General features: G+C 42.4%; 5 protein-coding genes across 8 annotated transcripts; 1 reads left to right on the forward strand and 4 right to left on the reverse strand.

Moving 5' to 3' along the window:
- Nucleotides 1–2,365: 2,365 nt before the first annotated feature.
- Nucleotides 2,366–5,066, forward strand: LOC133916591 (branched-chain-amino-acid aminotransferase 2, chloroplastic-like). 3 transcript variants are annotated; one of them, XM_062360329.1, is made up of 10 exons: nt 2,366–2,642; nt 2,759–2,916; nt 3,046–3,229; nt 3,363–3,542; nt 3,634–3,765; nt 3,871–3,969; nt 4,084–4,296; nt 4,424–4,536; nt 4,638–4,786; nt 4,936–5,066. In XM_062360329.1, exons 1-9 carry the CDS (start codon nt 2,532–2,534, stop codon nt 4,750–4,752), a joined length of 1,305 nt encoding a protein of 434 aa, XP_062216313.1. In that variant the 5' UTR covers nt 2,366–2,531; the 3' UTR covers nt 4,753–4,786; nt 4,936–5,066. The 3 variants fall into 3 exon arrangements, with proteins under 3 accessions (XP_062216313.1, XP_062216312.1, XP_062216314.1); XM_062360328.1 differs by lacking the exon at nt 4,936–5,066 and having other exon boundaries at nt 4,638–4,891; XM_062360330.1 differs by lacking the exon at nt 4,936–5,066 and having other exon boundaries at nt 2,367–2,642; nt 2,846–2,916; nt 4,638–4,891.
- Nucleotides 5,067–7,635: 2,569 nt separating this feature from the next.
- LOC133916594 (squalene monooxygenase SE1-like) lies at nt 7,636–12,251 on the reverse strand. The gene is made up of 8 exons (XM_062360331.1): nt 11,761–12,251; nt 9,987–10,098; nt 9,741–9,915; nt 9,275–9,443; nt 8,988–9,206; nt 8,628–8,903; nt 8,269–8,547; nt 7,636–8,009 (listed from the first exon to the last, which is right to left on the reverse strand). Exons 1-8 carry the CDS (start codon nt 12,010–12,012, stop codon nt 7,902–7,904), a joined length of 1,590 nt encoding a protein of 529 aa, XP_062216315.1. The 5' UTR covers nt 12,013–12,251; the 3' UTR covers nt 7,636–7,901.
- A 9,460-nt stretch (nt 12,252–21,711) lies between these two features.
- On the reverse strand, nt 21,712–25,635 carry LOC133916595 (uncharacterized). 2 transcript variants are annotated; one of them, XR_009909519.1, is made up of 4 exons: nt 25,171–25,635; nt 24,982–25,047; nt 24,549–24,626; nt 22,275–22,413 (listed from the first exon to the last, which is right to left on the reverse strand). XR_009909519.1 is itself a non-coding variant. In XM_062360332.1 (3 exons), exons 1-3 carry the CDS (start codon nt 25,552–25,554, stop codon nt 22,258–22,260), a joined length of 606 nt encoding a protein of 201 aa, XP_062216316.1. In that variant the 5' UTR covers nt 25,555–25,632; the 3' UTR covers nt 21,712–22,257. The 2 variants fall into 2 exon arrangements, 1 of the variants encoding a protein (XP_062216316.1); XM_062360332.1 differs by lacking the exon at nt 24,549–24,626 and having other exon boundaries at nt 21,712–22,413; nt 25,171–25,632.
- Nucleotides 25,636–26,272: 637 nt separating this feature from the next.
- LOC133914813 (F-box protein SKIP22-like) lies at nt 26,273–35,252 on the reverse strand. The gene is made up of 13 exons (XM_062357818.1): nt 33,802–35,252; nt 30,780–30,931; nt 30,584–30,671; nt 28,471–28,557; nt 28,214–28,385; nt 28,025–28,119; nt 27,763–27,915; nt 27,616–27,681; nt 27,455–27,523; nt 27,169–27,231; nt 26,885–27,067; nt 26,720–26,810; nt 26,273–26,612 (listed from the first exon to the last, which is right to left on the reverse strand). Exons 1-13 carry the CDS (start codon nt 35,215–35,217, stop codon nt 26,593–26,595), a joined length of 2,655 nt encoding a protein of 884 aa, XP_062213802.1. The 5' UTR covers nt 35,218–35,252; the 3' UTR covers nt 26,273–26,592.
- A 6,937-nt stretch (nt 35,253–42,189) lies between these two features.
- LOC133914422 (AP2-like ethylene-responsive transcription factor CRL5) lies at nt 42,190–46,306 on the reverse strand. Its single transcript, XM_062357526.1, has 9 exons — nt 45,722–46,306; nt 45,088–45,628; nt 44,420–44,502; nt 44,275–44,283; nt 44,080–44,168; nt 43,919–43,992; nt 43,781–43,831; nt 43,614–43,690; nt 42,190–43,109 (listed from the first exon to the last, which is right to left on the reverse strand). The coding sequence occupies exons 1-9, from the start codon at nt 46,059–46,061 to the stop codon at nt 42,466–42,468; spliced, it is 1,908 nt and encodes a 635-aa protein (XP_062213510.1). The 5' UTR covers nt 46,062–46,306; the 3' UTR covers nt 42,190–42,465.
- Nucleotides 46,307–70,717: the final 24,411 nt, after the last annotated feature.

A 70,717-nucleotide genomic window follows, 5' to 3' on the forward strand; every position in this document is an offset into this window, starting at 1 on the left:
AACAAGGTTGTCTTTCGAAATCTTAAGAACAACATTTTCACCAACATATTTATATCCTAAAGATTATATGGTGTCCAAAGAAATAAGATTTCTTCCATTCTGGGAACATAGCGAACATTTGTAAGTGTACTAACAGTGCCATGACAAATTTTAATTTGAATAGAACCAATTCCAACAATTTCAAGTGAATGCGCATCACCAATTACAACTTTACCGCTACCAATAGGATCATAAGTAGAAAATCACTATTTATATTTACATATATGAAAAGTGCAAGCTGAACTAATAATCCAAACAGTTTGGTTCCTCAAATTAGCAGTGCTGATTAGAGCCTCACCATTAGATTCATTTGCAACAAACGTGGCTCAATAGATTTTTCTTATTGAGTTTTACTCCTTTCTTCCTTCTTCTTTTTTAACTTTGGATACAAAGAAATATCATGATTGTCTTTCTTATAGTAACTGCAAAAAAGATTGGATTTTTGATTTCTTGATTTAATCTGGACACCGATCTAAAGGAACTATCTTTATGTGATGAGCTACCTCTAATAATTAAACCCTCAACATTAACTTTAGAATGAGAATCAACATCAAAATTTCTCCTTAGACAACAAATTTGATTTAATATTATCAAAACTAACGGTATCATGATTGCTATAAAGTGTTTAAAGGTAGCAGGCAAAAAGACAACTAGAAAAATAGCCTTATCGTTATCATCAATTTTCACTTCTAACTTTTAAAGATCAATGATGAGTGAATTAAACTTATTAGTTTGAGATGTAATTTATTAGCGAGACTTTTTTTCATGTACTATAGCAGTCATTTCGTTAATGACTTCATGTATAACATCGGTAGATAAACCGAGTTGCATTACGGAGAGTGTTTTTTTATCCAATTCGTCTCATGTGTCGTATGCTATGCTCCCTGATTTAGTATCAAATGTCTTTCAAATGCCAACTTATTTGAGAAGAACTTTCTCCTAAACCTTTTATATGGAGAAACTAATCTTGCCATCAAACTTCTCAATGTTAAATTTAGTGAATGACAACCAGAAATCAGCAAGTCCTGGTCCACTATTCCGGGTGCGCGTAGCAATTTTCACTGTATCGTTGAAGACATCATCGATGACATCAGTACAGTGAACAATATTGCTATCCCCGATGATGTCAGCACCATCGGATTTGTTTGCGGCCACGCCTGATCTTCTGTAGCGGACGACTTTGTAGTCGATCGTGTGGCAGACTGGCGGTGCAGAGCCCGTCACGAACGCGCAACGGTGGAGAGCGCGTGGCGGCGGCGTGCGGCTGCGCGAGGGGTGAAGCAGCGAGACCATGCGCACGGAGACGACGGCGCGCGACTGCGGAGACGGCGACTAATGGATTGGACGACGACGGATAGGAAGAGGCTCTGATGCAACTTGTCGGGAATAGATGGACAAAATGACGCACGGATTTGATGTGAAAAAAAATCCTTCAATATGAATAGAAAAAAATTATAGCAGATAAAATCTTATTATGATGATGCAGATTATAATTGTAAGAGTTGGCTTATATTTATAAGTGCATATTCTGAAATTTTAACTGACTACGCTTCTTTCTTTTTTAAGCATATCGTAAGCTATACTGTAGGAAAGCAAATTTTATAAAATTTGTATAAAAAGATCCTCGTGATCCAACGGTTGAATAAAAAAGAGAGAAAAAAATAGACACGTATGAAATTTGCTTTCACATGACAGAGCTGTGCGATGCCTTCCTCCCCCGTCTAGCACGCGTGCAGCCAAACAGCTCGCCATCGGCGGTTGTGCCCTTCTCACTTCCGTGCCGACGCCACGCGTCGCCGGGACCCGCAGGTCACTTGCCACGCCGTCCACGCCCTTCTCTTGTTCTTTTCATCGCGGGACCCACCGAGAGGTCACTTCGGCACTTCGCTGCTACTGCTACCTTGGTGCAGCGCCATGACCCTGTCCAGTCCCTGCCAAATCAACGCCACCAGTGCACCTACCTTTCTGCGGTAGAATACAGAATCCGGAAATCGACCAATTGCCGAGTTCTCCACGGCTTGCATGCCTCTAAGTCACATCAGATTCGGGCGGACGTTTGCTGTTTAGCGGTCTACGTTATCATCCACATCTCCTACGTTATCATCCACTGTATTAAGGTTCTATTTGTTTAAGTTCTAGCTCGTAGAATTAGGTATTTTTAGTTTGAAAATTTGTTAAGTTAAATCTGTGAGTCTGGTAAGACGAGTCATTTCATTTTTATTTTAATCTGAAAATAAATTTTTATTTATTTTACCTTAGTCAATAAACGTAAATTTTAATATGAAATTAAAGCTTGACTCTATTAAATAAGATCCAAGTAGATCACAAAAGTTCAACATCTCCTACCTAAACCCTAACGAGCTAACCGATCAGCCATTGTGTCCATTGCTGGCCGAGAAGGTTAGTTGGAGCTGCTTGCAGGTCCTTGACGAGTACAAGGCCGTCGTAACTGTGCGATACTGATCAACTGAGATCTCGTGGGCCGCGCGTGCATGGCTGTGCTGTCGTCTGCGAAGGGCGCCGTTCTCCCGGGAGCTTGCGGCGGCCGAGCCCTGGCCCTGACGAGGGTCCTGGGGAGCGGCCTCCGCGGGGCGTTCGCAACGGTGCGTGCGCGCTTCTCGCTCGTGTTTACCGTTCAGATCCATCTATTCCTCCGCGTGCATGACTCGGGTGCTTTTATTCGTTCTCGTCTTGTTTCGGCTCTGTGGCCGTGCCCAAGATGGTTCTTCCTCCTGCCGCCATGGCAATGGGATCAATGTTCAGAGCTTGCAGTAACCGCCTTCTTTTCGCTGCTCTCAACACGCAGGCCGGAGGCAGCGGCTCGCTTCTCCCGCACCGGTGGGCGTCGTCGCTGCCACAGCCGGACCCCGTCGACAGGTGAGTGACATGCAGATCCTCATCTCCGACTCTCCGTCGTTCTCTTTTTCACGGCCGGTAGCTGGTTAGCTGCTGCTTGTTCCATGACCGATCGCGACATGTGTGTATTCGCGTGCTGCCTGCCTGCAGGTCCGACGAGGACGGCGGCGGCGACATCGACTGGGACAACCTCGGGTTCGGGCTCACCCCGACCGATTACATGTACGTCATGCGGTGCTCACTGGAAGACGGCGACGGCTTCTCCCGCGGCGAGCTCAGCCGCTATGGCAACATCGAGATCAGCCCCTCCTCCGGCGTCCTCAACTACGGCCAGGTCCGTCCTCAGCTCGGACAGCCCAAGACTCGTGGAGCACACAAGTGACAAGTCCTCGAGTAAATTATTGACGACGGCTATAGATACAGATGTTTCTTAAGTAGCAGTATCATGCAACCACCTGTGCGTGCAGGGGCTGTTCGAGGGGATGAAGGCGTACCGGCGGCCGGACCGGGCGGGGTACACGCTGTTCCGGCCGGAGGAGAACGCGCGGCGGATGCAGCACGGCGCGGAGCGCATGTGCATGCCGGCCCCCTCGGTCGAGCAGTTCGTCCACGCAGTCAAGCAGACCGTCCTCGCCAACAGGCGCTGGGTACGTACGTGCGTGCGCTCTCAATTCTCGGGATGATCTCACATCACGAGATTTGCATGCCAGGCTCATGTGTCCATCGCTTGCATTTCAGGTGCCACCGCAAGGAAAGGGAGCGCTGTACCTCCGGCCCCTGCTCATCGGGAGCGGCGCGATTCTTGGGTTGGCTCCGGCTCCCGAGTACAGGTTCCTGATCTACGCCGCACCAGTAGGAACGTACTTCAAGGTCAGTGCAGCATCAAACACAGTCCGGTTAACCTGCAGTTATCACGGTTCTTGAGCCTGAACGAAATCTGAGTACAAATCCGCGGGCTATTTTGTTCCTTTTCAGGAGGGCCTCGCGCCGATAAACCTGGTGATCGAGGACGGCATCCACCGCGCGATGCCTGGCGGGGCCGGCGGGGTCAAGACGATCACCAACTACGGACCGGTATGGAGATCACTTGTCGACGCCCCGGCGATCTGCTGCACTCGCAGCGCTGGTGCGCATTGTACGGTACTAAACTAGCAGCAAGTGACCGGCTGACCGGTGGTCTGCACGCAGGTGCTCAAGGCGCAGATGGACGCCAAGAGCAAGGGTTTCTCGGACGCGCTATACCTCGACTCGGTCCACAAGAGGTACCTGGAGGAGGTATCCTCGTGCAACGTGTTCGTCGTCAAGTGCGGCGTCGTGGCCACGCCGGCCACCAGGGGCACCATCCTGCCGGGGATCACGCGCAAGAGCGTCATCGAGCTCGCCAGGGACCGCGGCTACAAGGTCCGAACGATCTGATGTCCCTGCGTGCGTTGTTCTGTGTGTTATTGTGACCTGCCATTCTGTTCGTATATCACATAATTTTCAGTAACTTCCGAACCGTGAGATGCTGACCCGTCTGGCCAAGCAGGTTGAAGAACGCCTCGTTTCCGTCGATGATTTGATGGATGCGGACGAGGTCTTCTGCACGGGGACGGCGGTGGTGGTTGCTCCGGTGTCGACAGTTACTTACCAGGGACAGAGGTAAATTTTGCAGCTTGATCGGTGACGGTCAGTTCCACAAGAATGCCTACTGAGGTAGATGCGGAGTCGCAGATATATCGTCCATTTCTTGGTTGTTTCAGGTACGAATTCAGAACTGGCCCAGACACGGTGTCGCAGGAGCTGTACACGACTCTGACATCCATTCAGATGGGCCTGGCCGAGGACAAGAAAGGATGGACGGTAGCAATAGATTAAGGTGACAGCGCCGGGGGAAGAGCCTCGAACATTCGTGTGTTTCTTAGATTCGCCATTGTAAATAATCACGCTGTTATCTTCTGGTGGAAAATAGGCCATTGATCAACAAGTAGGAGTTGGGCAATGGAAGAAGCAAAGATAAATCTTTGCGCTTATAAGACAATAAATCATGTGTTCATGCAGATCATTGCAGACAAGACATTGGTCCCCTTCGAAAAGTTGTCAGTGCTGAGGCGTGAAGATTTGATGCGCATTGATCTTCCATGACAACCCTGCATCGACATTTACATTTCATTGTACATCACAGGCCCTGAGCGAAATCATTTTTTTTCTTCCACTCCACGTAGGCATATCAATTCGAACACGAAGCGTGTGGTTATCGCCGGTACATGCTTAGTGGATCCTTTCACGATCCACCGCAAAAGCTCGATTATACGGAGACGGCACGGGTCTTCGTCTTCCTGCCAGCAGCTCGATCCGAGGAGGAGACAGACAGGCATGATAAACGTGCTAACGTGACAAGATATTCCAGCTGGATATGTATTATCTGAAAGACCGGAGCACTGTTCTAGTGTAGAAGAAAGGGAAAATTAATTAAGTGTCCTATAGTTGAATTTTTATAATATATTCGAAGTTAATCAATCTTTGATATATGTCCCATAATAACTAATTTGTAACAAAATTTCGTATTGAGTAAGAGATGCGAAGGGTAATCTTCGTTACAAATTAGTTTCTATGAGACGTATGATTAAATGATGATCAATTTTGAACATATTATAAAGGTTGATCAACTTCAGAATATATAATCAAATTTTCCTAAAAAACAGAGAAAAAAGTAGGGTAGATAGAATGAAAATTCTTGTATTGATTGATGAGCGATGTACATATTTATACAATGTGAAGGGGTGACAAAGCACACATTGAGGAGGTCAGTTTTCACATAGGGTGTCCCCTCATTAGTTATTGTTAATTACAGAGATTAATTACTAATGACAATTAACAAACTATTTGATCATATGTATATCTTTTGAAGAAAGATGTCATTTCGTAACATTTTCCCTTGATCAATTATTTCAGCTGTAAACTTCTTGTTAAAAACTCCTATAAAATCCTATGAAAAAATATGAGGAGAAAATAATATATCGATATGTTGATATGACATTAAAACTCATTTAAAACCTAATAAGAAAATATAAGGAGAAAATCATATGACATATATTGATTATTGCTTTATTGAAGCTCATATGAGAAACCTAAATAGAAAAAACTCATTGGTAAGTTTATAGAACAATAACTATGATCTATGGATTATATTAAAACCTCTGGAAAAATCTATTGAAAAAATAGAAGAAATAACTACGTTAGGCAGTTGTATCCTGAAGAAGCATCCGTTGACACTCCAATGGTTGCAAACATATCCCTTTGGATTCTATATAGTGTATACTTCATGACATCAATGAATACAAGATTTTCACTCTCTATCTCTATTGTCTACTATTTATTGTAATCTACACCTTAATTATCACCTTTTGTTTGACCAAGTTGAGTGCTAAATACTCTACCTAGGACTTCTGGTCTGAATCTAATTTAAGGTGTACTGCCATTTTGATAAGAAATATATATCGACAATTTGTAGTCTTTAGTATTTATTGATTATATGAAATCAATATAGCTTGTGAAAATGTTATCATGCTTAACTCCTGTATCTTCCAAACCAATAAAGTTAGGTGTTCCCCTGACCCAGCGCCTGAATTTGTGAATTTGTGTACACACATGTGCTAAGCATTTGGATGTTGAACATCTATAGCGTTTGGATAGTGAATATATATATAAGGTGTTTATTAATTTGATGTTGATTTGTATTTACTATCTTGGATGATACATATTTACCGATGGAAGCCGGTCTTGTCTGCTGTCGGCGCTGCATTACTTGTCTGCATCGTCATCCTCTCTTCTGCACCACCATAGAGTGGATTCTCGTTGTGTTCTGGGCGCCGCCTTCGTGCGGTTTGCCGATCTACCGCCGTGCTCAGATTCGTCGTGTTGTCTTCTGTTCTTCACGAATGGCTTGTTCAAATTTGTCGTGTTGTAATCCTTCTCCTGTTGTATTCGCCGGTGAAGCAGGAATCACCCTGCGAGATCGAGGCCTTCGTGCCTCTATTATTGCCAATCAGTGGTGGAGGCTATGTGCTGATAACGTATCGCGGTGTATATTATAATAAACAGTAGATAATAGAGATAGAGAGTGAAAATCTTGTATTCATAGATGTCATGAAGTATACAATATATAGAATCCAAAGGGACGGGTTTGTAACCATTGGAGTATCAACGGTGCCTCTTCAGGATGCAACTGCCTAGTGCAGTTATTGTTAATTATAGACAGTTACATGATAATTGAGCACATGCTATTATTTACAACAAACACAACTCTCCAGAGGTCGTGTAGGATTCGATTTAGGAGGTTGGTGCTTGATTTTTCTAGCCAAGCGATTTGCTTGATTCGATTGAGGGGTAACCATAATTTGCTAACTCGTACAGATACTTATGGCATGTATGGGACACAAGAATTTCTGACGGAAAGCAATCCAATTTCCCGAGGTTTTGCACGTTCCAGTCTACTCATGCGCGCAGGTGACACGCGACAGGGCACGCAGGCTCAGCGCTTGCCGATGCCTGCGTAGGCAACAACGCATGCTACCACCACTGCTCACGGCATCAGGTCGGCACTCAGCCATCCACGTGCCCCGCGCCTCGCTGGCTTGACAATCTGCCGCTGGCATCCTCGCAAGCGAGAGACGATCGCTTGCAGGCCAAAAAGAGCCAACCGGCCTTGTAGTTCGACGATCACACACGAAAACTGGATCACGCCATACACGAGTCACAGGCTTAGAATTCAGTAGACAAGGGAAACCGCAGTTCGATCAGCGTGTGAGAAGAAATCCGCTAGTTCAAGAAGCATATACAACTTAGGACGAATCGACATACGCACCGGAACAAACTTGCACATTTTTAACTCGAATCAGCACCCACGGGAGATCACACTACACAGGTTCCTCTCATTCCATTGAGAGCACAAACGACCGGCTAGGACAGACTCGACACGGGAAAAAGGCCATCCGTGAAAGATCAGTTTGCAGTTTTATCTCTTGTTACTCCGCTGAACGAGGAGACCGGTAGTATGCAGGGACGGTAGCAGGGAAGAACATTTGCCTCACACCTTCAGCTTTGATGATAGGGAGGATGATGCCACATGCGCCCTGCAGTGCAAAACTTTCAATTAGAAAGGGTTTCAGGAATTATGCTAACAGTTAAAGTGTTCTGACCAAATGCAAAAGTGGAGAAGGATAGAATGATAATAAAACATGTAGTTTTTATTTCTATTAATTGTCTGAAGGCCAATATTAAAGCATTCATGCAACTGTGAAAACTGTGACTGCCACAAAGTTGTGTCACTGTCATAAATTCATTTAAACAGAGTGTGGGGATATTGAAGAAACAGAAGACCGAGGGACTTACAGAAATCAGTCTAGCTCCAATCCACATTCTTTTAGGTGAAGGAATAGGGAGCATCAGGCGACCAACACCGTAGATAGCAACAGCAAAGAAGTGCACAACTAAACTTAATGGACGAGGATTGAGACCAGAGAGTAGAGCAATAGGCCCATTTGAGAAGACGCCTCCAAGGCTCAAGTAGTCAAAGCAAGCTTGGCGCATCTCATTCCTAGCTTGATCAGGCGAGGCACTAAAGACCTTGTACAGAGCACCGGCCAATGTGTTTATTGTAGAAGCAACCGGCTGAAAAATACAACATTGTGTTAAAAGAAACAAAATCACACTAAGAAAGCTAGGCAATTTACGATTATATGAAGACTGACCTTCCGCAATGTATAGAACGATTCAAGGTAGTTGCACAAGGAAGAGGCATCATGAAGATTGCCAAGAGGCTTGAGAAGGTTACATAGGACAACAATGTCAGATAATGCAACAGTCATTCCTCCGCCAGTTAAAGGATGTCTCATATTGAACGCATCCCCCATCAAAAGCGCACCAGGGGTTGGATGTGGAGCAGCTGGCATGCTCCTATTTGGCATCGTTCTTATGCTTCCCTTATCAATGGCCGCTACAAAAGAATCATAGATTTCCGGAGGAATCTGACAAAAATAAAATTATCCATTACAACTATTAGCAATGAGTAGGCAGCAAAAATTAGAACGAGAACAAGATCAAAGAAGTACCTGGGGTGCAACAACAGTTTTGAGATAATTTGCCATTTCACCGCTTGCTATGGAAGGCACTTTTTGACCAGGGACATCAACCAAACAACGCACCTCAGTGCTGCTTATTGGGTAAAACAGGATGGGTGAAGGATTGGCCAAAATAACATGGCCATGGTTCGGGTGAGGAAGTTGGCAATTCTCCAAGACCAGCCCAACAAAACAAGACGGAACATCAACCTATGCACACAACTCCATTAATACCATCGAGCTGCTAAATTCAACAAGTATAATGTCGAGATTTATACCTTAGGAGAGCAAAGAGCGCGTCGTAAATTTGAAAAGCAACCATCACAGACAATGGTCAAGGGTGCATAAGCTTTTAGTTCTTCACCTGACTTGGTCTTGTATTGAACACCCTTGACTGTGCCATTTTCTTCAAGCAGTGATGTAACAGTTCCCTGCTCCAGTTGGACACTGAAATGACCAAGAGTATGTTAAACATTAATGCATGTCACACGCAGTTGCACAAATGCATAAATAATTAGATAGATCCAAAGAACAGATGAGAACTGGAACAGACGGAACAAAGAACTCCCAAAACAAGAGGTTTCACAAATTAAAGATGTCAATCTAGCGAGGACATATACAATAGTACCATTCTAGAGGTCAACTTTAAAACAAAATGGAACATAATCATGCAGAAGAATAAAAGAAAATGACTGGTGAATATACAACTCGTAGTAAATATCACATAGGGATGATCGCTATTACTTGGGTAAAGATGCAGCTTTCTGGCGCATCCTCTGTATAAACCGCCCATTGTGAAAGCTCCTACCAGCAACATCAGAATGGAACTTTTCCAAGGGATAAGAAAGCTTTGTGTTCTTCCCATCTTTGAATAATGCGTAACCAAGGACACGCTGAGCATCAATTTCTTGAACACAATCTGAACATAATACCAATAATGCTATTAGAAAAGAACTAACACATAATTAAGATATACAGCACAGACTTTACCCTCAAGACCCAACTCAATCAATTTCAAGTAGCCCCCAGGTTGCAGCAGTTCACCCACAATTCTGTCAGGCTCTGTCAGGTCTCTCTCAATAACATGGACCTGGCGACCATCCTACATCACCAACAAATAACGCTAATTAAGTAGAGAAAAGTAGTTGATACTAGAAACGCATTGCCTGATCATGAAACTCAAATATTGCATCTTACTATTCACATTATGTGAAAAGAAATAGTGAGGGAAGACGAATAATGCAATAAAAGGACTTCTATCCAGATCCAGATGAGAGTAGGTTATCAATAATGAGATTAAAAATAATCATTTTGGCACAGCTTCAAGCCAAATAGACTTGAGCTGCTTAAGTTTGAACAGTAGCAGTGTATTGCCCTACGGGCTCAGCTAGATACAAGAAAAAAGGTGAAGGTCTAACTCTAACTCTACCAGTCTTAGGCAGCTGTAACCAGTAGTTTCTTTCCTGCATTTTCTTGGAGATTATATACTACCATAGGCTGATTGCCTGAAAGATTTCAATAAAATGGAGAGAAGGAACATAATTCAATTAACTTAGTGCTGGCTACCTCTTTGCAGAAGTTGGATCTTTTTTAGGCACCAATGGTATGATTATCATAGAGGTGGGCTCTATTACTGCCATATACAGTTTGTGAGGGTATGATATCTGACAATTCAAAAAGGAGCATTATTGCTTGCTAGATAGATCCACTCTCCGAAAGTAAGGATTATAATTTTTTTTGAATTAATGATACATCATTCTCAGAGTAGGTAGAGGTTACGGTGAAGCAGCAGCAGCTTTGCTCTCTATATTTGAAAAGTTTTGATACAAAATACTCCCTCTGGTTGCAAATATAGGTCGTTTTAGCCTCCTCAACTATTCTCTAAATATAAGTCATTCTCGAACTTCTATGCAATTTTTTTCTTTTATTTCCATCTTGCCCTTATTTAATAAATGCTACCACTCTCACAAATAAATGAGTTATCTTTTCCAATACAGAATAAATAAAAAGAAACAAGGTCATTTGATCTACTTTCTTAATCATTATGCACAAGTCTAAAACGACCTACATTTGCAATCGGAGAGAGTAGATTATACGCTTAATCTCCTCTCAGCTCTCTCTCTTACTTTCTCCATACAAAAAAGCTGTGACCAGCAAAGTCCAAAAATTGAGTAATATACTGTAACAAGGTGACAAGTATTGCAACTCGCAAGAGTGGTTTAATTGGAGGAAAGATTTCCGTTCATAGTTGCAGGACAAGGAAACGAGGCAACACCAAACAGCTCATAGGCCACACAAATTCCAGGTCCATAAGAAAGAGTGACGCCGACAGAAACTTGCGCTTTCCATAAACACGGTAAATATGCAAAAAAAATCAGGAACGTTTCCTGTTTGAATCTATCTCTGATCAACAAACGTTAACGGATTTTTTGAACGGAAAGGTAAACAACATCTAATCCCGTCAGAACAAAAAAAGCGGCTGACTTTGTAGAACTAAATCGAAGCATGCAAAAGCAGGATGGAAGGTTCTTAGGTTCTCTACTCCATGCTAGAAAATTTTGATCCTTGCACCTAAGTCGTCGAACAAAAATTCAACATCGTATTCTCCTTCCAGTAAAATACCAGTCTTTGTTCTTCACGCCAAGCAACAAGTACGTAAATTACAAGGAAGAAAGCTACCGATTTTAATCTAAAATATTCCGGCTATTCACCGAACCAGTGGAAGTATGCCAACGAACGAATGGGAAGGAACAAAAGGAGCCACCTTTCCGAGTGTGTATGCCAGCGCAGATCCAGCTACCCCGGCGCCCACGATGATGACGTCCGTTCCGCCGTCGCCGGCGCTACCTTCGCCGTCAGCAACCGCGCAGCCAGCATCCGGCGCGGGCTTCCCTTCCACCACCGGTGCCCGGGGCCGGCGGCGCCGCCCCAACACGGCGGCTGCAAAGACCGCCGCGAGGAGCGTGGCCGCGGCGACGCCAATGAGCTGAAGCCCGACGGCGGCGGACAAAGCCATGCCGCAATGATGTTTCCTTCGCGTCGCTCTTCCTCTTTGGGATCTCCGGATGCGCGGCGCGTTTGCTGTGCTGCGTTTGCGCTTCTTTGTGGTTGCGGGGAGAGAGGAGAGCGGTTTGATGCGGCTGGGCCTCTGGGGCCGTGGGGCGGCGTGCGAAACACGGACAGGGAGCGGGGGAAGAACGAGAAACAGGAGAGGCAAGTCATGACGCTTCGAGATTCTTTTGCCTTTTATGGAAGAGCCGTGCCTGCGTAGCTGGCCGGCTTGGCTGTATTTATTTGAACTTTTATGCAACTTTGGTTTATTTTCTGCTATTTTTGTCGTGGTTGCTGTTGTAATGTTGTTATAGATTTGCAGTGGTGATGTGCCATAAGTCAGAAAAGATTTGTTCGAGCCCTGTCCAGCCTCGCCAGGCTAAGCCTGAGAAAACCTCGAGAGTGTTAATATTTTTATTATTCTTTACAAAATAACACAATAAAAATATAAGTTTCCAAATTAAATAATATATATCACAAGCTGGATGTGCAGATAGATATACTCAATTTATTTATCTATGACTTTTGGTGTCAAGCCCGAATATCCGAACCTAAGCATAGAAGAGTCAAACTAAGGTCGTCCATAAACAAGCCTAAGTGATTGATCAAAAGGTTCTGTGACGGACCCGGCTATTTTAATTAGGTTGAACTCTAGCAACAAACTAAACTAAAAATATAAGTATATTGTAAATGCATCATGCTCCACAACGACTGCAGCTGCAATGAGCGGAGCGTCTGCCGCGCAGTCAGTGCCCATAGCTCCTCTTTCTTTCCCTTTATCAGGCTCCTTACTTACGGGATTAGGACTTACCACCGCTGTGAGAAACGGTAACATCATAAGAAATGGTGAATTAGAATATTTAGAAACTAATAGTTTAAAATTTTCACAAGATAAAATTATCTTAATTTCTATCTAAATGTGCTCTAAATTTATCTAGTGTGTCTACTATACCGTTCAAGAGAATTACAACCTACTCTAGCAATATCAATTAAAAATAAATAAATACGTAAACGTAAATAAGGTAGAGAAACAAACTCGACACAATAAATTTTTATTTCGTGGTATCGATGACATGAATGTCATCTCTAATCCACATTGAAGCTCTACTAAGTATATGATTCCGATCGACACCTAGTCATATCTCTTGAGCCACCAAGCCATCAAGACAAAGCCTCAAACTAGATAAGTCACCAAGCCACCAAGACAAGGTCTTATCATTAGCCTCTCTACCGGTCACTTACAGCCGTGATCACTTCGGATCTTGAGCAACCAAGGAAAGGGTTTTCGCATCTCTGTACACATATCTTACCGTCGCTCCATACCAAGTCAGAGAGTCAACAAGTTTGAACAACTACAGCTCAAGTTACCGACGAGTCACCAAGACTCTAAAACACCAGCTTACCACTTGGTACAAACTAGGATCACTCCTTAATCCACTCTTTAGGCAACAATCACCTAGTAACAGTCTCTCTATGCCTATAAGTACTAATCACTCACTAATCTTGTGTTTAATTATCTTAGATGATCACTTTAAATATTTTGATGGCTTGAATGTCTTCTAAAGTGTATATAGGTTTCTCTGTACTCCAGCAGCATGCCACACCTTCAAATGACTGAGTGGAGAGGTATTTATAGCATCAAACCCGTCAACTAGTTATTTTCCTAATGGCTCAGAAAAACTGTTAACACCAGATAATCTGGTGAGAATAGTGGTACTAACACCGGATCATCCGGTGAGTACAACATCGGAAACTAGCCGTTGAAACTCCACTCAATACCTCTGTGAATACCGGACACTTCGGTGTACCTTCAAATCTATCACCGGACCTTTCGATGAGTCATCTAGAGTCATCCGAGCATTTTCAGCCTCTCTGTGTAAAATACTCTGGTGCATTCATCCTCAGAGCACCGAACCTTCCGGTGGGTTATTCTTCATTCTTCAACACCTGCAGTCGCCTCTGCAAGAAATGCTCCGGTGTTACAATCCGATGTGCACAAATCAAGCACTAGACCATCTGGTGGATTGATCTTCAATCTTCTGCACTTATATTCTTCTCTGCAAGAAATACTCCGGTGTTACCCAGTGCAGATCACCGGACTATCCGGTGAGGTCCTCAGTCTTCTCTCCCTTTGTCAGAAATACTCCGGTGAGTTCAACACACAGAGCACTGGACCATCCGGTGGATTGATCTTCAGTCTTCTACACGTGTATTCTTCTCTATAGTAAATACTCCGGTGTTACCCAGTACAGATCACCGGACTATCCGGTAAAGTCCTCAGCCTTTTCCCTTTTTGTCAGAAACACTCTGGTGGTCTTATGTTCTATTCACCAGACTATTCGGTGAGGCTATCAGCCTCTGGACACAATGCTTCGGTGAGTGCAAACTTCTCTGTACCGGACCATCCGATAGGGCAAATATTCCTGGAATTTTTCCAATTCAATCAGACTTTATCCCAGCTATGATAGCTTCTTGATGTATTGTATCTATGAGACCTACTGATATATATTTTTGACAAATATGTTAGTTTCAATGACTATATTATCATTAATAATCAAAATCACAATCATGACCTAATATGATCATTTTCGCTACAGCCGCAACAATTTGAGGCTTGCTGCGCGCCTCCAGCCGCTCGTCGTTTGGCAGTTGCCGCTACTTGCTAGCATTAGGTTTTGCTTTTCCCGCACCACACAATGTTCAGAGATAGGGAGGTCAGAGGGGATCAACGATTCGGTTGTTGATTGGGCTGTTTCCAAGCTGGCAAGCCCAATTGTCTAAGACTTTGGCCTAATTGTCCAAGACTCCAAGCTAAAGCTGGCAAGCCCACAATGAATTGGTATCCTCCTGTGACATATCTTCTTTGTTGTTCTCACTTTCGTCATTGCACTGCTTCCGATGGCAGGATTCAGAGAAGCTCTCACGATCTCACCGAAGGAGGGGGGTGCTGGTGGCCACCAATAGCTGGGGCGGCCGCCCCACCATGCCTATAGGGTGGGTCCACCCCTGAAAGGGTTAAAGGTCACTTCAAATACCCTAAACTAATGGATTATTTAGCGGAGCTCCAATTCTTAAATTCAAGCATGATCTAGAGTTAATAAGTTAAAATAAAGTGGTTTGAGATTTATTTTTAGGCCAAAAAATAAATAAAATGACTCACTAAAATATTCTTAGTTTACCCAAAGCTCTAATCCTAAGAATTCTTAGAGCTAGAGCTATGTCAATCAAAAATTTAAAAATAATATTTTATTGAAAAATTATAAAAATAATAGCTAAAATCCAATATTTGCACAAACAAGTATATGTCAGTACGCGGAGTGCCGACTAGAGACCTGTCGGCACTCCACATGCTGATATATAATGTGGCAGTAGGTCTAGGAACCTGCCGATACTCCGCATGTCAACAGGTCTTATGTCCCGCAGATGATATTTAAAGAAAAATTCATAATTTTTTTCATATGATCTCGGATGGAGATGATATTTATATAAAAATTATGTCTCTAGAACATATCTACAACTTTATAGTTTACCACTTTTCCATTTGAATCCGTTTAAATTGCCAGAAAGTGGTTATAAAATTCAGATTAAAAAACTAGATCTAGAACTTCTAGTCACTTTTTGATCATCTAAACGGATTTAAATAGAAAAATGTTAAACTCCAAACTTGTAGATATCGTCGATAGATATATTTTTCATATAAAGATCATCTTCATAAAAAATCATATAAAAAAGTAATAGATTTTTCTTTGAATATCGTCTGTGGGACACCTGACCTGTCGCACGCGGAGTGCCAACAGATTCATGGGTCCACTGTCACGTAGAATGTTAGCATGTGGAGTCCCGATGGGTCACCAGTCGGTACTCCGCGTTGCAATAGGTACATATTTTTGCAAATATCGAATTTTGTCTATTATTTTTGCAAGTTTACAATAAAAATAATATTATTTCAAAAAATCTGTCAATCAACTAAAGTTTGGATTGTATCCATCTACTGCATACTTCATCAAAAGTTTGTGCCCACTCTTTTCCTATTAATGTTAGATTTTCATGTAAGTATGTTAATTGAATAATCATCCGGCTCATTTGGAACAAATGGTTCCAAGTAAATTTAATAAAATTACAGTTTCTTGTAAAATTCCCATATGTTTTGTGTACCAAACAGACAACCCTAACTCGAAATAGTATAAATGAGTAGATTATCTGTCACCCATGCTCATCTTTTCGTGCAATCCCATTCCAGTTGTTTATGCTGACCAGTGTAAGAAATTGAAAGGGGTTATATGCATATAAAAAACCATCGCTTAACTCTCTACTGTATAAAACATAAGTCGATTCTCATATCATATTTTCTCATACTCTCCTCTTATCTAATAAAAATCTCTAAACTTAAATAATTTACTCACATCCTCCGGCCTCCCTACATCGTTACTGGCTACGGATACATGATTTATTTTACTAACAAAATAAATTAAAATTTTAGAAAAAAAATTAGCGGAGAATCTCCTTATTCTTTTTTCAGATCTCATATGAAATCAAACAACGGTATCGCTCCCAACGTATTCGTTTAATAACGCTCCTATGACATATCCATATTTCATAACTTGAGTTTATAATTGATGTTCATACATCTAATATTTATATTTTTATTATAACACACGGACACTTAGCTAGTTAGAATTAGTGCTACGAGTACATTCTTTTATGACCCTTACTCAATAATATGAAATAGTGTTATATTACTAGGGACTTTTTCGACGAAGGATTGGATCTAAAGCCCTAAGCGGTTTAGGACAAATTTAAAATAAATTTTGGTAATTCTTATATTAATCTTTTTTCTTCCTGAACCATCTTGGAAACAGGTCGTAAGAAACACTCATGATATCCACGTAATACCGCTCGCAAAATAATACTCCATCTTTGACACCTCTGGGTCCATTGGCGCTGATCAGAGGAGACCAAAATCATGGGTGGATCGAAACTAGAAAAATAGACACAAGAATAAGAAACTTCGCATAAATAATACTCCATCTTTAACACCGCTGGGTCCATTGGCGCTGATCATGATGGAGGATATCAAAACCATGGGTGAACTGAAACCGGAAAAACAGACACAAGGATAAGAAATTTCGCATGAAAGGGAACAAAATTACACGCTGTCACGCAGCTGGTGACTGGTCCAGGCGTCACGACAGCTCGGGCGTGCGCCCGTGCCAACTCACGTGTGCCAGTAGAGAGTGATCGAGCCAGTGGCCCATCCTATGATTCCCGAGCACGCGCGCGGGGCCGTCCATCTCGCCGAGCACGGATCTGATCGCTGGGTGTCACGGGCGCGCACGAGAAAACCATGTCCGGCTCCTTGGTTCAGATCGCACCACCACCTGCAGCCGAGTTCTTTTGTTAACCGGTGTAGGCATTTTATGGTGGATTTGGTGAGACTACGGGTTTATTAGTTTTAGTTTTAAATTACGAGAATTCAGTTTAAGTTATCAAATCTGTTGAAGTTTTTCTCATTAAATTGTAGATTATAGAGTTTTATAAGTACAACTTGACTCATATATTGTAAGAATAGGTTTTTATATTACAATCGTCTAATCTATTCTGGTTTTTAAGCTAGAATCCGTAATAATAAAAAAGCAAATAGGCCTAAGTAGGCTAGCGCACGGTGGCAGAGATGTCGTGTCACGGCTACTTGCAGTCAATCAGATTGTCACAATTTTTTTCTAATATGGAGCATGTGACCAACATAAGGACAGATCTTTAATTTAGAAATCGAAAAATGGATGGTATGGCAACAGCGATTGATTATATTCATATAGGACTTGACGAGTAGTAATTAAGATACACGATTAAAAATATACTTGTACTCTGGTATATATCAAAAAAAAAATTCATTTACGTGGCAAAGGAGAAACCCTTTAGCTTATCAGCTGTTTATATTTACATTACATAGGTATGCTGTTTAGTAAATATTCATGCTCTTAAGTTGTACTCTTGCATATAAAAGTAAAAAAGTTATGACATTTTCTTATGTCTTACGTGGTTTACATGCGCTTTTTCGATCGACCTTTTTGTTTGTCCTGCAAGTGGAAAGAAAGGAGAGAGGTGGCAATGCAAAATAGGAGAGAAGAAATAGATGAGAGGAGAGTTGGTGTATGATCAACCATCCACGCGATCAGATTTAGACAGATGAACTATATAATCTTTTCAGCAAAACAATAGATACAATGCGATCCAAGCCATGCATGCATGGCCACTTTTCATAATTAAGGACGGCAATCCTGCCTGCAATCGTACATGGCCATAACGAACGGTAGGGCCGATCATGTGCTCTTCATTTACAGGTTCAAGCCCAGTTTATCTTTATTAGCTACAGGTGCACGATGCAAAAAGAATGCTTCAGAATAAGAGGGGGGGGGGGGGCAAAACAGTTGTGAGTTCTATGAATTCGTTCAAACTTTTGCATCAAACATCTGCATGTCTAGCTAGAAATACTCCGGTGTATGCTAGAAATACTCCGGTGTATCTGAGTGTTAACCATTACTCAAATTTATAAATAGATCAGCAGCACGTACAGTGAATGTTAATTGAAAGAGAGAGATTGAAATTTTAATGCATGGGATTGTGACCTGTCGGTTGGGTAGACGATAGGTGGTACTCAATGTTAACCAGTCACCATGGATATCTTGTGCCCAATCAAACGAGGGGAGAAGTACGGATCTCAATTCGATCGGTTCGTACGTGTATTCACGATAGTTTATCTGAGTGTTAACAAGTACTCAAATTTATAAACAGATCAGTAGCACGTACAGTAAATGTTAATTGAAGGGGAGAGATTGAAATTTGAATGCATGAGGACGGTTGGGTAGACGACATGTGGTATTTAATGTTGAACAGTACAGCATGTATGTCTTGTGCCCAATCAAACGAGGGGAGAAGTATGGGTCTAAATCCGATCGATTCGTACGTGTATTCACGGTGGTTTATCCGAGTGTTAACCAGTACTAAATTTACAAACAGATCAGCAGCGTGTACAGTGAATGTTAATTGAAGGGGGGAGATTAAAATTTGAATGCGTGGGATTGTGACCTGTTAGTTAGGTAAATGACAGGTGGTATTCAATGTTGATCAGTACAGCATGTATGTCTTGTGCCCAATCAAACGAGGGGAGAAACATGGGTCTCAATCCGACAGGTTCGTACGTGCATTCACGGCGAAGTTGACGATGAAAGAAAGCCACCGCACCGGCCCGGTGGCGCACGCGTCGCCGACCATCCAAATCGGCCACAGGGCACAAGTGAGCGACGCCTTTACGTGTCAAGCTGCGGGTGGTTGTGGCCTATCTATCCGTGCCACTGCTGCTGTAGTGCTGTGCTGCACGCGCCAAACCCAACCAAGATGCTGCAAGTTAACGCAGGTCAAGGTGCAGCATGGGCGGCTGCATTTTAGTTCCTGAGGCTGTAGCTTCGCAAGGTTCACGTGGAGCACGAGCATCCTAGCGGTCGTGGCTCACGAATTCATGAGACGCAGCTCGTGCCACGTCGAGGCACTACGTTGCCTTTCTGGAGCGGACACCTCGCTCTCCTGTCCAGTTGCCCTGCCTATTGAGATTGACTTCATTATATTTTTATTTTATTGAATTATGTATTTATATAAGACAAACAGATATGTTTATATCCGTTCGAAAGATATCTATTTCAAACAGACAGATATCCCTTCTAAATGGATATCACCTCCGAAGAGACGTGAGCAACAAAAGACCTTGTGTGGGCGCGTGGATCGTGAGGCCACCAGGCCGGCGATATCCGAGAGGATCGACATCCAACGGATGGCACACGTAACTTAGCCGGAGATCCCAGATCTGAGATTTAACCGGCATAATTTGGTATGCGAAGAACGGCGGTTTGCTTGCGGCCGCTTTGCAAGTGGATGTGGCACCAAATAAAAGGCGGCAAATGGTATTTCACTGCGGTCTCCAAGACTTTAGTTTCTTTGTTTGTCCATGGCCTGAAACAGACCAGTGGAGAGTGGACTAGCTCAGCTCGTTATACAACTTTTGGCACTAATAAACTAAACAAGACGAAAAAACATAGAGGTGACCAATCAGTCCGACCAACCATACAAGCGACAACTTGTTGCAGATCAGAAGACAACTGTCCTACACGCACCTCCCAGGCACGATTCCGAAGAGTCCAGAAGTGGGATTTCCTCTGTCGAGTTCATGCCATGGTTCAGCTTACCCACCGGCGAGCTTCGACGGTAACCGAAAATTCGTAGTTACCGTAGTAACCGATCGAAATTTCAAAAAAATTGGACAAAATTTATTTAGAAGAATTTAAAATTTAGGGAAAAAATTACTATTTTAGCCCACCGGTTACCGAGCAGTTTTTGCAATTTATCGAGGGGTTTTTGCGATTTATCGAGCGGTTTTCTCGAATTTTTCACATTGTCGGTAACCGCTCGGTTTTCTCGATTTATCGAGCGGTTTTCTCGATTTTCAGTGTAGTTAAAAAAAACCCAAAATTATTTTAATCTTGTAAAATTAATAACTAATTCATCTGAGCTTCAAATAAAGTGAAACAAATTTTGTTGGTTTCCTTGTAATATGATCTACATGATAAACATATTTATACTCATAAAAAAGTTCAAACTTTTCTGTGAGAAAATGTATTTGTTAAACCAAGTTAAATGCATAGTTTACTCTTTGCTAATCCAAAAATCATGAAACTAATTTTTTTAGTCTTCTTATATGATCCTATATCTTTTAAAAATACATGAACTCACGAATTAGTTATTGTAACATACATGATTGTGTAAATGTGTTACGACTAGATTAATTCATAACTGATCCATCACACCTCAAAAATTAGTGAAACCACTTTTATTAGTTTATTTATACTATGATTTATGTAGAAAAAATAATAGTATACATGAAAAAGTTAATTACAGTGCTGTTTCTTAACATATTCACTTTATGCTTGTGAACTTTGTAAAAATTATAGAGAAATTAATAAAACTCTAAATAAAGCGAAATCAATTTTAAAGATCCTCTTAATATACGTTCTACACAAGAAAAATATGTATTTGCATGTTAAATTTTTTCTTAACCTGAGTTAATAATTGAGCCGCACGCTTCAATTTTTTTTCATTTTTTCAAACTTTCTCCCTATAGAATATAATGCAAATGATATTATTTTTGAAAATTATTTTCACAGAAGGACTTAGAATTGTGTCTAGTTTTTTAAGATTTGTTTTTAAATTTTTTTCAAATTTTTTAATTTAAATTCGGTTACCGCTCGGTTTATGAAACCGAGCCGGACCGAGATGACCAGTTATCGTGATTTTTGCTCGGTTACTGTCGGTTTTTTAATCCTGGTTCATGCATAATACATCTCAATCGAAGTGCCCTGAACTCTAAGGCCATCTCCAAAATAATCGGCTTTTCCATTCTGTAAAATTATGCTGACGAGTTTTTGTACTTTTTGCTGATCCAAGCAGCTGGTATCACTCTCCAACGGCTTCAGTATCAGGCGGCACAGTGTTGCAGAAGAAAAACGGCAACGGCAAATTTGCGGACGAAAAAAGATCCCACAACACTGCAGTGGGTGAATGATCGTAGATCCGAAAGAAGGATGAGAGTAATGGAAGGTAAGAAATAGAGTAGCTATTGAAGATAAAAAGAATAGAGGATGATGTAATAATATTAGAGGATACAGAGGATAGATTTTTAAAATATCTGTTGAAGATAAACTAAACCAAACGAGCATTCTGCACTGCACATACAACAAGCATGAACTCTGAGTTCAAACAAAATCGAAGTGCCCTGCACTCTAAACCAAACGAGCATTCTGCACTGCACATACAAGAAGCATGAGCTCTCCTACACTGGCTAGTATGGAGTCATACATACAAGGCCCACCAGAAAACCCATCTGATCAGTATTCAGAGCTGCTAACATTCTTCCGCGCATACGAACTCTGATCAGCTCAACCATCAATCCTGCATGCGCCCAGGTGGAAAGCAACCACTTATTTCTGCAAGTACATGTGTATGTGTTCCTTTTCATTCTCGTTCAGCTGTGCTGTAGAGCAACAAAAATCACCGGCAGTCGGGACTGAACCGGGAGCATGTTATTACGACTATGAGCTTGCGTTTATTTATTCACGAGCCCTTCGATGCAAGGAGTGTTCTCATAGAGAAGGAAAGCAAATCATCAACCAGCAGTTTGTACTCGGCTCCATCGGTTGTCATCCTTATCGATCTGGTGGATATAGCTGTACCGGTTTTCTCTGATGTAAGTCACTCCGGACCATATTCCTCGAACAAGAAGGGTGCTTGCAAACACCATGCTCCCAAATGTGCAGACCACCTGTGCGCGAAAAAAATATGAACCAGTTACTGAAAGAAAGGAATGAAATCTGCAACAAGCGTCAGTGCAACAGAATGCAAGGTCCTTTTGTCATGTGCTCCTCAAAGAACCTTATTCTGGTGATCCAGCCAGTCAGCCACTGAAACATTTGTAGACATTCACAAAGCTGGTAATTTCTCAACTAATCATCAACTTTTCTTAAAGCACTACTTATGGACTTGGCGTCTCTCCCAGAAACAAACTTATTTTGAGAGGTCCAAGAAACAAACTTGACATGAAGTTTGTGTATATTTAAAGCAATGAGAGGTAGATGACAAGAACACCGTGTGGGCTGATCATTTAAAAGCAGTTAGGAGATACATCCAAAATGCTGACCAATGTGAGCCTAATTAATATCTCGATTCTCACACAGAAAGCTGGCCATCTGCCGATGGATGCAGTTGCTGGGTATTTTTCCCTGACCTGATATTCGGCAGATGCGACCCTATCCTAATTGGTGCATTGATTGCAGAGATCAACCACAACTTGATATTAAATAGGGGATGACCAAGTGAACCGGGTTGTCTGGAATAAAGTTTTTCAGTCAGCACTGGTAGCCAGGAATATAACATGAATGACATACAGTGGCTTGACTGGCTTCAATATGGATTAGACTGGAAAATTACTTGTATCCAAATATAATTCTTAAGTGTGTCTTGATCCTACATCGATATTTTCTGATTCTTGCCAATTTATTTGTCATCTACAACCACAAGTGGGACCTAGCTTTACATTCTTAAGCGTTAACTAGCCCTAGCTCAAAAAGTTCACCTGTTGCGCAATTTTACAATAGTGTTAACTAGACCTCAGCAAATTGGGCCTGGCCTACGCCCAAAACTGGCTCAATTTAGCTCCAGCCCGATAAGCCCAATAGCTATTCAGTGCCATGCCTGGGCAACAGTTTAGCATCCCAAAATTAACTGGGCCGGGATGGAAACTTATTTTTACTATTTTACACCGTGAAAATAAAAAGGTAACCAGCCTGAAAAACACAGGCCTGGTAGCCTCATTGGGCCAGGTCTGGGCAGCAATTTTCGGCCAGAACCAAATGGGGCTTTTCTCGGCCCGGCACAGAATATGCTCAGGTCTGTGTTAACACTGCCATATCATTCTTGCTATTTTTGAAGGCTTAGTGACAATCCCCTTTGATAGGATTCAATAAGGGCCTAATTAGACAATTATGTGGCCATAGAGGGGCTTGATTGCACAAGGTCAAATAGCAGATGGGCTTGAATCAACAACATTGGGTTAGAATTGGTTGACTGGACATGATTGAAGGGTATAAGGGCTTATAGCGCATTTTTGTTGTTTTGCTTATCAACTGAGAATTGCCACTGGGGTTGTGATAAGCACAGATAAACAGGCTCCCACAGGGTCTATAATCCAGCAGTTAGCACTTAGCAGTAGACCCACCTAAAACACGACACCTGATGATAATTAGAAGTTCTATTGTTCGAATGAAGGTGCCAGCAAGAATGTTACTATGGCTAGAAAGTAAAAATTAGTTAAACCTTAAAAATACTAGATGAAGAGTGCCAGAGTGGCTTATCAGTTATCATACAGCAAACGATATGAACATGCATCATATTGAAATAGGAATATCCCCATTCACAAATCCTAATCAAATTCACAAGTTATTATGCTTGATTAAATATATCGTAATCCAAAACTCACATCTGGCCAGTATTTTCACCTATCACTCAGATATAATTACGGTTCACGTTTCCGTGCAGGTCTCAGCCAGATATGACGAGGAGATGCTGCATGACCTCAAGCTGAGTTTAGTAGCTGCTGTAGAAGATGACCCTCACACTGCCCCAGTACCCTACCTAATGAATTGGATGATTCAGCTGACTTGAGTGATGCAAATTTCTACTTTGGCTAGTTCTACTTAATCATCTAGTGCCCTATGCTTTATTTGTACTAAAGTTCGAGCTATCTCAATCCTCTGTCATCCAGTAAACCTTATGAATTAGGATGTGCTTCCGCATCCATACCTGAACCTATTTTCCTTTTGTACTATAGAACTAGGGCGATCCCCTGGTTCAAGGGAAATACATATCCAATTAACTGAGCATTATATGTACAGCTCTAACCATGTGATAGAACAAGTAACAATCCTAGCATCATACATCATCCATGCGAGGTCTCATCAGTTTCATCAGATTTTAAACCTACAATTTTAAGAATCAAAGCGACCAACAATCAGAATTTGAACGAATTCTGCAAGCAGCATGGAAATAATGCCTCATCAACATGAACTAGCTACTTGATCCCTGAACCAAGATGCACATTAGAAGCACAAGCTACACTGCTATCCACTTTGCAAAACACGAACCATTAAACTTCACGCATGCCACGAGCATCAGGCAAGCATTGATCAAGTGATACTATTTGCTCACATTTTTTTAGATAATGGAATAACAAAATATTCCGACCTCTGTATCAAGGATACACACAGCCGTCATTTGCTCACAATTGGTATGAAACAGGCCATGAAACAGGTGAGCATATGAATGAATCCCTCACCTCAAGAAGCCCCTTTAGGATCCACAGGAACGTCAGAACCAGCACGCCATTGACCGAGAACTTCACCTGCACACGCACGGACAACACTGGATCAGACCAAATACCGAGAGAGATCTCAACCTTCTTCCGTGCCGCCAATTTCGAACCGAAAGCTGAAATCGAGGAGACACAAGCGAGAGCGGAACGGACCAGCTCGGCTGGGACGGAAGGCGGCAGCACGGTCCTGGCAGCGCGGCGCGCGCGGCGGGAGGCCTTCCTGAAGACGGAGTGCAAGAACCGCACCAGGAGGTCCAGGCTGCGGTCCTCTTCCTCGTCATCGTCCTCCTCGGCGTCGTCTTCGTCCTCCTCGCTGCCGTCCCGATAGGAGGCGGCGCCCGAGAGGTCGCCGACCCAGGGGCGGGCGTCCGGGACCACGACGACGGCGTCGGGGTGGCGGCGGCGGGCGGCGCGGAGGAGGCGAATTGGAGGCGAGGGGCGCAGGTGGCGTGGGGAGGCGGACGGGGAAAGGTGGAGGAGCCGGTGGGAACCGGGGCCGGGGAGGAGAAGGGGGAGGAGGGAGGTGGAGGTCGCCATGGGAGAGGAGCCAGCGAAGTGCGAAGAGAAGCTGGTGAGTTGGTTCCCCCGCGACTCTACTCCTTCTCTTATCTTTTTTACATTACCGTTTTGGTTTTTTTCTTTTACAGTTATCAAAGGAGTTCTTGTTTCAAATTCTCGTATTATTAAGAGATATGTAACTTTAATATAACTGTTTCTTTTTTTATTTTTAATAGATAATGATTTTTTTCTCGTAAGATAACGAATTTGACTCATACATGCTGCTCACCGTTCTCATCTTCGGTGACAGCATCACAACCTTACAACATTAATCCATCTTCGACAGGTGATTGTTTTACTTTCCTCGCCGTCCGTCCTCCGTCATCATGATCGGTGGGCTTGGCCGATCCACTGAAATTGCTTGCCTCAACAGTTTAAGGCTGGAGTGTGAGAGTTTTCGTTTTAATATCATAAAAATCATATTTAACTGCTTTGTATCTTATTTTAAACACGTAGAAAGACTGTGTACCTTTATATTAAAGACAGAAGAACAAACTAAGTACAAAAGTTCTCCCAGAGGAGGGAACGCCCACACACACTTATCTATGTTTTGTAACTTTCGCTCTGGCATTTCGACGACAACCAATACTTCTACCACTGTATATTATGTCAGTTTTTTAGCGTCACTTCTACGCTTAAAATAAGGCTGTAGCTGGACTATTGTATTCAAGATCCAAATTGTCCGACAGCATCCAGATTGAAGTGTGAATTTAAGGCCGTATAGATGTAAAAAGTTACTGTTAATGAACGCCACCACGGCAAATTTCGTTTTGTGATACAGGCAAATATTTGGGTCGAACCACACTTCATCAAACCCAATTTTACCACAAATTCTAGGCAGGCATCGTACATTACTAAACCAGATCGCAAACTTTTCAACCCTTTGATTAGCCAAACTGTACACGAGTGTACACCAGAATCCTTCTCGGCAACAAAAGGTCCCAAGGAAAAAGGTCGCAGCCCAACACCAGAATCCTTTTCAGATGCGAGAATTGTTCACCATCAGCCGCCGGCTATTCATTCCACTTTCAATGAATCTGCAAATCGAAATGATCCTTAAAATTTTTCACATGGTTCAACATAGCTGCAGAAGAAATGCAAGAAGCAAGGAAAAATGGCAGTGGAAGAGAAGCTGGAAACTTACGAGAATTATCTATGCTACTGGCACCGGTATCTGAAGTGAAAGCATCTGGAGTAATGTTTCCAAGCTCCTCGTCCCAAATGATGCCTCTTTGCTGGGGGAAAAATACTATTAATCGTTACTCGTTGTTCTGGAGGACTTGAAACGTTCAAGGCGTCCAATGCAAACCTGAGGAAATTCAGAGAACTGAGCCGTTCTAGCCATATGAACATTTGCTGGATTTTGGATGATCCCGTATGATTCTGGACGCCAGAACCCTTGTTGAGATGCCCTGTACAGATTAAGATGCACATTGCTCATTTGCGGGTTGTATCCCGGAAAGGCAGAGCGAGCATCTTGTGAGCAAAGGATCTACAATGACAAAGATTAATGAAAGATCAATCAATGGGCAACGGGGGCTATTAAATAAAGATAAGTTCTTTGTCCCACAGAATTGAGCTTTGCCATCTTACATCTTGTAGGTTGAGATTGCAGTTCGGCTCAGGACTGATAGCTGAGAGCTTCATTGAAAGGAACTGAAATCCAATACAAAACATGCGCTTGAAGTTTCAGTCGTTGGCTATTTATGTAACGGTTTTATCTTTATGCTTTTCTAATTCCTATGATGTTCGTTGGTCGCAACATATTGTACTAATGTACAAGGTTGTGTGCACCGCAAGGTGCAGAAGCCGGAAACAATGTTTCCATTATCTAATTTTTTTTTATAAAATGTCCAAATAAAAGTTTTGAAATACTTACATGAACCTGCCGCTGCAGAGATTGCACATAGTTTATGATCTCATCAAGCATCATGGCCTTGCCTGTAATCTGCCTTGTCATAAGCAACATGTTCACATTGGTTAGAGTACAACATCCCCACATCAATATGAGCAAAAGATTCTGCTTGATGACATTCATACCTTGTTGCAACCCGGGACGAGGTCTTGAAGAAGCTTCATCCTGTCATTTATCTTTTCCCTTCGAAACTGTATTTCGGATTTCCAGGTTATGACAAGAGACTTGCACATTGCAGGACCATTAATTATGTTGTTCAAGAGATAAATTACTCTTTCTGCAAGGCTGTGGCTATTGGTGGATTGGCCGCGCTTTGCTCGGACATGCACGTAGTCCTCTCTGCTGGTATCAGCATCACCTGCCTTCTCATCAGCACCCTCCGGCTCCATGCTGACTTCTCGCTGAGACAATGCACCGGTTTCAGCCTGCAGTAATACATTTACAAGTAAAATATAATGAAACAGATCTATAAGAAAAGGAATCAAATACAAGCGAACAGATGAGAGCAAGCAAGATAACCTCCAACTTCCTTACTTGAGAATGTATTGATGAACTGTCCTCTCCAGAACCCTTCCTTTTACCACCCTTTAAACACTTCCCCGCGCTGATATTTCTACTTAGCTGAGTATCTGGGAAGAGTTGGGAACATGGAATGTTATTAGTCAGAACCTTCACAGATCAACAGTCATTATTCCTAAGAAAATGAACTGATAAGAAGTATACCACCGGTAGAACTGTAAAGCTGAACCCCCTCTTGCTGGCCTACATTGTGCATCGGAAAGACGATAGGCTCATTGAAATCCATGGTATGGTCTAGTGAAGCAAGCAGGTTAGCTCCGATTGCGAAGTACTGCTCTTCGTCCCTTCCAGGATCAGTGCTGGGAGGGGAATACATCTGCCAAGAATCAATGATCAATCACATGATACTCGTCATATTGCAAACTGAAGATAGCTATATTCATATTGCAAACTGAAGGTACCTTTATCTCTTGTATTAGACAGATCCTCCCATGAACATATGTACTACTGAAGAAATGGAAGTCACCAACCTGAGCCTGATACTTGATCTGTTGCAATCATTTTAGGGAATGTCTGATGACCTTCTAACTTGCCAGCTTTGCCAAGTGAAGGAGCTTTACTTAAAGGGTGGAGTAGATCGAGAGCTGGACAGTCAATTCCTTGCAAGGCTCAACAAGGAACAACTAACGCTTGCAGCCTTACATAAAGATTGTCCAAAGTGAAAAGGTTAAGTAAGCCTGATGCAATAGACAAACACAAGGGCAAAAGTGGAAACCGAGTTCTGGAATAGAATTGTTGGTACTACTAGTACTAACAACCATGCGTCCATGCACCAGCTGGATCACATCCAGAGATCAGAATAAAGAATTCTGAATGAAGATCAATTACAGTTGGTACTGCAATCTGAAGACCAAGTGACCAACCCAAGGATCAGATGCTACTGTCATCCAGTGTATGGGCCAGCCCAGAATAAGGTTGATTATTAAGCAATGAACCGGACCCATCTAAGGTTAAACCCTCTGAAACATGGCACTATTGAACTTGTGTCCTCCAGATTTTCTTACTAACCAACTAATGAGCCTACAGTTTGAGGAACTATGCAATTTTCTTTCAGAACAATATAAAAAACTCTCCAAAGATTAACTTGTAACGTATGGACCAGTTCTAGCATAGGGAGGTGAAATGGACTACACCATTCGGCAGAATTGCATAGATGTTGAATGTCAATTCAAGTTCCTGCAGCCACTAATGATTGGGCATCAATTAGAGCTCCAATTCCTCATTGTTTTTCTCATATTTGTAAGGTACAATGCCGAAACAAAGTTAGCTAGTCGTACACACTGCCACATTCAATGGAAATATGAGAATTCAGAAACCACAGAAATATAGAATCGGATCCACAGAACAAGAAAGAGGGTAACAGCTAAGAAAGTGCGACCTTCCAAAGGGGAACCACGGAAGCAGATTATGGTCTATGATCGAGAAAAGCCAAAAAGTTCTGGTTGAATTCTCGTGGCGACGGTGGAGGATTCCTCAGAACTCAACAGTGAGTACTGTCCCTCCAGCCATCCAAATTTGATGCCGGAACTATAAATGATCCATCAAACAGGATGAGAAATGCAGGATTTACACACGTTGTGGACGTTTCCTTGTCACTCATGCACATCCTATAGCATGACGATGTAATAATCATCAGGAGATTCAGAAGCAAAGTTCGAACAAGTGAAAAGGTCAAGAAATGCTGAAACTTATCCCTTTTCTTAAAGCAAAGATTAAGAAAGATGTGAAGAGGCAAAACTCGGATGCAGAGCAGAAATCGTTTGGTAATAAGATGTCACTTCATGAGTTACTAGTTCTCTTGCCCCATAATAATTTCTAAATATAAGAGAAAGAGAGGAATGTTCATGTACTGTTGAAAAAGACAGTGAAGAGTGCTCATGGAGGGAGGAAAGCAATTCACCATCTTCAAAGAAAACATCATACTGCAGTACTATTTGTAAGTAAAAAAGATGAAATAGGATATCATGCACCGGTACTTGTCCTAAGTGCAAAACTATTTCCCAGTAAAGAGCATGGCACAGTACATATAAAGTACAGACAGTAGAGGAAGATTTCGTATTACCAGCACGGAGGCGAGAGCTGCTGCTCCCCCTGTTCCTCCTCTTTTGATCAGCAGCTCCGCTGTTACCCACCAGCCTTTGGTAGAGTGAATAGTGTTCACCATGTAGTGGCATGCGGACATGTGGCTAGGACTGTATAATGAATAGTTGGAGACCCCACTTTTTTCTCCAGTTTTCCACCATCATCTCACCGTCCCATATTTAGCACACCTCAGTATAAACATATAGCAGCAGCGCAGTAGTTCACTTCGTGTAGAAGACTAGTCGAGTAGTTGCATGCTCGCATCGCCACAAGATTATCCAAAAATTGGTCCCTGTTTGGTCTTGCCCAACAAGCACCACCTGTTTTACTATTGCACATTGCCATAATACCCGTAGATGAGGGCACAAGCAAAGCTAAAGGGAACATTCCAAGTGTCCATGTAGCAAGCAGTTCATCGGTGTCCTGTTTCACCTGAAAACCTTTCAGAATCTGGTGCCCATTGCTACCACCTGTTTCTGCTGCCAGAATTATTATTGAGCAATAGTAGAGCGGTGGAAGCCTGTAGGGGGCTGGACATCGAATAATACAGTCAAAGCAAAGACCTGCAGCAGGGGCATCCTGCCAGAGGTAGAGGTGTATTGGCAGCGAATTGGATTCGTGTTCTCACAGTCCGGAAACCTGTAGAAGAGGCTTGTTGGCGTTTGTGCAGTACCGTGCAGCTTCCATCGTACTACTCTTGTTCCCAAGGTAATCCAAGTGAAGGGAATAGAGATTCGGTCTTGCTGCAATCGTCTTCCTTTGTTTCAGGATTAGCGCATGCTGTAAAAGCAAAACACATCAGAGCAGAAAATAAATGTCTTGTGACGAGTAAGACGTCCACAAGTAATGAATTTGTATTTTACACTGCGAATGTTCCTCAAATATTATAAGCGAAGAATTAAGCAGTACAGATGAAGAGTCAAACAGTACAGATTTAGTACTGAAACAAAGAACGCTTCTCCAAAAAGGCAGCCGAAGCGGATACAACTTTCATTTGTACACCAGGTATGACATCGTTTTGACAAATGGTAGAATGGACAGTAGATAAGCAACAAATGATGCATATAAACAAAGATTTGGGCATCTAGCACTGAAAAAACAAGCATGTTTACTTTGTAAAGCAGCTACAGCGTGCAATTATGCGGCCACGCTGTGTAACTCCTACCGCATAAAACATATACACCAACCACAAAGGAACCCAATCAAAATTCAGATCAACAATTATAACAATAAGATCACCTGTCAATAAAACACTTCAATACTTATCCCATCTGGATTTATAAAATCTACAAACTCTTTGTTCCCATGCTCTCCCCCCCACAATCTTTTCAGTGCACCAAACCACAAGCAAAGAGTTCATCTCACAGAAAGTTGAAGCCTTTCTCAGGCTCCGAGACGCTCCGTACACCTCTGAATTTAGTACTGGTAACGGTGGCTCACAGTCCCAGTCCAAACATAAGTGATCAGTCAGAAAGCTAAATCTCATGGCAGATATTTCATGGTTTAATAACATAATATCAAGGATAAACAATGCCAATAGTCAATAGAAGATGTGTAAACAAAGCTGAGTAGATGCACGCCTACACAAAAAAAGTGGCCTTTCTTCCTGTGGTCAATGTAAAGCTCACTTTAAAAAAAATGAGCAATCTTTGGTCCCCAGCTCCAAGCCACCTGTGGTGGAGGAAGAGCTCTATAGTTCATTCAACCCATCATAGACCACAGAAAGCAGCATGGTATGAAAGCGCCAAGCAGAAATTGCTTTACAAGTTAACTATGATCGCCGCACACTATCCCCAGTCTGATATGACTGAATTGCTTAGAGAAATGATCCAGCCAGAACTTAAAAGCACCTCAAAGTTCAGCTTAACTGAGAAATGTGGACAATTCAAGGATAAACTTGTAGCACTAAAGTGAAGATTCTGCTCCATTTATAGACAATATCTCAGATCCCAGAACCAGCAATTTCCTCAATCAAGACAAAATCTCTTGAAGAATTTTGCCTGGACCAGTTCATACTTCAAATAAATGATAATACGAAAGCAAGCTCACTAGAACAATGTTATCAACGTTCTAAATCATTCAGGTGAGGCAACCTTGAAGGAGAATAACAGACCCAGACATTGCAGTTCCATAGAAGACAATAAAAGGCCAGTCTGATGCAACGACATATCATATGTATATTTTCCATCATAAAACATGCATCTGCAACCGATGAATAGATAAATAAATAAGTAAATGAGGACGCACAATAACAGCAGCAGCAGCCGCCGTCGCCTTTGTCCCAAGCAAATTGGGGTAGGCTAGAGACAAAACCACAAGATCCAACTAAAAAGATAATGAGAAAACAATAATGATAATAAAGAAACTAGTAATAGTAAAATATAAAAGTAATAATGATACAAGGAGACCGATGCATTAAATGAGAACACACGGGGATAATAAAATTAAACTTAGACAGAACCATGACAATGCAAATGCAGATAACACAACTAATAATATATCTGGAAAGACAACCATCCAATGCTTGCAAGAATAATATATGATACATTGATACAGAAGCACTGATAACCCAGTAACTCATGTAACATAAGAACCACAGCCAAAAAATTATTTTACCAGCTAGTTTACGAGCTAGTTTATTATAGATTTATTTTGCCAGAGTAAATACATCTATGGATGGCACAAAAACACATATGATCAAGACCCACAAGCGTCAGGATCCTGTTCCTGACTTCCTGACAGATAAACTTTTAGGGCAGCCAAACATTGTTTTTAATCACACTGATTTATAGCCTCAGCTACCAACCAAAACATAGTCCTTCAGTACGTTGCATACGTCCTACACTATTCGCATGTCCTTTTGTATAAGATTGTAGAGTTGCATGATTCAACACAGTGAATCCTCGCGCATAAAAATTACAAAAATCATGCATAAGCCATCCTGTGGTACATATTACAATAAATAAAACTGCAATGTACCACGCTGTTTGATGTTCAGCTCTAATAGTCTTATTGTATACAAGAAGGAAACTTGAAACTAGAAATATTTCACTGTTTCAAGAAAAAAAAAGGGGCACCAAAATGGTGCGTGCTTCCAATTATTACAACTCTAGATGATTTCATTTTGTAATCTCTTAAATGTACTGTGGTGAATAATAGCGGAACCTGATTATCCTATTTATCACTTTACTAATGAAAGTAACCTGTAATATTGAAGGAATACATCTAACAAGGAAATGCACATCATACTGACATTGTGATATATGTGGAGAATATGCATGAGCAATAAAATTAACCTATCAATGTTATAAATTGCATATTCAATGCAAATGAATCAAAGAAGCGCCCTGAAGTTTAAAGCAATTATTATCGTAGCCATACATCTCTACACATTGAACAAATCACCATAGCTAGCTCACTCATCTGAGAATAGAACAGCAGTAATTTTACTATTAGGGCATGGATTGCATTGATATCATCAGAAAACTGAAAAGACAGGATCTAAGATAGTAAGGGGATATATGAGGATAAGGGTTCTGTTCACATGCATAAGTGCAACTTAAAGATATGTACAAGACGGTCTACCCGTCTATATAGCCCTTCTTACAAAACACTCTTAGCGTACAAGTAAAACCCATGAAATGACTTCAAAGGAAGTCACGGCGGCGACCATCAAGATTGCAGTTCGGCGTGATGTTCCTCCGTTGATTTCCAAAACTATGCCCAAGAAAACCGTGATTCCCAATAAACGGGAGTCTGTCCGAGTCCCCATTGATCACTGGAAGACTAAGTGGGCAATATGGATTGTTCCCCCGGCCATAGTTCCAAAAGGTTGGACTGGGCCTCTTCAGCCGCCGCTTATTGGCAGTCCAAATTTCCACAAACCTTGCCTTCGCACTCATTCTCCCTCTAGAACCCTCTCCATGATCTTTGAACTTCACTACAAACTTCTTCCAAAGATTATCATCTGCTGCAAGATTCCTCATTTCCTTGCACGTGCACTCAACCCTTGCAAGATCCACCCCAGGAACAAGCTCCAAGACCTTAGTCTTGAGATCAACAGGCAGAGCCATCAAGCATGGTGGCAACCCCAAATTGTTCAGTTGGCACAAGGATATCATCAGTGGCAGGCACATCTCATCCTTCAGCACTCTCCACAGCTCAAGAATCTCCCTCTCCTGCACTTCGCTCAGACGATGGCTATCCAGATACAATAAGGGCTCAAGCTTTGGCAGCTCCAAGCACAACCGGCGCACCTCAGATTGTGCCCCAGGCACATACCCGTATACCATCACAAAATTCCCTATCAGGGAGAAGTTCAGCACCGCCACCTTCCCCTCCTCAGCCACAGGTAAGATTGTTACAAGCTCTGGTATGGTATACTTGATGGTTAGTGGCTCCAAAGCACCTGACGGCCAGTCCCGCGGCAGCGAGAGGTGAGACCCCATCGGATTTGAGGTGAGGAAGCCGGCATCAAACAGAGCTGCATGTAGGGCTGCTACCAGGCGACCGACAACGGTTCCCTCAGCGCCACCCGCGTTCTCCACCTCCCTCTTGAGATCCCTAAGCACGCAACTCGACCAGCCCTTTGTGGCATCGACCGCCTCCGCCATCACCGCATCCGGCGGACAGGACGCGGCCGGTACGCGAGGGTTCGCGTCTACAGCTTGCGCCAGCGACGAGGAGCCTCCAGTACCAGGCTGCTCCGGACATTTGCCGCGGTCGACAGCCTTCGCGATCGAAGCAGAGCCCGGGCTAAGGTTCCGGGGCAGGTTTTGAGCCGGCGGCGCGAGGGGCTTGAGTGGGTAGAGGGTGAAGAAGACGAGGTCACCGGACGCGAGACCGAGAGCGGGGAGCGTGGCGGTGGGGACGGGCGAGACGAGCTCCTCGGAGCGGTTGAGGGAGAGGCGGACAGATTCCGCGGGGACGGGCTGCGCCGCGAAGAGCTTCGCGGCGAGGAGGGCCCTCAGGTCGGCGAGCGTGGCCGTAGGCGGTAGATCTATGCGGTGGGTCTCGGCCGTGGCGCCGCCGCCGCGCGCCTCCATAGATCGCAACCGAAGCTTCATGGTGATTTTTTTTTTTTTTTTTTTTTTTTTTTGCGATTTGGATGGATGGGGACGAGACGAGTGAATTTTTTATTTTTATATTTTTAAATCGAAAAAATGTAAAAGTAGATGTCGTTTTTAAAAAATCACATATCTAAACTCAAAATAGTATTGAAATAGCCATGAAAAATTCTGAAAAAATTAGTGGTGTGCAAGATGTTATAATCTAGCTAAAAAAATTAACTCAAACACTTACTTGGACAATGAAAAAAATAATAAATTTTATCGTACCAAGTCTGATTATTTTGAAAGTATTAGAATACTATATTTTTATATTTTTTTAATCTATCCTTCGTTGAAATGGCTACACGTGCCTGTTGTATGGACGCTAGGAGTCTAGATGAGCTTTCAAGATGGACATCTATTTTTATAATTTTTTTATTTAAGAAATATAACAATAAAAAAAGCTCAGAAGTCGTCGAGATGGCACTTGACTTGAGAATGGGATGGCAATTGAGAATTGGACCGGCCATGGGAGGATGGGGGGTTTGCTATTGCAGGCAGAGATTGTGACGGGCTAGAATAGTCTAACGGGCTGGGCAGAAAATGCCCGGGTTGTGAATAATGGTTAACAAGCTGGACCAAAGAGGACGAGCCATCTCAAGGCCCAGATAGGCAGCTTGCGTACCTTAGTAGGTTGAGCTTCTTTCCGTCAAAAAGCAAAAGGAAAAAAAAACTAGTAGCTTGAGCTTCTGTTAGCTGGGAGAAAGAAAAAGGACCTCAATGGCAGGGCTGTGACTGGCCGAGCCGAACATTGTCACCGAGCTTGTCCGGCCTGCGGAGAACATTGATAGACGTGTGGTGTGGTGTGGTGTGATGTGATGCGAGACGCAAGGATAGGATGAACATGAACCTCGTTTCTTTTCGAGCAGGCAAAAGCAGCTCTGATGAAAGCAGTTGACCGAGACCGGCCAGGGTGGTACGTACTACTCGGTAGCTAGTACCGGTACCGGACTGTGCCGTGCTATGGTCTATGGACGTCGATCTTTTAGGAAACTCAGCGCTCCAACGATTACTTGCTTAAGTTTTGGCCTCCTTTCTTGTCCTCTGGCACAATGATATCCCGCAAGAGTGCGGCGAGCCATGCATGTGTCCGGCAGGTGGCGTTCGACACATGCGTGAAGAACAGACGTCAGTACCTGGTTGCACGAACAGATGCATCATGCATCCGAGCGCATCGTTTGGTACATCAGCACATCCTCGATCGCCACGTTCTACTGTCATAACGCGCCTAAGTTACGGACCCAGCCACCTGCGTGAGGGCTAGGACCCTCGTCAGAGAGGTGGCAGGGTGAGTAAGTTTTTTAAAACCGAGACACGATGGTAGCAGCGGGCCGGTCCGGCGGAAACACCGCCGGAAGGCGCTAGGCGACACCGCAAGCCCTGCCGGCTGCCCTGTCTACCGCTGGCGAGCAGGCTCCCTGCCACCGGTTCCGCAGCAAAGCCGCGCCAGGCCACCCTTGTCGTCGCTTCCACGCGTCGCAAGCGTACAAACGCCAGACGCCAATAACGAGCACGGCCATGCGGAGCGTCACAGGCGACGCCCACGCACACGCGCTCGTTTGCTCACAGACCCGCCGAGACGACGAGCACGAGAGGAGACCCCGCCACCGCTGCAGGCGCTGCTGCTCCCCGACGGATTCAGCTGCAGGCACATGGGATGGTTGGACACTGGGCTGGGGGAGACCCGCGCCGAGCCGAACACGAACACGAGCACGAGCACGAGCAGAAGCAGAGCGGTGGGTGCATGCATGGCTCGCCCTTCGCATCGCTAGGTGGCTGGCTCGGCAGTCGAGCGGCACGTGCTGTCTCATCTGGAGAGGCAAGGGCCAGGGGCGAGGGGAGCCTCGCGCTCGCGCGCGGTGGGCGGCTAGCTATGCTACGTCCCACCCCACCCCACCCCCCTCCCCCGGGTGGATGCACTGTGCGCGCATCGCCCTTCCGGGACGCTGCCGGTGTAGACGGGTCCAACATTCAAACGCGTCGCTTCCGGTTTCCTGTACCGGCAAAACATTGGGGCGCGACAGCGCGACTGTGGCAAGGTACAACCCGGTGCAAATGCAAAAGCATCAATGTTTCAGGACGCGCGGCAGCGGCATTATGCATCTAACGATCGACGGGCGCCGGTGAGGACTAGGCTAACAGTCCTTTTTTAAATGAGAAGTGCTCCTGCTCATTGTTCGAAAATAAAGAGCGTCCTTGCTTATTGTACAACCTATGTAGGTTCAAATTTCAGGAAATGAGGACTGAAAATGGCGTTTCGACGGATGAACATCAATTTCCAAATCATGAGCTTCAGTAACTCTGTCATGCATTTTTGCGAAGTCGTCGTTTTATTTTGATATCAATTTTTTTCAAGGTTTTGGTAGCCATTGGCCATTTGACTCCACCAAAATACCTCTCATCTTATCATTTGTCATCTTTCTTTTTTTCAAAACAAACCGATAAGAGAGCTATCTATTATATTAACTAGTGCATCAACCTGCGCACAAGTTAGAAATTTAACTTCCAGCTGAATTCTAGATATTTGTGTTAATAATAGTTGTATGCTAAGATACATCAGCTATTATATTTAAATATTAGAATGTAAAATATAAATGTAATTTTTATTCATAATATTGGAATCATATTTATTATTTGTGAATAGATCTAATTTATAATTTTCATTTTATGTGCTATGCAGATTGATTTTTATTTGTTTCTTGATTTTTTGAAATTATTATTATTTTTAATGTCGTCACCGTATCTCATATTATTTTTTAAAATACATTATAAATTCGTTGATATTATTTTTATGTGATAATCCGTAATATGTTTGCATTTTGTTGTTTTAATTTTGTAATGTTTGATTACACGCATATTTAATTTGCATATTTTAATTGATTTGAAAAGGTGTGTTTATTGCTAACGTAACTAAGTTGGAGTTTGCTAACGTAACTTTATTGGACAAAGGGTATCTAAAAAAAATGAAGAAAAGGAAAGGCAATAAGTAGTCTTGGAGTTGGACTCTATGATTTGTTTTTTAATCTTTTGTTTCTTCTAGTTGATAGTTAGTCAATCAATCAATTCGACGGTCGGATGTTTTGCTTTTTTATGGGAATTTCTAGAATTTTTCTAAGATTAATTTGGAGGCATCAAAAGGAGCCTTCAATTAGTAAATATAAGATAAGCAAAAGAGTCCAACCAACTAACAATGCTTAGTTAATTAGGGAAAACTGAGTAAAAAATCACAACACATTGAGAACCTACATAGCTAAAGTAGACCTAAAACACCGTAACAGTTGACTGTCTATCTAGTTGTATTAGACCAAAGATGGTAAACTCTACCGCATAACAACCTAGAGACAGACCTAAGTCAACTGTCACTCACACGGGGAAGGAAACTCCTAGATGACATCTCCAAGAGGTAACGACATCAAAGACGTCATCAACCCCCACATCCAAAAAAATCTAGAATGAGTTTTCACCCAGAGAGCCTCCCAGAGGAGGCGAGAAGCATCGCAACACCGCCTCTAATGAGGGAACAACACTCTAGGGTGTTGTCGGTGCCGGCATCGACATAAGGTCAAAGCAGGGCTTTTTGCTAGGTGCTCCTACTCCTAATCATGTAGAGGGGCCAAACTCAGTTGAACCACAAGCACAACGCAGCCCCCCTTGAGCATGCGTAGTCTCATATATGAGGGAAGTAGGCAGATCTACAAAGTGGAGAAGCCTGCAAGGCACCGTGACTACGATGAGCACTACGAGAATAGACTTGGAGCACCATTGCCACCACATCAACACCAAGCACAACCTATGGTACTCAGAGCGGTGGTGAACGACCATCGACGTGGAGGTAGCCAAGAGGCTCATGGAGAGCTAGGCTCAGCAACGACAGCCGTCCAAGCGCACTGACGAGCAGATCCTAGTCGGGGCACAAAGATCCCAATGGCAGCACAAAGAAGTTGGCGGCAACATGCAAATCTTGTTGTCACACAGCCATGCCCCTGTGATATCGGGCGCACAAATCTTGCCATTGCATCGCGCCACCACAACGTTAGGCCGCCACACGCACACTGCCATGCCCCATCGTCGTGCTTCTGAGCTACTGCACCCTCGCACCACCGCTGCACCTCTAGGTCACCACGCCAACGAGCGTGTAGATTTAGGTCACCGTGTCACATTGCCGCGCATGCACGAAGATGCGAGGCACGCCAAGAGCTCAGGTGTTACTGTTGGTCCATCAAGGTGCAACACAGTGGATTCCCGATGGAGCGCGACATCCCTCCCCATCGCCGATGTGAGGAACACATATCCCAGCCCCAACGTCGTCATGGATCCGGCCTTAGAGGTTGCCAAGACCGCTAGAGGGAGCAAGATCCAGGCTTAAGACGGTCGAATCTGACAGGTAACAACATGATGAAATGTGTCAACTCGAGATCCAGATCCATGCAAGTAAAGAGTGGGAGAGAGAGGGGGAGAGGGGGAGGATAAATCTGTGGTCAACACCACTAGGTGTGGTCGTTGGCTACTAGCAATGAAGGTGGCCAAGGGATGGCAAGGGCGGTGATGGTTGTTGCATTGAGTTTTTGTCTCCCCAAGTCACCCCATCATTTGACATATTCTTACCTACACAAATTTTTATAGACAAACAATGCTAAGGCTAACCATCCCAATCTCAAATTTAGGGATGACGTGGAACACCAATGGATATTTATGGATCAACGCTAATATAACTTAATTAACTAACTATTTATTTTGATCTAGTCAAAATAAAATAATCAATAAAATGAGTTGAAATAAAATAGATCCATGGATCACTCCACGCTCATCACTACTCAAATTCATCTGCTAGCATGGCAGCATTGACATATTTTATACTCATCCTTCTTAAAGTTCAATCTTTATTGCTTATATTCATTTGAATACGATATCAAATGCACTGTAGGCCCGAGAACAGTGACTAGAGGTGTGGGGGTGAATAGACGCCTAAACAAATTTCTTACAAATTGATAGCATTCTCCTATTCTTTAACCCAACGCACCTCAAAAACACATGTGGAAGCAAGATAGATAAGAACAGATTGTAAGACTTTTAAAACTAAAGCTCATCTTTGGTAAATGAGAACTCTAGATTTTATTTAAGGCTATATCAATATTCATAGCGCAAGAAAGCCATCAACTAGAAGAAAAACTTCTGAACATGAGATAACTAGCCACCAGAAAAAGAGATTTTTCAAGTTGATGAATACAGAGGGCTGAGATGGTTCAAGACCAATTCATATGAGAAGATTAACCCTCTAGCAATAGAAAGAACACCTCTTACACGACCTAAAAGGTGCAGCTATCAAGGAAAACAAAAATCAATAATAAAACACCAAAAATTTACACCAAAATACAGGAGCCAAAAGCAGGAGACTAGAAGAAAATAGATTCAAACGTATGCAAAAATACTCTTTTCATTAAGCTCAAAGGAACACTCTTTTTTTAGCAGATTACAAAATATTTTTATCACAAAAATTCTCACCTAAATATAGGTTAATCGCTCATCTCTTCCTCTCCACAAAACATAAGTAGATGGTTCTCAAAATTCTCCAAAAACTCTTAAATACTCTACCTCAACTACTAGTCATACCCTGTATTTATAGGTCAAGTGAGCTTGATTAATTCTTAAACAATCATATCCCTAAATTGTTATTATCTAACAATACACTCCCACCTACCACTAGGTATAATTTAGTCTGAATTTTTCTCCATCCAGCGAATGGCCATAGCGCCTTTATGAGTTAGCTTAGCTTTGATGCTAGCTTTACGATGATGACACGTGCACTCTATCATTCCACGATAGAGTGCACGTGTCATCATCGCACTCTCAAAGTGTGACTCGCTACCGCTTGCTCTGACCCTAAGCGAGCATCCAGTTGTGGACGTGTGTACTCTGTCTTGTGATCTTGACTGCCGATAAGTCTCTCCCGTTTCCGATCCCTCTAGGCCACCTTGTCACTTACACCGATATTCTTTTCACTTAACTTTATCAACACGCTATCTTCATAATTCATTTCATGGTTTTACTTGAGCTCCATGTACACAGCAAGAATCACCATTGACTCTATTATGCCTCCTCGATCATCTAGCACTAAACACTCCGTTTGACTCCGATCATCCTGCCATCGGGGTCGTCAAAGTTCATTCATCACCAGCATAACACAAAACAAACAAACACATATCTCCAAACTATTTCCAGTTAGTTTCAAATCGAAATTCTCAGCTTAAGACATATCTCAGAAAGGATTATGATTCAGGTCCACACGTCTTGAGTGCCAGACCATCCTGCGTATTTAACTCGCTAGACCGACCATCTAGAATTCTCTCTATAAGAAATATTTCGACTTATACAATTTCTCATCGCCAGACCATCCGACATGTTTATTTCCACCATACAACTATTCTGTAATCTCTCTGCAACAAATAGTCCAGTATATTCTCCAGCGTTCACATCTTTCATCGTCGAACCATCTGATGCATGTAAGTACAGCAGAGTTGATTTGCAACATCTTTGCAAAAATCGTGCGTTCACAGTGCCTAACAGCTTCGTTGTGAAGATATTCGTAAAGAAAAAGGAGAGAAAATCTTTAACAGCTTTATTTGAAGAGATTGAAAAAAAAAGATCTTATCTAAAAAATAACCTTAACAATCTCTTCATAACAAATACGATTAAAACACTGAAAGTAACAAAAATTTCTGCTCTTATACCCATCGGGAAGAGATGCCGTGCCATGCAGAGAAAGCGAAAGAACGTGAGGCAATGGACCTGACGCAGTGGTCAAAAGATCCTCCTCTGAGCGTAGCCAAGCCAACGACCCCACCCCTCTGATCACAGAACCAACTTATTGGTGAATGTCTATAAGAGCAGAGACGAACCATCTCATTTCATGAACCTACCCTTTTTCTTGGAACAGTCTTGTTTCATGTAACGTTCAAAGTCATGCCACATCAAACCCAAATTGCCCAAAAAAGGCTGAAAAGAACGCTACCACTAGCACTATAATTGTGCATGAGCGTGGGACTAACGCCTACACCCCCTCCTGCATAACGTTACACCACCTTCATACATTGGCAATTAACCTATCGTTCGCTATTCCAACCAACTTACCTAATATTGGCAACTGGTGCTACTGATCTTGCTTCAGTTTACAAAAAGGGCCAATAACTAGCAAGACTGGGCAGCAACTTACGTAAGCTGCGCGTCCGCCCAAGCGGCGAACACAGGAAGGTGAGAGACGGCACTCGCCGGCCTGAACACGGGTGGCGGTGGCGGTGTCGGCGCCGGCATTTGCATCCAGGGGCTCATGGTAGCCAGGCTGACGGCGGTTGGGTGCTTGGCGTAGAGCATGGCCAGGCCCAACCTCTCAGGGCTCCCCTCCCTGGAGTTGCCGAGGCTTGTCACCAGCGAGGACGAGTTTGAGAAGTTGATGCCACCGGTCCTGCCCGAAACGTCGAGGTCATGCGCTGTGCACTCGACGTCGAGGCCAACGATGCCATGCAAGGAGTGGGGGTCGCCCATGATGCCCTTCTGAAGATCGGATGCTTCGGCGCATGGTACGGCTTCCTGAGGACATCCATGCAGCACCATCCTCCAGTCGGTTCCCGTGGCGCTTGCTTCTTCGGCAGGGTTGAGCTCCCTGCCACCATTGTGCATCACAGATACACCGTTTGCCGCCTTGACCTTACGTGCTTCCTCCCCAGGCAGGAGCGTGTTGCTTTCCATGATCTTGTCGACGTCGTATCTGGTGATGTCAAAGTTTGTCACTGCATTCAAGCCACGGAACTTGATGGCAGCTATGTCGTACGCCTCAGCTGCTTCCTCTTGAGTGGCTGCATATTCAGTAAATGCTGTGAGCTGCGACCTACGAACACATTCTTTGTAATAACTAATCTTGTTTAATTTGTACATTGGGAAACCAAGATAGATCCTAATGTAAAGTACGAGTGTTCAAAACAGTCAACATGCAGGTAGCTTTGTTCAGAGGTCACAGCCTTAGGAAAAGCATAACCATCTGAAAAAGCAAAGAATGATCGGGGAAGAATGTATCACCAGTGTACCCCACGGTTAAAGTTTTTGACGGAACACGCATTAAAGTTGATTCCAAAAGGGATGCACAAAACAAGAGATTGGCAGTAAAAAGCTTATGTCCGATGTCTTCATTCTCCAGCAAATGCAATTTGACAAGACAATTAGCATAGTACAACAGCCACACCACCAAAGGATTGCTAGTTACTTGATATTAGCACCAAATGCTTCTTTCACTTAAGCCGCACTACTTTGCGGAAGCATTTAGGTCCTACGAATCTACAATCAAATAGAGAGATCTTTCTTACTGTAAGTGCCGAGGTACAGATCCTTGTTCCCAGCAACCCTGCCAATGCGAGCCTGCCATCTTCCATGCTGGTGATGCCTGTGATGCAGTCAACATGAACATATTCAGATTGTTTCTTCATGGACTTCTGTTGTCTGCACTAAGGAAGCAAAACTTGCCCAAACAAACCTTGTCACTCCTCGGTAGATCGAAGCACCTCGAGAAAACCCACTGCTTCTCCTATCATCAGTACCAACTTGAGAAATGCAGTGATACATCAATGAGAAAAAAGGATTTTACAATGTAGGCAAAATAGCATGCACTCACCTTCGCAAGTGCGCAACATACTCTTGCCTTGTCATCCTTTTCATCTCCTCAAGCTCATCTTGATAGATTTCTAGCTGCCAAACAAAATGCATTAATCCACAGTACATGAATCAGCATCGAAGCTCCAGTTTTCATGTTTGAAACTTCTCGATCACACTTACAGAGAAATTGATATGAGTAGCTGGCCCCCAATATTTCAGAGCAGCCAGATCGTAAGCCCTCGCAGCCTTGTCTTCGGTATCGTAACCACCTAATGCGCATGAAAGAAATCACATTTCATATTTCTGGAAGTAGACACAGCTCGCTACAAGTAATCGAATAAATGAACGATCGATGGCGTAAGGAGTGATTGTTACCTAGATATACTGAGTAATCACACAGCAGTCATGACAAGCCCCAGAATGAAATTTCCCAAAGAAGAGGAATCAAAATGTAAGAAAGAGTTATATGGCGACGTATAAGTTTTGCAACACCACTTATTTTGGATGTTTAGCTAACAACCTTGCCTTCCTTTCCTTGTCTGCCCATCCTTTTTGCAACTGTTGTCCCAGAGGTGGGCTTCATACCTCCCAGTCCACCTGTGCCTGCTCCAGTGAATCAAACACAAACAGAACCTTCATCATTCAATATAAAAAGCGAGGTTCATATAAAATAAATTTTATGCTCCACAACAACAGAGTAGCCTCCACAACAACAGAGTAGCCTACTCTGAGTAGGTGCCTCATTAATACGAAGAACCAAAGGGGCACCAGAAGCATTAGAGCCCCCAGGCTTTAATATTGTGGAGTAGAACAAACTAGGTACCGAACTAATCCACTAAGAGACATTAAAACGATTTGGTATCAAGAATGAGTAGCTGCCCTACTAAATAACAAGAATAGCAGAACATAAGAAACAAGAGACCAACATAGCCACAACAATGCTGGAAACCAACAAGGGAACCAAAGGAGTAAATTGACTTTCACAAGCTCAGCAATGTGCAAACATCCAACCAATTGATCGATGCCACAGATCACGAGACAACGTCAGAATGCACAGAAGAGTTGCAAAACATACCTATGACCCATAACTAAAAAGGCATTAAGCAAAGCCCGCACGAATCCTACCGTCCGAAACAAACGCAACAAGAGATAACAGATACAAAAGCTAAATCTCCGTAAGCAGCTTACCTGGTGACACCCCTATACTGGGAGGTCCTCTGGCCAAACGTGTCGATGGACTTCCGGTGCACAGGCTGCTTGAGGCCTCCCTTCCCGGGGCCCTTCTTTTTCCCCACGCACTGCTCACCACCGCCATTACAGCGCCCCTGGGCAGCGGCCGCAGAGGTGGCAGCGGCTACAGCAGCCATCTGATGCTGCTGCGGAGCCGCACTGACGCAGCTGCTCGACTGGGACCCTGGGCTCATCATGGACAGGCTCAGCGGCTGCATCTCCCCGTTGCTGTAGCAAGCGCCGTAGTTCGCGACGAGGAAGATCTTGGCCGCGGCCATTGCCTCCTCCATTGGCGCTGCGGCTGCTTCTTGGAGCATCTCTGCTTCCGTCGAAGGATGGAAGCTGTAGGGGACTAGCTGGTGGTGTTGGTACTGGTAGCTCCTGCCTGCCTCCTCTTCTTGGCCTTCCTGGTGGCTGTAGTAGGTGGCCGTATCATGCCCACCGCCATTGCCACCACCCAAGAAGTCCTCCAGCTTCGGTGAGGAGGACGACATCATGCCTACTTCATGCAAAGACCAAGTTAGAGAGAGGGAGGGAGGTTCATGACGAGAAGACTAAGTTAGAGAGAAACCGAGGGGGTGCTAATAGTGACCTTCCATGTTGCAGAGGGAGCCATCAGACTTGACAGGCATGGCAGGGAGATGCGGGTGGGAGTAGTATACACCGGCAGTACTGGTGCCATCTCCATAAGCGCCGCCGACGTAGTAGTACCCAGACGAATGAGCGGCCATTTGCGCAGGATGGGAGAAGAGAAAGTTGCAAGTGGTGGAGTTGTTTGTGGAAGAGGACACCGTAGCATTAGCAGAAGGCGGAGGGTGATGAGCAGGCGCGGGTTCAGAAGAGGAGGGCGCCTCCATGGCCATGTGCGGGGAGAGGGAGAAGCCTAACCAGTTGTTGGCACTAGCCATTTCTCCCATCAAGGCATCAACCATGAACACGCAAACTCTCCTTGCTCTCGCTGTCTCTTTGTTCTGCTCTTCGTGCTTTGCTTTGCTTTGCTTCGCTCGTAGCAACACTAGTATGCTGCTCCGCCATTCATGTGAGTGAGAACTAGCAAGTGAACCGTAAGTAAGAAGACGAGAGGGACCGGGCCATTAAACCGAGCAAAGGGAATGAAAGGGCCAAAGCAAATTGCTGGATAAGTACTACTCCTAATGCATTTTTGAGCATATATAAAAATATAGGGACGGGTTCTTCTCGGCATCCCCTTGCCTGTCCATTCCATAGGATCATAGGGATCTGTGACCGGATAAAGATGTCGTGTAAGAGTATGTGTGTGCTCCCGAGGCCATTAGCTCCATGATGTTTAGAACTCGCTCACACAAACTAACACTATAAAGTTGCAAAAATTTAATTGTGAAGTTGCCATTCGATGTGATGGCCAGCAGCTCTCTTCACATCTCCTCTTTCCCTGTCTGTCATAGTACTGTACATGCTAGTACTACTACTCGTAGATGTCGTAGCTGGATGCTGCTCAGAGTGGCTGAAAGAAGGCTGCTTCTGCCAGGTTTCATGGACACTACAGAGAGAGAGAGGAGGGAGTGTATCTAACATAGATTCAAAGCGCAGGACAGCTGCACCTGCACGCAGGAGCCAGCCACTTCGCAACAGTACCATCTCTCTGAGCCGCACTACAATGCTGCAAATGCGAACAAGTAGGGATAGAAACGGATCGGATACGCATAGAATCGAATTCAGATAGTACGATTTATCATATTTTAATTCGAATACGAATACGGATCTGGATATCTTCGAATACGAATACGAATCGGATAGTTCGAATACGAATCCGCATTCGGATATCTACTCGATCTTCGAAATTCAGGTTGGAAATTTAAATTTTTGAAAAAATTTGACTGAAATTTGATAAAATTCGAATGAAATTTGTTCTACTTTGATTAGGCCGGAATTTTACAAATTTTGTTCAAAATTCATGTTGAAAATTTAAATTTTTGATCAAATTTAACTGAAATTTGATGAAATTTGACTGAAATTGTTCCAATTTGATTGGGTTGGAATTTCGTTCATATCTGAAATTTCTAAAACTTTAGCAAAATTTAGTTCCCTGGTTAGCGGATACAGATACGAATTGGATATATCTCGAATTCGGATATCCACATTTGAATCCGAATCTCGAAAACGAATACGGATATATCCATTTTAGTATCCATTTCAGAAACGAATACGAATACGGATATCCATATTCGTATTTTAACAGATACAGAATCGGATAATTCGGATTTCCTGCCATCCATTTCCACCCCTACGAACAAGCCAACCCATAGTAAAATCCTAGTACCACTCCCATCTTAGCTAAGTGCTGCGCCAAAACAAGAGCTTAGCTTGCGCATGATCAAGTTAAAAAAAAGAGAAAGGTATGTTTATTAGAGCTCTCTAACCTATTATGTGAAAGTTATTATATGATAAAAATAATTTTATTTGTGAAACTATTTAGTACGTTAGTGGTGGAAGTGATTTTTGAGAAAAAAAATTATATTAAAATTGAGAAGAATCAACTAGAAAACAATGAAAACTAGATTTTTCTCCCACCTCGTAATAAAAAAGTGAGAATAATTTTCTCTAATTTTAACGCAAAATCGATTCACCGATAGAAGTTTAATAACACTTCCGACGATTTTAATGTGAAATCAGCTCTTAAACACTACCAAATAACCCTAGAACATGGGATCAGCTGTTCAGCACGGAGTGCGGGATTGGTTGTGCCAAAAACTCGCATGCCCATAGGAAGAAACTGGTTATTTCAAGGCATTGGTAGCAGTAGGAGTAATCCTATTTGTTTTTTTCGCCGGGCGTTGGTCAAACGAACACAGTTCCACAGGCAAGGCAGCTCCTGGCTCCTGCAGACAAAGAAGGGATGTGCTGTGTGGGTCTTGATGATCTGCAGACATATGTTCGGGGAATGATGAGAGAAGGGCCCCAACAACCCCTGTGGCCTGTGGGCGTGATAAAAGCCAACCAGGGTGGCTTTTGCAGTCCTAACATTCTGATTCCATGCGGCTACCTTAAATTTTAGGAGGGAAATCAGAGCACGCAAAATACGCGATGGCCAAAAAGAGGAAAGAGCATTTGTATAATTCTTCTTCTGGTATTGAGCTTGTTTAGCAAGGCACCACCTTCCAATTCCGATTGAACTTACGGTAATATTGAAAATCCTTGAAGAGTGAAAGGGAATGATTAGAAAAGAGTTTTTCTATGAGATTTTGGTACATGCCATTTTTTTCCATAATAACTAGGGTATAGCAGGTTAAAAAATGTCTTCTTTTTGTAAAAGTCAGCTAACCAAATCCCTATGTAAATTTAAGGGAGAATTTTTTATAGACCTTTGAAAAGTTGTCTAGTCCTAGAAATACCATCGAAAATTGACTTGTTCCTCTGGTGCTATTGTTCTTAAACTTTATGTCCGAAAATACTACTTTTGACCATTTTCTAACCGTCAAGCTGTGACGGACATGTGAAAAGGACCATATTATTCTTATGGCCCACGTGTCAGCGACTTCATCTATTCACTATCTCTTCTTCGACGGAGTGGTGAGGACGATGAGGAGCAAACAGTGGATGGGCATATTTCCTTGCTCACTAGAGAAAACGACCTAGACAGGAGCCTCTCTCACCGGTGGCCTCCTCCATCGTCGGCTCACCCATGAGGTGCGACCTCGATAGCCCCGTCTTCACCCTCCTCGATGAATCTCTTGCTCGTCTGATCTCCCTGCCCGATTCCGCCCCTCTCAGCTCTCACTGCTTACTGTCGCGTATGCTTGGTTCGTGGTTTGCCCGTGCTTGTGCCTGCTGATTTCCAATAGGACCGTAGGGAGCGTCTGGGTGGACGCATCAGCGGAGGCGCATCAGCAATGGTCGTAGGGTGTTGGAGGCAGTAACAGGTCATCACTCTCGCCCTCACGCTCACAGCCGCACATCCCGCTGACCTCTCTCGACAACAAGAACCTCCTCTTTCAAGCGTGCTCAATTTAGATGTTGCTACTACTTCGATCCCGGCTAGGGAATGGTGCTCGCTGATGGCGAATGGCGGCGAGTCTCGGGCAGGGAGGGGTACCATGAGATTCAACGCATTGTGGCGATTTCATTTGAGGCGTCAACGACAAGCATGGCTAGTGGCAACCATGGCGGGCGGCGGTGCTCCGGTCAACGGTGACAACACACTGTAGAGGGAGAGGGGGGGAGGGAAAGGGGTGACAAGCTTCACTAGACCACGACGGAGCTCACTGTGGGGTCGGCTTGGGTAGAGGCGGCTAGTGGCCTAGAGTTCATCGTGGTGGTCAACAAGCATGCAGTGGCGATCGACGAGGAAGGGGAAGGAGATGCGCACGTGGCAGCTCCGATCGGGCTTCAGCTTGGGGAGGTGGTGGACGAGCTTCTGGCGTGGCTCCTCGTAGCTCGAGGGCGGGAATGATGAGGAAGGACGGGCGCGACACGCAAGGAGCTGCTACTGCTCGGTGGCGGCACTCGACCGAGCGAGCGGCGAGGTAGAGAAGGAAGCGGAGAGGGGCCACCGAGCACCAGGACGTCGCGATGGAGCTCTTCGCGATCTCGACTTAGGAATGGAGGCGCTGGGGAGGGCCGATGACATCGAGGTGCTTCACGGTGGGAATGGAGGGTGACGGTGCGTTGAAATGATGGTGCAAGTCTGTAGGCTGTAGATCCATGCCAAGAAATGGTCAAGGAGGCGTGCCATAGAGTGAGGAGGATGTGGGCGAGAGGAATTGGCCGATGGCTCACCGAAGGAGAAAGAATTGACGGCGGGTCTGAGCTCGCTCCATGGCTTGGCTCGAGGTGGTAGTTAAAGGAGAGCCATCAGAAAAGAACAAGGAGGGTAGGATGGGGATTTCAATGTTTGACTCACGGTCGAAACCAACGGAAATGATGGTAGTGGTATTTAGGGGCATAAAGTTTAATAATAATGGCACTTAAGGAATATGCCAGTTTTCAGTAACATATTAGGGATATGAGAAGTTTCTAATGGTATAGAAGGAATGATTCCTAACTTAATCCTGGTTGTCAATGGAAAAAAGTGCACGACAAACAGGAAAAAAGTACTTAAAAGGAGCAAACACATGGGAAAATGAACTGACATATTTAGACACAAGCTTAGATCATCTCCAGCAGATACTTTAAAAATTCATCCCATATAATACTATTACAATATCCTCTAACACTATTACAACATCCTTTATTTTTTTAATCTCCAGTAGTTACCTTATTTTCTACCATTCATTACTATCCTACGCATATACCGTAAACAGTAAAAAGGGATCCCGTATCTGTCCGCATGTTTGCAACCGAGAGCTAATTCACCGTATCACTGTTAACCTGAAACGGCATCTGTTGGAGTTGCTCGTGGGAGAGTTTCTATCGGCAAATATAAAGATTCGATCAGCACAGTACTTTACGAATGCGATTCCGGCTCCCCTGAGATGGCCTTACTAGCTTAGCGCTTAACATAGCAAACCAGCTAAGACTGAAGTGTTCCGTGGCGAAAGACACCGGTTCCAGGGAACTCTACAGCACTTCTAGAAACGATTATATTCCTTGCAGCTAATATTACTAGGGTCATATTGAACCACATAGAATGGATATGCAAAAAACAAAAAGAAAATCAGAAGAACAGGCATGTAAATTTATAGGCGGTGTTATAACAAAGTGGTTTTAGGTCCACATAGGAGTTGCACTTCTTAAAATTTAGGGCCAATTTGTTTGAGCCTTTTCTTTTGATTTTTCTAAAAAAAATTGGCTTTGCTTAAAAAAACCAGCTTTGAATTTTAGTTATTAATTTTTACAATATTTTTCTAGTTTCTTAGCACATCACTTTTAAAAAAACTACTCTCAACTAGTTTCTCAATTTCTAATTTATTTTCTCAAAAACGTACTTCTAACTCCTATAAAAATTATTTTTTAATAAACTTGTTTGTTTGAATTTTTATCTATTGAGCTTCTGATAAAAACAAAAGCTAGAAACAGACTAAAGCAAATAGCCTTTAATGTGCGTCATTCAGAAATGAATGACTCCTGTTTTGCTATAAGAGGTGTGGTACGTAACACTTCCTTATAGGCCAATCAGCTGATGAGTTTAATAACTGCTCACCAATTAGCATCTCCATGACAACGTCCGGTACTACTACATTAAACAGTTCAGGGGACCGGGGGTTTAAAACCCACTTGCCCTTTACAGGTATGCATGTATTTAGCATGGTTGGCAAGTGGATCATCATTGTGCTACCGATACTATAAAGCTCTTATCCACGTACTAAACCAGGCCCACGTCTCTGCCTTCGATCCTAACCAGTGCTGCATGCATGGCGCAACCACAAAGAATTTGATTCCTCAGCATGCTCTACGCACGGCGTACTGCTGAGAGAGTCTTATTCGATGACTGATTGTAGAATCAGTAGTTATTTGATGGTAAATTGTAGATTTTCTCATACTAAATCAATTGCGTTTCGGCATCCGAAAGAAAGCTGCACATCTTCATTTTTGTGCTGGTCCTACGGCCTCATTCTCTCTGATCGCAGCAAAGTTGCTTGCGCGATCGAACTGGTCCCTTGATGAGGCATGCAACGTAGAGGGCCCGGCCCCTGCCATGGAAAAGATCTCTCGCAAGAATGTGCCTAGCTTGTTGCTACGGGAACTAAGCCGCTTCAAGGTTGAGCAGGTAGCATAGTTTAAGCATGCACCAGATGGTGAATGATCATTCATGTCCTTTCCGAAATGACGGAGTTGATTTGCACCTAACAAATCATCATTTCTCCATGGCTGGTTGTCGTTTCTTTAGTTTCCTACCATCGGCGCCATGGAAGACCCTACCAGATGTTCCTTTTCCGCCCTTCATCTAGGTTTCCCCACGCCCGACACTTCTTTTCTGGTTTAGATTAAAACAATCCGAAATTGAAGTGATTGGGTTGGCATAGACTGAAATTCAGACTGGGTTGGTGAAACTAAATGTATTCTAACTAGATTATAAAGAACCGAATCAATAAATATTAAAGATTAGACTCAAAATATACTATAAAATACAAAAAATATACTATAAAATTTAGAAAATTTGTTAGGCAAGAAGTCCACAGTCCACCCTGACCCAACACTGCTCCGCCCCTGTTGGCAACTTGGCATGGTGTATGTATGTGCATTCAGGCCCTTCTGCAAGTGTTAAATGCAGTGGAGAGGGAATGCCGTGAAGGCCCCATTATGCAAATGGCTGGTGGATGTCTGGTTTGCTCCAACAATTCAGACAAAATTTGACTCGAGCAGATTGAGAAAACCTCATTAATGTACGAAAAGCCGGAATTCTTGTAGTAACCAGACAGGACATTGCAAGTGTGGGTGTGGCTAAAACTAATCAAGAATTTGTGACCATGATATGCAGGTAAGAAAAGTATGGATCCACAATTGTTATGTAAACTAAACATTTGCCTCTGAAAGTATGGCTTAAACATAGCCAAATTAGGTATGAAACCAAACAGCTCTTAAAATCTACAACCGGTTTTGAAGAATTTCTTTTCTGACAGTATGCATAACAGGATCAATGTAAATTAGTAAAGCGTGTTCACGTTTTACAGCGACTTATTTGCTTGAAAGTGAAATACCCGGAGCAAATTGGCTTGTCCTGGGGCTTGAACATTGCCAGCCAGCGACTCCCCGGGCGTGGATCCCTTCGTCAATTTACCCCCGAATCCCTCGTTGAGCATCGCGTTCTGGCTCCAAATCGGTCGCCAGAGCAAGGCACCGACGGTGGCCGTTTCGATCGCCTCCATCGCCACGTACTCCGCACGTCCCTCCACACCCGTCGGGATGGCCGCCGCCGCCTCCTCCTCCCCTGCTCCGCCCGTCGCGAGGGCGGCGATCCGGAGCGCCGCCGCCGCCGGGAACACCCTCGCGTTCTCCTGCTCTGCGCATCGCAGCGGCAGAAATCGTGTGGAGCACCGCCGCGCCCTGGGGTTTCTCCTCAGCTCGCTAGGTGCGGGATTTCCCTCTCTTTTTTTTTGCGATTACTCTAGCCGCGATTGGTAAAACTGGTAGGAGTATGACACGTAGGGTCCACTGAGCGCTTTCTGGTGAATCGAGAAAGTCAAAAATCAATCAGAGAGAAATTCCGTTCCGTATAGTGTTACCATCTCAAGTCACACCACCGTCGACAGTATCCGTCAGACGTTTTTTAAGGGACCCACAGGTAAGGCCCGTAGAGCCGGTTACCGGCGGTTACAACCCAGTTTCCTACCAAATCCGCCTTTTCTCTGCTCGAATTTGATTGAAATTGAATGAACTTTAACCAAATTTTCAAAATTACCCAATTATAAATAAAATTTATCTAAATTCAAACAATCTTGACCAAGAGTAACCCGACATGTCGATAACTATGGATAACCGCATACAACTGTCCTTATAAAATATCGGATAGGACTTCGACCAAGCAGCCTGACCTAAGCACACGTCACAAGTTTAGAACCAGTGGCGTAATAAGATCGGATATGAGTGGATATCACTAATCATATATCATATCTCATATTTTTTCATTAGAATCACAGCCAGACGCATATGGTGTTTTTCGGTGACATAGGAATCAGGGTCCCCGAGTCCCGAGGTCAGATCAGTAGTTTGTCACGTGGCATCCTCCTGCGGGGATCATCTCCGCGAGGTACAAGAAGACTAAGTCCCGGGAGAGGGTGCTCGGGGCCATAAACAGTGGTCCCCGAGTACCCGAGTTCCCCGATGACCCGAGAAGATCAAGTGCGGGGAAGAGAGTGCTCGGAGCTGTGAACAGTAGCCCCCGAGCACTCAAGTCCCCCGACGACCAGAAAAGCCAAGTACCGGGAAGAGGTTGCTGGGGGCTGTGAACAGTGGCCCTCGAGCACCCGAGTACCCCGAGGACCTAAGGAAGTTAGTTCCGGGAGAGAGTGCTCGGGGCCGTGGTCAGTGGCCCCTGAGCACTCGGTTTTCCGAGGATCCGAACAGTCAGTTTCAGGAGAGAGTGCTCGGGGCCGTGGTCAGTGGCCCCTGAGCACTCGGTTCTCCGAGGACTAAGAAAGGGCATATCTGGGAGAGAGTGCTCGGGGCTGTGAACAGTGATCCCCGAGCACTCGGTTCCCCGAGGGCCTCAGAAGTCCTTCGCCGGTGGTCCCCACAGAGGTCCAGTGGTGAGGTGTCAACCAGTGAAAGGCCCGATACCGCATTTAAGAGAGCGCATGGCCTGTCACTTCCAATTGCTCCTGCCACGCTCGTTGTTAGTCTCTACCACGCCCTGGCAGAGAGGCGTGGGGATATTTAATGCATGGGTCCCATCCCGCGTCATCCGGCGCGCCTCGGGATAACATCGGTGGCTGCCTGGTGGGCCCTCCCCACGGCGCACGTTGCAGAATGACATGATGACGAACAGACCGGACGGGGGCACATTTTCAACCCTCCCCGTCACTTCGCGCAGCAGTCTATGATGGTTGCTTTCCATTTATAGCGCCTCAAAACTCGTGCCCTCCCTTTTTGGGCACGCTAACGCCCCGGTGGGTATTTAAGGCGGGGCGGGCTCCCCGGAGAAAAGAGGTTGGACACAGAAGGCGAAGTTAGAGACAAGTCGAATTAGAAGACAGCAGTTCAGTACAAGCACAGAAGCTCAGATCACTGAAGAACAAGGAGCCCGATGCTCTAGACTAGATAAATATTCTTGTAACCAGCAACATCTCGGAGAGACATTCTCAGATCATTTATAGCATACACACAGGAGTAGGGTGTTACACTCAGTGCGGCCCGAACCTGTCTAAAAACCTCCTCTGCATTTACTACTTCTGCACCCGATCATTCTATTCCACCTGCATCGTATTTACACCTATTTATTTCACCCGTAAAACAGATTCAGAATCATCCCCCAGCCGAATCTTAAAGGGGGTCCCTCCGGATCCCTGCTTGAGGAGTTCACCCTCCGACAGTATTGGATACAGATACGGATAGTTTGATCACGAATACGGATTGGTACGGATCGAATTTGAGACGAATCGGATGCAAACAATGTCGTTCATGAATATTTATTTGAATATTGAGTAAAAGCAATAACCATATATATATCGCATAGAGTGAATTGCATAAAATTATAAGTACTATGCTATTTATAATATAAAACTACAAGTATTATATCTAATAACACAAAACCCAATTTTAATTAGAGTCACACAAAAAATAGTCTTATGTTTCTCCAAAAACCCTAGAATCATTTGTATGTGTTCCATAATCTACATGCAGCCTATTTTAATTGGATTCATCCAAAAAGTCTGTGTAGAATTTAAACTAAAATTCTCAAAAAAGACTACTTTTATAACTCTTAATAATTATTAGGGCCCCAAATAAAATCTCAAAAATATAGAAAAATTTACTAATGTATTGCTCCATTTATATACTTACAAAGGAACTTAATTTTTTATGATATAACCTAGGATTTGAAATAATTTTAGAAATTAGTCTATCACTAAGAATAATATCAATGAATTTTCCTATATTTTGAGATTTTATTTGAGACCCTAACAATTGTTAGAAGTTGTAAAAGTAGTCTTTTTGGAGAATTTTTGTTTAAATTCTATACAATCTTTTTGGTGAATCTAACTAAAATGGGTTGCACATAGATTATAAAATACATACAAAAAATTCTAAGATTTTTGGAGAAACATAATACCATTTTTTGGTGAATATAATTAAAATTGGGTTTTGTGTAAAATTAGTGCACAATACTTGTAGTTTTGTATTACTAGACACAATATTTGTAGTTTTGTGTTACAAATAGCACAATACTTATAGTTTTATGCTATTCACTCTATCATATATGTTATGATTGTTCAACCATTCCACGTATCCAAAACTCAACTACATTAGAGGTTCAACAAGCAAATTAGTAATATACTTTTATGAAAGGAGTTATGATAGAGCGAAATTGTTGAAGTTACAAGTGTTGGACGGGAATTTGGCAATCCCACGCAATAAATGGATCCGTCATGGATAACTATTGCTTTTGGCAGCGCCACACGACTTGTTTACCGGAAAACGAGCAAAAGACTTCGACCGGCAATCTTGTGGATTGCCGCCCGGACGATTTACGAGTAAATCGACAAAAAACCACCACCCAAATTTCGGGGATTTGAAGTAGCATTGAAGAATTACTCTAAAACTACCATAAAGTACATATAAGTAAAGTAAAATGAAAAGTAGATGCAATAGTTGCGATTGACTGGGTTATTTTTTGCAATCGGTCGCCACCCTCAACTATTTATAAAGAGAACATGGTCTTGATCCTAGGGAATCAAAGTAGGACTCTATTTCAACCCTAAACACACCCTGTTTGACTAAAAATGCGAAATAAACTTGAATGGATCTTCGAATCTAAACTGACTCGGATTTAGTTTGAACACCGGATGGTCCGGTGAGAATAAAAATGTTAACATTGGACCATCCGACGAGTTCAATTAGTTGGAACCCTAGATTCTTTTCTAATATGCACCGGATGTTCCGACATGTGAACTGTACTCACCGGAGTCTCTCGCTAGACTATATTTTCTAGAGAGCAAACTCTCTGCAAAATAAGGTGTTTAACCTTATTTTGTCTCATGCGTCGTTGGCTAGACATGTTGCCTACATATACAATGCATCTAAAATACATATTATATCTCTCTATATTTAATACACATCATGATTAATTATTGCTCGACTAACCTCTGATTAAAAGTCAGATACATAATATTTATGTTGAAATTGTCAAACAACAGGAAAAAGAGATAAATGTGCAAATCCAGGGACACAACCGTTAAGATCTCGTGAAATGGAAGTCAATTGCACTAAGGACGCCTCAAACAGAGTTTTCAGGGGGTTTGGAGGGGTGTCGTACGCTCGCTATAGGTGACCATATCACCTAACTATACCGGTGTCCATCGGGGTTAGTGTGTCAAGCCATGTAAAACTTTTCTAAAGACTTTGGAGCAAAGTAACTTCCAAATGTGGCACAAAACCCTATATCGGTGTCCACATCAAGGTATTGCATCCACAACGACAACACCATCCAGAGGTATCATGTCACTGCCACACCACCATAGCTAGGGTTCATCCTCATCCTCATCGCCATCCATCTCCACCATTAGAACCATTTACTAGCCCATAAACAATTGTCTCTTGGTGTACTCCATCATCTCATCAAGGATGTTATATTATTTGTATCTACTACTATGTCTATTTCATATCTTTATCATGATAGTGTTCTTCCTTAGAATCATTTATTGTTCTGCAATTATTATGATGTGTGAGTAATTACCTTACGGACAAGGGGCACATATGCGCCATGTAGCGCCACAATAGTGTAGATCGGGAAGTAGTCTTAGCGTAGATGTATTTATGCAATTCTTTTCGATTATCTTTACTTACTTTTTAGTTTTGTTTGGCCACAAATACGCGATTGGATCACAATCAAGGCAGCAACTGCATATATGACACATCTGCGTTCCGGGCTTGGTGACATAGACAACCCCATCATTGGAAAGCACTCTTGTAGGGAACAATGGTAAAATCACAAAGTGTATGGTATTATTCATATATTTAATCCCCTAATAGAGGTATACAATGCTAACATCGTGTAGTACCGAAAGATGCTTGCTCTTGTCCATAAGGGATACAATAAGCTAGAAGATATAGATTATTAGTATGTACCACCTAAGTGATAAAGCATATGTATTACTATAAATTGTTCTTTATTGTTTGTTTATTTAACTTGATGAATTTCCGACTATGCGCAATATTAACAACATTTCACCGCCATGCCCTCTGCACTATCTTTTATAATTGTTATAAGTCTGGTATTAATCACACGATTTAGGGGTGCAAACATGTTGGATGTTTTCCGTTTGAGAGATCGTCCAAAGGGGATTGGATAACATTTATGAGTGAAAAATTGGATATCATGATTTTTTTTAGATATCAAATTTGGATGTAGGAAGATAGGTATCCATTGGATATCGGATATCCCAAAATAAAATCAGATATATTCGAAGACTATGCGACAATTATTCAGGGCTTGTAACTTTTTCATACAGAATCGGATGGAGACGCTTCTTATATGATAATTGTAGCTCTTTACAAGATCTACAGCTTTGAAGTTGAGACCTTTTCATTTGAAGTCATTAATGTGTCCAAATAATTAAAGGAATCTCTAGCCAGTATATTGAGCACTTGTAACTTCTCTGGCTTTGCTCCAACATGACTCTTTACATGAGAGTATATTGCTAATTTACATATTGAAACGCTAATGTAGTTGAGTTTTGGACACATGGAATGGACAAACGATCATAACATATGCAATATATGTTGTTGCTTTCCCTCAATATCTGAAGAAGTATTTGTGGCCGATATTGTTTGTATCTGACTCGTCACATATTCGATTCGTATTAATTCGTATCCATGAACGAGACTATCCACATCTATATCTGATTTTGACTCTAAGAAAAAAAATGGGATATGATATAGCATTAGTGATATTCATCCGTATTCGATCCGATTGCACTCGTAACACAATCATTTACTTATGTAATTTAGTATTAATTGTTCTTTACAATATTTAGAACTTTGATTCTACAATTTTCTATTTAATGACTTCCCCTATATTACAATATTGGCTGGAGAGATTCTAAAGGAGAAGCTTGGTAGACCTTCATGCTTCCTGGAGGGATCGATAATTAAACCTAGGGTCACTCTAGGGGAAGGAGTTGCATGCTCGTTTTAGTGACATTGAAGGAGTAGGCCTATTAGAAGGCAGTATAATCACATTTCCTATTGATCGAGCAACTAAAATCCCACTTTGATACACTTAACGGTCGTTCTCGCCGTTGGCAAGACTAGGGTTTCGAGGAGGTTTTTTTTAAGGGTTTAGGAGATGTCTCTAGGCTTAAAGGGGCAAGCAAGGGGGTGGTGAGGGAGATAAAGAAATAGCCTGGTAACACTGGTTTACTGAGACGGAGGGCAGTGGGAGCACTGTCAGAGATGAAGGAGATGGGTTGGGTAGAGGCGTGCGATTGGAAGAAGATGAGATTAGTTGTGAGGGAGAAGAAAGCTAGAGGTTGAAGGTGAGCTCTAAATGGTTGGATCACGATCCAACGATTGAGAGGCGTCGAGTTTCAAAAGCATTGTTTTGAGTTGCATGTTGTTTAGTATGTCCCTTGTACAAAATGGTCAGCTCATTTTATTTCTACCTCTAAAACTATTATGAGTCAATTCATGCCATCATGTCTCAAAAACCTCTGTGGGGTAAAGATATTGCGGCATTGTATGGCTCCTAAAGATAGATTAGGAGAAATTTTATCGGGCTTTAATTTAGCAACTTGAGATATCAGAGCAATTGCAGAAGGGGATTACTATGTTAAGTTTCATTTACGCAATAAACTGGATGGTTTCCAATGGATCCTGGTTGATCTCTATGAGCAACCGAACGAGAGTTTAAGGAATATTTCTTGGCAAAATTGGCACACGTTTGTGGCCATGAAACCTTACCTATATTGATATCTGGTGATTTTAATTCGATAAGGGGACCACAAGAAAAGAACAATGATAATTATGAGGATAAATGACCATTCTTGTTCAATGCTATTATTAATGGTTTGAACTTAAAGGAATTGGAAATGTCCAGTGGGCAATAAACGTGGGCCAATACGCTGGAAGCTTCAACTTATGAGAAGTTAGGACAAGATACTTATGAGCACATAATGGGAGCGAAAATCCCCACTCTCATATGTTCAAGCTCTAACAAGATACTGATGAGCACAGAATGGGAGCGGAAATCCCCACTCTCATATGTTCAAGCTCTAACTAGGGAAATATCATATCATACTCCTCTAATATTAAATACACGAGACACCTCTTCCGTTAGTAACTATCCAACATTCAGATTTGAATTAGGCTAACTATGACGAGAAAGCTTCTTTAATATGGAAGCGGATGTATAGACAAACGAAACTAGAGGAATCTCCCCTATGGAGAGATGGCAAGCGAAGATTCATAGGTTGCGTCAGTATTTGCAGGATTAGGCTAAAAATGTGAGCAGAGCATACAATAGAGAGAGGATAGAACTTTTGAACAAACTAGATGAATTGGAAAAAAAAAAAGCACATAGACTACCTCACTATCTCCAAACGAGATTAATTTAAAATAATGTCACAATGCTAGATTAGCCCAACTACTAAGAGAGGAAGAAATTAAGTTGTAACATCGTTCAAAAGTAAAAGAGTTTTGTGGATGACTCCAATACTAAATATTTTCAATTGGTTGTAGATGGCAAGCATAGGAAGACTAAAATTTTTCAGCTTCAACAAGAGGAGGGGATAATCTGTGAGGATGCAAAACTGAAGAAATACATTATGATGATGATTTGATAATTAATAATTAAGGATTTACTAGAATTACGGTATATCATAAAGATGGGATACCCACCGTACACGTGACATTCATCATATATGGTAGGTTTAATGATCACCATGAGAAAACAAGGCATGTGCAGATATCCCAGGCATTTCATTGTGTTTTACATGGAAACTATCCAGAATTAGGAGAAAAAATCATTCAGATAATACAATCCAGGAAGGTTACACTCAAGACTTTGAGTATGGTACGCTTTCCTGACCCAACCATATAAGGAGGGGATAGGGTATGTTGAAAAGGAAGCCAAGGCAAAAGAGAAGCAAGGGGTGCCAAAAAATAAGCTAGAAAGAGAACCAAATAGAAGTAATATGAGGTCATATATATAGAAGTAGAAACAACTCACTGAGACGCACAACTGATTCAAGCCATGATCAGATTCATCCGACAAAAACTTTAGGATTTAGAATACGAGAAAACTTGCCGAGATTCATAGGAGTAGATCTAGACCCCCTCCCATTTGGGAATTTATAATTATGTTCTCCTGAGATTAATCAAGGCATCATATGATGTAGTGTTGTTATCCAAAGGGAGGCTTGGATCTGTATAAAATCTTGTGTCCTCCTATTTAATACGTACAGTTGATAACTAGGTATACCTACTTTAAATAAGTATTTGCATAATAGACTTTACTAATCGTCGATACATTACTTCGTATTATAGAGGTTTATTTTGACCACTGCAGAGTAATTATTTTTCAATGAATGAGACTCAACGAGATGATATTTATCATGTCTCTTAGCTAGAAAACAAAATGCTAATTGAAGTGTTTTCAGAGAAAGAGGCGAGAGAGGGTATTTTCCAAATGAATCATAATAAGACACCAAGGCTAGATGATGTTTTAGCTAAAATTTTTATTGGGCCTTCTAGAATATAATAAAACCTGACTTAATGGCTTTATTTTACGAATTCCATAATGGTATGCTACCTCTCTATCGCTTGAACTTTGGAATCGTTATTTTGTAACCAAAAAGTAACAAGGCCATACAAATTCAGCAATAATATAGGCATATTTGCCTATTAAATGTGAGCTTCAAGATTTTCATGAAAGTTACTTCAAATATAATTTATGGAGTGGCACGGAAAGTGGTAAGTCCAACCCAAACGGCTTTCATATCAGGGAGGAACATTATGAAGGTGGTGGTAATACTACATGATACTATACATGAGTTACACATGAAGAAACAAAATGGAGTTATACACAAAATTGATTTTGAGAAAGCATGTGACAAGGTTAAGTGGCCTTTTATCCAACAAACCTTAAGGATGAAAGGCTTCTCGCCACTTTGGTGTAACTGGATAAATGCCTTTGTCAAGGGATGGAGTGTGGGGATAAAATAAACGATCAAGTAGGACCAAACTATAATTGTTTGATTTTCAAATGGGTAATTATCCATTTAGATATTTAGGCATTCTAATGCACCAGAGAAAGTTATGCAATAAGGATTGGAAGATAATTGAGGAACGTTTTGAGAAGAAATCGAGTAGCTATAAAGGAAAACATCTATATCTATTGGAGGTAGATCGGTTCTTATCAACTCTGTAATGACCAGTTTAGCAATGTTTATGCTCTCCTTTTTTAGTCCCTAGAGGGATCCTTAAAAGACTGGAGTACTATAGGTCGAGGTTTTTTTTTATAGAGTGACGTTCATAGGAAGAAATATAGGCTGTCCAAGTGAAATATTTGTGTCAAACCAGAGATGAAGGGGGTTTGGGGATTCAAAATATTGACCTACAAAATTAATGTCTACTCAACAAATGGTTATTTAAGTTAATAAATGAAGATGGAGTTTGGCACGATCTTCTTAAAAACAAATATTTAAAGAATCAAACAATAGCTCAGGTAAAAAAGAGAGAGGGGAAATTCAAAATTTTGATCAGCTGTGATGAAGGTTAAAGACCAATATCTAATTTTGGGTGCTTTCCATCTTAATGAAGGAAACCAGACTCTTTTTTTGGAAGATAAGTGGTTGTGCAATTCTACCTTTAAAGAGCAATATCCATCGCTTTATAACATTGTTCATAGAAAGAATACATTGGTATCTTCGGTGATAACCATCTCCTGCTAAACGTTTTGTTTCGTAGGACTTCAGTTGGGAATAATTTGGTGCATGGCATCATCTTGTAGCATGAATTGTGCATGTACAATTAAATAGTAGCAAAGATGGTTTTTTGATGGAGTCTACATCAAAATGCCCAATTTTCGGTCCAATCAATGATAAAGCTCTGATAAAGAATGGTAAGTTGGTAACATGATGCAGACATGATACTATAGAAACTAAAGTTGACATTAAAGATCAAGAATTTTATGTGATACTTAAAAGAAATGTGTAATTCTAATCAAAGACAACTTAGATAGATGAATTTGGAATGTAAGTAAGAAATATGTCACGTACCAAAAATTCGTAATTGCATAATTAAGTATAAATATGTTTCTTAAGAATTATGTTTAATTTTGCGTAATTTTGCTGTGTAACTATAAAACAATTCGTTTAAAATCATTTGGATAAGAGAAAGAAAATTGGGAGAGAAAAGAATAGAAATCGCATTAGAAATACCTCTTTTCTCTAATATGTGGGCCCCACAAGTGGCCCTATCATCTCAACCACTCAAATGGGCAGCCCCACCTGCCCTCTCTCTCTCTCCTCCCTCACTCCCCACACCCCCACCCGTGCAGCACACAGCGGCTGCAGCTGCTGCCCCCTCTCACTCCCCTCTCGAGCTCTCTTACTCTCCCTTGGATTTATCTCTCTGGGAGCAAGGTCAAGGTATGCATGTATTACCATTGCATTCTCTATCTCATGAGCTACTCATCTATCCAATTCATTTTTGTTTTCGTAGAAAAATTGAGTAGTTCTCGAAGTTCTTGAGCTAGCAAAAATAGAGTTTTGGACATATTTGAGCTATAGAGTCGTGTTGCTAGTTGATGAGTAAGTTCCATGATCCTTGGACTATCCCTAACATGTTCCCTTTAGGCTTGGAGAAGATTGCAACTCGAATCGACCAAAAATCCACTCGGGAGCAGTTTTCTGGGCTGACCCGGATACTCTGGCCTCACCCGGATTCTCCGGATTCAGCAGAAATCGTCCGTCGAATTGTGTTCAAAATTGGTGAAGGTTTAGGGTGCAAGATGGGTTTAGAATCCTTTGGATATGGCATATACAAGTTTGTGTAGCACATATTTGTAAAGTGAGTCGAATAGATCGGGGGAAAACTTATGGAAGAACCTAAGTCTGCCTCACCCAGATTATCCATGTAAACCCATAGACTCTGGGTATTTGCGTTAACGATTAGCCGAGAGCCTCTCCCGAAGCTTCACCCGGAGTGTCCGGCACAACCCGGACAGTCCGGACCAGCTCGGAGGTTCCGGGTTAAGTTAGAATAGTGGCTAACCGAGCACCTTCATCGGAGGATGGTCTGGATACTCCGGATTCACCCGGATACTCCGGGCCAGTCAAATAAAAAGGCAATAACCGAGCGCCTCTTCCGAAGGTTCACCTAGAAGGTCTAGAACCGGATACTCCGAACCAACTCAGATATTCCAGGTGGCTGTTATTTTCTAAATTCGTTTAGATCGTTTAGTGTGGCATTGATTCGCATGTGTTATACTTCTAGCATGTTGTTAAGTATTGTGACATACTTTGTTGGATTCATTCATGCTCATCATTGCACGTGTTCTTATTTAGTGAACAAGGAGCCGGAGCGGGAGACGACCGTGGTCGAAGACGACTCCAATCTTCTGGATTTCTGCGAGTGTTGTGTGGGTAATTATAGGTAACCACCTGAGCAGCAAGGCAAGTAACTAAGCATATTGCACCTTTGTTCAATTGAATGAAGTCTAAAATTGATAAACTATGCTTATGTATGTTGCATGTGTCAAGTCGAGATCGGGTACAAGTAGGTAGATACTATGTTGAATGCATTACTTTTACCTTGAATTATTGTTTATCCTTTTCTTGTCGTCTTGAGTATATTATTGGTGTCTATATTACAAGTTAAATCGAAATGCTTAGCAATGCATAGGTCATTCGGTAGAAGTCGAACAGTGAATTATTTCATCGTTCGCGAGCATAGACGTTATTTACTTTCGTAATGATAACAATGTTGGATATGGGATGATGATGGTTGTATGAGTGGTGAGTATGAGACGGGATGTGGGCGGTGCTAGGAGGTGTTTATCCTATCTGGATGTGGAGTTTCCCTGGGTGGGTCGGGAGAGGAAACCGGACGTCGTAGACCGCTTATGTCGTTTAAGCACCGATCGTCGGTGCAGTCAGCTTTAGCACTTACCGTACTCACTAAATGCCGATCTAATGGTAAGACGAGCCGAATACCTTTGTAGTTGTGGTCATTTGGGGCCGGAACATCAACGGTGTGAGCGGACGGGTTTGTAGTGATACTAGTTTGCTCCGAGAATAGTTCTAGTACCGCCGTGCCAAGCGATGTATATTTCTAATGATCGAGGTTTATTGGGAAAGGTTGACATGAGTACCCCTTGTATGGATCTGTGTGGTCATACAAGCCGTATAATCCTCAAGTCGTGTGGGTCCAGCGTATCCCCCTGCAGGGTGTAAAAATATTTTGAAATGCTGCGTTCTGGGTCATGAGCATGCTTCTGTCCATCTGCATTGGTCGTAGAGTTTTCGCTTATGGTTAAGGTTGGACATGTGGGAGATGGTTGAGTTGGTCTTTGTTACATGTATGTTTATAATAGTTCCAATTATTTATATTCAGTTGGTTATGGCAGGATAGAGTTATGTTGTTGTTGGTTAAGTTAGTTGCTCACAATATGTATCCAGTTTGCTTGCCGCTTATGTTTAACTTAACCATGTGGCTTTTCCTGGCTAATAGCTCAATGCATAATCCTTAGAGTAGAGCTATGTACATGTGCTCTATAAGGTTTAAGTCTTGTGAGTGCCTTCGTACTCATATCTGCGTTTTCAGGTACTGCTGGTGAGAAAGAGCTGGTGTTTGGCTATTTCGTGCCTACCGATCGGGGTAGCGAGCAAGAGTAGTGCATCATACTCTCGGAAGTCGTGCTTTTAGGATGGAGCCTAAGAGCATGTGGCTCCACTCTCTTTTATTGATTAGGAATAGGTTTATGTATTTGCTGTGTAGATGTTATTGCCTTTTGATGTAAATTGTTGAAAATAGTTACATGTTAAAAACTTGTAACATAAATGTTAATTACTTAGTTTTTCTTAAGCTATGTTGTGATGCTAAATGTTGGAAGTCATGTGTTCCGATCTTGGGCACAAAACACGTGTCGGGATTACCGAGATGATATTTTGGTTAATCATCGAGGTTGTGATTATGAATAATGATCCTCCTGGTGATTAATTAGAATATTATTTGGACGGTTCCTTATAAAATATTATTTTGTAGCAACAATGAGACTATCCAACATATATTTTTTAATTTTTGTTTTGCTAAGTTTCTTTGGAGATCATTTTATATCGCTTTTGATTTGGAGCCACTTAATAGCATCAATGATATGTTTGGGGATTGGCTTGTTGAATTGGAAACAAAATTAAGATGACAAATATTGGTGGGGGTGGCTGTCCTATATATGCTGGGTTTTATGGCATAGTAGAAATGACATGGATTTTGGTAGACACGTATTAATTCTTACATACAGATACTCTACAGAGGAATATACTAGCACCGTTTTTCCAGCAGTGTGAGAAGGATAAGGACATGATGCATCTGGCATGCCATACACCGGATACTACAGTCATGTAGATTTTTGCTATCTATTGATGAAGATTTGTTCTTAATAATATCTTGTCATCCAAAACTGTGTTGCATTTATTATGTTGGTTTTTTTAATGCATCACAGTGTGTGATATGGCCAAGCTAAGTATTGAAACTTTTTAATAATTAAAGGCTTTGTGCTTCTTTTGAAGAATTCTTTTCCATTATTAAAAAAATATACATGGTGACGGATATGTCACTAGTTCGATGTTATAGGGTGTAGCCAAGAACGATTTAGTTCATCTGTAATCTCTTCATCAGCGTGCTTGTATCTACTAAAAGTAACAATGCCTGGCCTGTTGGCCTAGTAGTCTAGCGGCATGAATTTGTAGGCTGTGGCCTAAACTAATAATGCGGCACACCCAACCAGACCAGTGATCATGAACACCTGATGCAACAACAATTGATCAGCAGCACTAGAAGTGGCCTGTGGGGTTGTTCTGCCTTCTGACTTGTCAATCTTCTGCATATGCTGCTCAAAAACCAACTGAAACCTGTGTCGAGAACTCGAGATAGTATATGCATATGCACCTTTGATTGTGACAATGATGACTCAGGTGTGGTTGAGTAAACCAACTAAAAATAAACATTGCCATTGGGGGTTTTCCCAGTGGAGTGAATGAGCGATACCTATATATCTGGACCTTTCACCGGTTCAGCCATCACGATTCAGGCACATAAGTGTTTTTCTCTCGCCTTCCCCCGGCCAGTTTCGAGTATACCTGTGATAAAATGCACATGTGTGCACCGAAAGCTGGCGTGACGTCTATCAACCGAGTTAGATCAATCTAAAGAGAAGAACTAAGTACATAGCTAAGCGACAAATAGAGTACAGTAGCATGCATGAGGTACAACTCTATCTGGACGTGTACCAACAAAAAACAAGAAAAATACAGCAGTTTGATCCATGGAAGGCATGCATTATATTGCATGCTGGTCCCTGGAGGAGCAAGGCAGTGGTATATCGAAAGACCCAAAGGGAACGAAGTACAGTACTCCCATATCAAACGACAGATTCGACGACGACCAGCGGTACCCCACTAGCGAGCCCCAGAGCGGATTTGTTCGGCGCCAGAGAGGCCAGATAGTGAGTTGAAATTGATCGGGCTGGCATATACCGTGTACGAAATAGTAAGTCGGAAAGGCGGTAGAAACAAGCTGCAACATCCTTTTGTAGATGGAGTTGTTTGCTGTCACCTGTAAATATAATGTTTGTTAAAACCTGGCAATCTTTTTTCTGTAAATACTTATAGCAATCTCGACCTCTTCTTATACAACATGAAGCGATTAGAGGCGTTTTAACGTTGCTCCCGAACTCTAGATTGTATCCACAAGTTCTGAAAGCGTGAAGCAAATTTGAGCAGTCTGTGAAACGTGACGGCCTGAGCCCTGAGGGTATCACTTCTGCGTATCTGGTACTCCGCAATGAAACGTAAGTACGTGACGGCCTGAGCCCCGAGTACTATTTCTACGAAGCACTTACCTTCCCCATGAGCCATGGCTGTAAAGCACTGTCCATCATCAAGTTGCACTGCACTCCGCAGCCCGCCGCGGCTATAAGCCTTGGGCTACGCCCGCTGCCACCGCAATGAAGTCACGGTCACCTCACCGGTACAAGCTGCGCTGCCGCGGATAGCTAGCTCCTTGGTAGTACTACTCCATTGGACTTGGAGTCTTGGACACGCAATTATATGGAGTAAGCTGGCCAGAGTGGCAATCACAAAACCTCATGCATACGCACAAATCCGCACAAGCACTGACCATCGGAGTGCAATTTCGCCTCGCAAAAATAAACAGAATAAACCGAGTGCAATTTTGAGTATACTGTTGACTCCAGTATAGAAAATTCACTGAGAGGTAAATGTGCCGGCATTCACTACTTCTGGAAGGGCAAAGACAGGGTGGCACTTCTGTTTTCAGGTCACGAGTTAGTGAGGTCTGAGACCGAGGAGTAAGCAAGAAGGAAGGCTTTGCGCTTGCAGTTTTCCTTTCGTGGTGAGCCTCAGCTCAGTCTGCTGAGTTCAGTCTACTCACTTCACTTCACTTGACTCAGACCTTGGAACTGTAACTGCAGGAAAAGAGGTGCCGCGCAGAGCCATGGGAAACATAGGCCCAGCTAGCTAGTAGATAGATAAGGCACACGGTGCTCTAGTAGTAGCCAAGCTTAGCCTAGCATGCGTGACCTTAGCTCTCAAGTCGCAGTCACGGCCTGGCGGCAACATTAAGCGGGCAGTAGCTGGTACTCGTAGCGGACTGTTGGGATGTGCTCCACATCCACATGGGAACAAGATTTAATGCCACGGGCACTGCTCCTCTCTTGTCACCAAATACGATTAAGTGTAGTCACGTATTACAGTGATATTTATTTTTAGGAACCTTATGAAAATACTATCGTAAAATTGCTAAGTTACCGAATACTATCGCAAACACGAAAAGTTCTAAAATATATCATCATCGTTGTAGTTGTGATGTTAAAACGGTATAAACAATACTCGACATCTTTAATTTCTCTCTATTTAAAATAGTGACCTTAGGTTGCACCAAAAATCTTATAACTTTTTTTACATGTTCATAATCCATGTGCAATCCATTTTAATTAAATTCACCAAAAATCATGTATAAAATTTAAACAAAATTCTCAAAAGACTACTTTTATAACTTCTTATAATTATTAGGGTCTCAAATAAATTTCCAAAAATCTGTAAAAATTCACTAATAATTTTCTTATGTGATGAATTAATTTCTAAAATTATTTTCAGTCTTAGGTTATATGCTGAAAAAGTGAGTTCCTTTGTAATACTCTATTTTTATACATTTTTATCATTTCATATGATATTTTTTAACTTTAATTTGATTGTCACCATATAAAATATGGCTGAAATTAATTTTAGAAATTATAAGAATATTATTTAATTTTCTCAAATTTTTAGAAATTTATTTGAGGTCTAACAATCGTTAGAAGTTATAAAATTAGTCTTTTTAAAGAATTTTAGTTTAAATTTTACACATGCTTTTTAGGTGAATCCAATTAAAATATGTTTCATATGGATTATGGAACATGTATAAAAATTTCTAAGATTTTTGGAACAATAGAAAACCACTATTTTGAATAGAGAGAAATTTGAGTTGTTGAGTACGTTTCATAGCGTTTTAACGTCGCAAATGCAACGGCTATGTTATTTTCTAGAGTTCTTCTCGTTTGCGATGGTATTTAGCAACTCAGCAACTTTTATATGGTATTTAGCAACAAGAGCTCTTTTGCAATGGTATTTTCATAATTTTTCTTATTTTTATTACCTAATGTGAGTATGTGATGGAGAAAGAGTAAAAGTGTAGAATCGAGATAGCTTATTAGAGGAAGTGAATAATCGTTTTATAAATTTCTTACGAAGTAGATGATCTACTTCTTATTCACCCAACGCCCCTTAAAAACACAAGAACATAAGCATAAACATTAAAAAGATAAAGCAAGAAAAAAGTTCCAAGAAAACTTAACTCCACAGGTGGAATATGAATTATATGCTATATTCAAGATTGTTTCATATGTTTTTTACACAAAATTTTAAAACTTAAATGAATAACAAAGTAGAAAGACAGTCACCAAAAGAAGTAGCTCTCCAAGTTGATGGTCTAGAAGGAAGGAGATTTAAGATTCTCTTAAATACATAAGTATATAAACATTTATGCCTTTAGCAACAAGAAGAATTACTTCACAAATGTGGAAAAACTTCAGTTCAATAAGAAGAAGAAAATTACAACCGGAAAAGAAAAATTTGTAAACTTGTAAGGGAAACAATACAGAGATTAGGAGGGGAATTAAAGTATATACAAAAATATAAACTTCATTACTCAAAGAAGTAGGACCTATTTTAAGCAAATTTACAGGATTTCTCTCTCAAAAACTGCAACCTATTACATAGCCTAAGCACTCATTTTACTCTACTCTAAAACCGTAGCACTAGACTCTCAAATGGGTGGCAAAGGGGCTCAAGTGGCTGGTTTATAGGCCTAGAAAACTTGTCACTAAGTTTTCTATCTTGTTACTAAAATACCTCTCTCTTATAATATACTCTAACCTATCACTGATGATATTTTGATCTATTCCATGTTCTGTCCATCGAATAGTCGCAAAGCCTTCACGACTTAGCTTCGCCCCGATGCAAATTTCGCGATGGTACCATATACCCCTCTAATTCTTACACGATTTTAAGGCCCAACCGTGAAACCCTCTGCACGCTTCTCAAAACGTGACTCGTCACTTGCTTACAGCTTAAGCAAGCGCTTTGATATCTATATATGTACTCCGTTTTGTGATCTTGACCGCTGGCAAATCTCTCTCACTCTCGATCCCTCGGATCGCCTTATCATTTGCACCGGTATC

The sequence above is a fragment of the Phragmites australis genome, chromosome 4 (assembly GCF_958298935.1).
Source record: "Phragmites australis chromosome 4, lpPhrAust1.1, whole genome shotgun sequence".
Classification (NCBI taxonomy): Eukaryota; Viridiplantae; Streptophyta; class Magnoliopsida; order Poales; family Poaceae; genus Phragmites; species Phragmites australis.

What these genes read in the sequence shown, in the direction of transcription:
- LOC133916591 (XM_062360329.1), top strand. Translation starts at nt 2,532, where the DNA reads ATGGCTGTGCTGTCGTCTGCGAAGGGCGCCGTTCTCCCGGGAGCTTGC. An exon ending in TCCGCGGGGCGTTCGCAACG is followed by an intron (nt 2,643 to 2,758) that starts GTGCGTGCGCGC and finishes GCCGTGCCCAAG; the next exon opens with ATGGTTCTTCCTCCTGCCGC. An exon ending in CGATCACCAACTACGGACCG is followed by an intron (nt 3,970 to 4,083) that starts GTATGGAGATCA and finishes GTCTGCACGCAG; the next exon opens with GTGCTCAAGGCGCAGATGGA.
- LOC133916594 (XM_062360331.1), bottom strand. Translation starts at nt 12,012, where the DNA reads ATGGCTTTGTCCGCCGCCGTCGGGCTTCAGCTCATTGGCGTCGCCGCG. An exon ending in TGGCATACACACTCGGAAAG is followed by an intron (nt 10,099 to 11,760) that starts GTGGCTCCTTTT and finishes TTGGTGATGTAG; the next exon opens with GATGGTCGCCAGGTCCATGT. An exon ending in GCGCTCTTTGCTCTCCTAAG is followed by an intron (nt 9,207 to 9,274) that starts GTATAAATCTCG and finishes TTGTGTGCATAG; the next exon opens with GTTGATGTTCCGTCTTGTTT.
- LOC133916595 (XM_062360332.1), bottom strand. Translation starts at nt 25,554, where the DNA reads ATGGCGACCTCCACCTCCCTCCTCCCCCTTCTCCTCCCCGGCCCCGGT. An exon ending in CTTCCGTCCCAGCCGAGCTG is followed by an intron (nt 25,048 to 25,170) that starts GTCCGTTCCGCT and finishes GTGCGTGTGCAG; the next exon opens with GTGAAGTTCTCGGTCAATGG. An exon ending in TCCTAAAGGGGCTTCTTGAG is followed by an intron (nt 22,414 to 24,981) that starts GTGAGGGATTCA and finishes TTTCGCGCACAG; the next exon opens with GTGGTCTGCACATTTGGGAG.
- LOC133914813 (XM_062357818.1), bottom strand. Translation starts at nt 35,217, where the DNA reads ATGAAGCTTCGGTTGCGATCTATGGAGGCGCGCGGCGGCGGCGCCACG. An exon ending in CTTCTACAGGTTTCCGGACT is followed by an intron (nt 30,672 to 30,779) that starts GTGAGAACACGA and finishes AGCCCCCTACAG; the next exon opens with GCTTCCACCGCTCTACTATT. An exon ending in GCAATCTCAACCTACAAGAT is followed by an intron (nt 27,068 to 27,168) that starts GTAAGATGGCAA and finishes TTGTCATTGTAG; the next exon opens with ATCCTTTGCTCACAAGATGC.
- LOC133914422 (XM_062357526.1), bottom strand. Translation starts at nt 46,061, where the DNA reads ATGGTTGATGCCTTGATGGGAGAAATGGCTAGTGCCAACAACTGGTTA. An exon ending in TATGTTGCGCACTTGCGAAG is followed by an intron (nt 43,832 to 43,918) that starts GTGAGTGCATGC and finishes TACTGATGATAG; the next exon opens with GAGAAGCAGTGGGTTTTCTC. An exon ending in ATCTACCGAGGAGTGACAAG is followed by an intron (nt 43,691 to 43,780) that starts GTTTGTTTGGGC and finishes ACTGCATCACAG; the next exon opens with GCATCACCAGCATGGAAGAT.